At 32.5% G+C, this 61,510-nt stretch overlaps 2 protein-coding genes across 5 annotated transcripts; both read right to left on the reverse strand.

The window, feature by feature from the left end:
• Window positions 1-3,831: 3,831 nt before the first annotated feature.
• Window positions 3,832-36,921, reverse strand: LOC139502180 (uncharacterized). Of its 2 annotated transcripts, XM_071291565.1 has the most exons (15): window positions 36,542-36,921; window positions 34,065-34,203; window positions 30,587-30,720; window positions 27,502-27,610; window positions 24,148-24,232; window positions 19,080-19,232; window positions 17,384-17,576; window positions 11,633-11,779; window positions 11,098-11,251; window positions 10,138-10,248; window positions 9,337-9,406; window positions 8,152-8,339; window positions 7,308-7,436; window positions 4,834-5,173; window positions 3,832-4,132 (listed from the first exon to the last, which is right to left on the reverse strand). In XM_071291565.1, the coding sequence occupies exons 1-15, from the start codon at window positions 36,730-36,732 to the stop codon at window positions 3,921-3,923; spliced, it is 2,355 nt and encodes a 784-aa protein (XP_071147666.1). In that variant the 5' UTR covers window positions 36,733-36,921; the 3' UTR covers window positions 3,832-3,920. The 2 variants fall into 2 exon arrangements, with proteins under 2 accessions (XP_071147666.1, XP_071147665.1); XM_071291564.1 differs by lacking the exon at window positions 3,832-4,132 and having other exon boundaries at window positions 4,383-5,173.
• Window positions 36,922-41,830: 4,909 nt separating this feature from the next.
• On the reverse strand, window positions 41,831-54,792 carry LOC139501070 (cytochrome c oxidase subunit 4 isoform 1, mitochondrial-like). Of its 3 annotated transcripts, XM_071290040.1 has the most exons (6): window positions 54,669-54,792; window positions 54,354-54,447; window positions 47,764-47,914; window positions 46,334-46,504; window positions 43,040-43,171; window positions 41,831-42,081 (listed from the first exon to the last, which is right to left on the reverse strand). In XM_071290040.1, the coding sequence occupies exons 3-6, from the start codon at window positions 47,906-47,908 to the stop codon at window positions 41,930-41,932; spliced, it is 600 nt and encodes a 199-aa protein (XP_071146141.1). In that variant the 5' UTR covers window positions 47,909-47,914; window positions 54,354-54,447; window positions 54,669-54,792; the 3' UTR covers window positions 41,831-41,929. The 3 variants fall into 3 exon arrangements, with proteins under 3 accessions (XP_071146141.1, XP_071146140.1, XP_071146139.1); XM_071290039.1 differs by lacking the exon at window positions 54,669-54,792 and having other exon boundaries at window positions 54,335-54,442; XM_071290038.1 differs by lacking the exons at window positions 54,354-54,447; window positions 54,669-54,792 and adding an exon at window positions 54,029-54,147.
• Between the last annotated feature and the right edge of the window lie 6,718 nt (window positions 54,793-61,510).

Raw genomic sequence — 61,510 nt, forward strand, 5'->3', positions numbered from 1 at the left:
AACAAGTTGCATGCAAATGATAGACAAAGTATAGCACCTATCTTTATTAAAAAAAATTAAACATTCCAAGCTCAGCAGGTAAAATGAAAATTTATAGATTGTCAAAAAGGAGGAGACTGTGGTGTAGATTTAATGACTGCTTACAAAGAGTATAATAACAAATAGCTCTAGATAAAACAACTTTAACATGTTTATTTGTAAGGAAATCCGTTAGTAGTAATGTGGGTTTGGTAGCAAACAGTTCAGAATGGGCAAGCCCTGAAATGTAATATAAGTATCAAAAATATAAAATCAATAACTATTGTATGATTTGTTACAAAAAAAAAAATACATTTACATCAAACAGAACAGATTGATTTACAAATTAAAAAATTGTTATAAAAAAATATATAAAAATCAATAAATTAATGTTACTGTTAAAATATGTGTATTCTCAGAAATTTTCATGGTGACCTATTTTGCAATTTGCCCTTCATATTTCACTTCAGTGTTGCAATTACAGATATCTGGAATAAGTTGCTTTAAAATAAGACCAATAAAACTAATTAGCTACATATGTATACTGTAAAAAAAAGGTTAATTTGAGGAAGTTAAGCTACAAAATTTCAAGGGGCCATCCTGGTATGCAGATTTAATTTTTGCTGAATTTTGCCTTGCTTTAAAAACAACTTATTAAAGCCAGGGAATATTGTCCAAATTGTAGATTTATCATGAATGAGCAAAAGTGAACCAAAAAAAGTGCCATTTCTAGGGACCTATCCAGGTTTTTATAAAAGGGCAGGTAATATTCTAGTAAACATAACAGAAACTGATCACCAGAGCAAGTTGGAAAATATTTTAGATGACTTTATGTAATAACTATTAGAAACCTAAGAACATTATTTTTTTACCTTTTAAAGGGGCTTAAGCCCTGTACATCCGATCCTGAATTCACTACTGACTTCAGTATTTAAAACCAGATGTTCCACAGGGTGCAGCTTTATACGACCGCAGTGGTCGAACCTAGGGCAAGTATGGACACAATATTCAAGCTTGATACAGCTCTGAATTTGGAGATTGTGATTAAGTAGTTGACACATCATAGGTTTCTGACACAGAATGAATGTGGTCCTACAAATTCCTACACATTTCGGACCATAACCCCCTCAATCAATCCAAACTTTCTACCTGTGGTATTAAACATTGTGGTACAATTTCAGAGCAATTGAAATGCTTATACACAAGTTGATATCCTGAAAGTAGAAAAATGCTTGTTTAGGGACCATTATTCCAAAAGGGTAGGGACCATCATCCCCAAAATCAATCCCAACCTTCCTTTTGAGGTATTGGAACCTTTTTATAAAATTTTATAGAGATCCATTTACTTAAAATAAAGTAATTGTCCAGACACGGAAAGACGACGCAGAAGACGACGCAGACGACATCCTACCATTATATGAATGCAAAAATTTTTGCAGTTGTATAAAAAATTACTATCAAGGTAATGAATAAGCTGCATATATATAAATATGTGGTCAACCAAGCAAATAGATGGATGAAGGATTAAAACGCAGTTGAGCAAAAATTGTTAATAAAAAAATAGATATGTGATATATAACAAAATAATATTACAGCTGATATGAGATCTTGAGGACTTACGAAAAGAGAATAATGATAATTTATAATATCAGTATCTTGAACCATCTCATTAAGTCAAAATAAACAAACACCTCAAATTATAGGGAAAAAGGGTCAACAAATTGTATCACAAGAAATAAAATCACCATAAATTTGCAAAGAGAAAACCACAAACATGTAGTATACAATGTATTTATCAAGAAAAACAAACAAGCAATCAATTGTGATAAAAATTAACATAAAGTAAATATCAACATTTGAAATCAAACAATGATTTTGAAACAAATTAAAATTTCTTAAACGTACATAAAAAAATGCATGTAAATAAGCTGTGAAATTGTCATTAAAAAAAAAAGTCCAGTAGATATTATATTTGGGCTATTTTGAAGCAATATTTTTATGGAGCAGTCTAGTTATTATAAAACTGATTATCAATCATGAAGAATTACCAAAAAAAATATACAAATCACCATTTAAACCACAAATATAATCAACAAATAACAAAAATGCATTAATACATTTATCAGTTATATATTATGAGCAATTTTATCAAATTATCACAAATGATTAATAAAACTTACAGTGTAACCTGTAGGGGGGGGGGGGGGGGCAAAAAAATGTTGGATTAAGTAGGGTGTCAGAAAACTCAGGTTTTTCCTGCAAGGATAGGCATATTTTTGGACTGTGAAAATTTGTTTGTTAAAGCAGGATGTTGAAATACTCAGGTGTTGGATTGGGCAGGTTACACTGTAGTACCAAGGATTTCATAAACACATATATGTTATAACAATACATTTCTGTTACATTCATATTTTTAAAACAGATACCTGCTTTTCATATTTCAGCAAGTTATAACATATCACAATAAATACAAGAAGGTAAAAATGCAAACAACACACAGTGTTGTGGGACAACCATACTACAAGCTCTGATTGTTTTTTAAACTTTTGTTTCACTAATAAAATTCTTGATTACATGACCATGATATGGTTGAACAATTGATTGATGCTTCATAAAAATTAATTCAATCATTCAATAAACTGGGAATTAGAAAGAAAAATTCATCAAATTAATTGTTTTATTCAATTCTTAGTTTTTCTAATTTTTAATTTTCCATGGAAATATCTGAGAAAGAACATCAAACCTAACATAACTAAGCTGCATCTCTTTTGGTGGTCAGTATATTTTTGAAACGCTAAAAAGAAGTTATTCAATCTGAACATTTTTGGCATGTGAAAACTGGCAAGTAAAATAACTGGCTAACAAACCCATATTGTATAATCTTATATCAAACAATTAAATATTGCACAATATTAAAAAAAGAAATAGGCATCAGGTGCATGAAAATTAGTACCATTTATATAACTAATAGCACCTATTGGATACTTGCATAAAATTGAGGCTGCTAAGACAAAAACAAAAACCTTATGTAAAACTATTACCATAATATTCTACTACTAACAGGGTATAAAATTTCTTGGGTATTAGTTTTCTACAGGAAGCCCTATAAAGTTGTAGATTTGGGCAAAATTTTCAAATACTGTAAACCAACTTATTTTTGCAGATACTTTATTACGGTTCAGTCCTTTCTAGCCCATTTGGCGATTTTCAAATTTACTTGATGTAGTTAAATAAAGAAAGATACAAGTTTTACATGTTTGTGATGATGTTTTACTCGCGTTATTTTTCTGGTCGCAAAGATTAAATAAGATGGTTTACAGTATTTGACAACATGAAATGCTAACAAATAATATAACTTTAATACAAGTTATAAGTCTAAACTACACTATTGTCCAAGTTAGAAGTTAAAAAAAAAATGCATGCTCAAATTAATTATCCCTGAGTTAAGGTTCTTCAAAAGGGAGACAATTTTGATTGTCAATAAACAGGTGAATAATTACCAGTATTGAAATATATGTTCCCTATTGTAATTTTGAAACAAAGTTAACCAGGTAAGCAATAAACAATGTTTGAAACAATTTTGAGGAAATAATGGAGGGCATCGTGAAAGATTAGTTTGTTGTATCTAGCTGTGTACCCAATTTACTATTATTATTATTGCTATTAAGAGCAGATTCCTAGGCAGACTTATGATTTTCTTCTGTTTCTGTACTCAAAAGGGGGTCTCATTGGGGGGTTCCGATCCCGGATCCCGCTTACTGTTTTGTCAGATTCCCGTATCCCGCTTACACTATGTACGTAAGCAATTCTCATTTTTTTGTCATTTCCCGGGTCCCGCTAGACCTCATTTCCCGTTTTCACGACACAATAATTTGACTTTCCCGTGTCACGCTTACCAAAAATCAGCAATGCTGCGTCACGCTTAGACCCCAATGAGACCCACTCAAAAGATCAGATGCAAACAAAAAGTTTTCTTTAAAAAGTACACTTTTGTATACTTTGATGGAGGGATTTTTTTTGGGGGGGAAGTGACATTGACATGGAAAAATAGTCCATCCACTATGGAAATTGCTGCTGTTATTTTTTTTCTTAAGGAATGACTGTAATATTTTTTCTGTCTATATGAAATAACATCAAAAATGTGGTGCACACTTTAGTGCACCACATTCATATAGACAGAAAAAATATTACAGTCATTTCTTATAGTTTAATTCTAAATTCCATTTTAAACCGGAGTAAACCATGAAAAAACGTTGATGACGTCACGGTCACATCACAAAATTATGTCTATGAGCTGATAAACAAAACAACGTCAGCCATTCAGAAGAAGCGTTACATCCAAAATTAAGTTATTATACATATAATAATAATTAGGCAATGAAATTTATGCAATATTCTGGTTGTCTTCTTACAAATACTGTTATCTGAATTAATGCTAAACATCATCTTTGAAATCAACTTTCTTCACAGATCCTTTAAAGCTATCATTTTTGGAAAGATTATTGCTGCTAATTTTTAATACTGATCCACTTTCAGAGTCTCTGTGAAGTCTTGGAGTATCATTGTCTGTTTTCAATATGGAACTAATTTCCGATTCACTTCGAGGTTGTGGAGTAACATTGTCTGTTTTCAGTATGGAACTACTTTCTGAATCTCTGTGAAGACGTGGAGTACCATTGTCTGTTTTCAATATGGAACTAATTTCGGATACACTTCGAAGTCCTGGCGTAACATTGTCTGTTTTATATATGGAACTACTTTCTGAATCTCTGTGAGGTTGTGGAGTACCATTGTCAGTTTTCAATATAGAACTACTTTCTGAATCTCTGTGGTAACGCTTAATACCATTGTCCGATTTTGGTTTAAAACTTCTTTCTGAATCTCTGTGTAGTTGTAGAGAACCATTGTCATTATTTTGTACATAGCTACTTTCTGAATCTCTATGAACAAGTTCTCCTCCACTGTCTATTCTGAATGTTGTACTACTTTCAGAATCTCTGTGAAGTCGTTTAACACTGTCATATTTTAATCTATTTACATTATCTGAGTCACTGACCCCAATTTCATATTGTAATTTTTGAAGTTTCTGTTTGCTTAAAATATTCTTTTGAAAAGTTCTCGCTTGGGATACTAATTCTTTCAACTTGGTTGCGATCTGAAATATAATAGATTTATATTTTCATTTTCTAGCAGAATATAAATACAATGAGATTTTTGTTAAGGTCTAGTCACAGTCCATAATGGGTCGCATCACAGATTTATTAATGATTTTCTCACTTCCATAAACATGATAACTATAAAATTAAAAAAATTTAAACAATGTTCTAATCATTTCCAAGGTCATTCAGATCCTATATGACATTTGTAATTGTTTATCATTTATATAATTATATTCCTGTGTTTTCTTTAATGAGAGGCAGCACCTTCATAATTTTACAAGGTCAACTTCAGTGTTTTCCCCAGGATTTTTTATAGTGCTTTATTGAATGTTAAAAATAAATCCTGGTCACGGTACCAAAATGTTGAGATTACTTGAATTAAAGAGGAAAATGTTGCATGTTATAATAAAGTAATTGATCTATAGAATGCCCAACTATACAAGTGCAGTGTTCCAGCTAGACCGTTTTCAGAGGGCGCGGCGCCCGCCCTTTTCCGAGTGGCGCCCTGTGCCCTTTTTACAGTTTCCAGGGCGCCCTGCCTTTTTTGAAGATCGATTGCATATTAATTTGTTCGTATATAATTGATATGATACGCTAATTACTAAATTTTACCTGGGGAAAAGTTTGACTTTGTTTACGACCCCAAGCTAATCAACGGTTACAACTGGTGTCATAATCTGTTGTTATAGGTAATCCGTTTATCGGATGGGTCATTAGTGGTCATCAACATTAATTCATTCAAATAGAATCGGTCAGTCGGCAATTATCTTTGAAGAAATGTGCGTACAACAACTTGGGCACAATTTGCGATGTTTGCCGTAGTTTCATGGAGGAAACGTAATGACAGAGAGTTGAAAACCGTAATAAACTCGTTGAAGACATTGTTTTACTTGTTTTCCATGAAAGAACAAAGAATTCAGACGTATTTGTCATTGACTGCCTTCATTTTTGATACGAAAATAACAAAATCGGCCGCCATATTGTAATCATATTTACATCATATTTACGTGCTGTTTATAATCCTCCAAAGAAGGAGCACACCCGAATAAAGAAAGATAACTCAATCTGATTTTTTTCCTAGCATTGAGTAACCCATTTACATATATTCTAAAATATGTCTACATACTTCTTGCTTTAATATGAATATATATGTTTAGGTATTTATTTTGAGTTATGGGAAAAGTAAAAGAGGGTCTTAGTAGCAGTGTTGGTAGGGTGCCTTGGTCATCTTTTTCTGTATTCTTTATTTTTGATGGAATTTTTAACTGTTGCTATTTATCCTAAAGTTGTGCACAGCTGTTTTGTGCTGTATTGCCATTAAGCACAGCAGGGGTAGAAAGGTGAAACTGGTAAAATGTGGCAGACCATAGAAACAGTATGAAACAGGTCACCTTTCAAAACATACTGCATATAAAGTTCAACTGTGCCAAGCAATGATAAAAAAACTTGTGTGACAAGCTGCTTAAGAGGTTTTCAGCTTTAAAAGTAGAAAGATGGAGTTCTATATGGGCTAATGATGTTGTTCTTGTATAACCTGTGATTCAACGAATAAACACAATGTTTGATTAACATCTTTTATTAAAATATGCCCTTTTCATATCATCATAACGCGTGTTAAATGCCCTTTTCAGGATTGGTACCCTGCCCTTTTGAAATCCTAGCTGGAACACTGAAGTGTCACGTCACAAAGTCTTTAGGTTACAATATAAGAAATTTGTGACTTTCCCACTTTGTGTTTGTGTCGTATTTACAACAGAGAGCATGCAATATTGAATTAATTTACTTTTCACATTTGTGATGTGATTTATACTGCCATCTGCATGATGGGTACTGTTTTAAAAATTAAATTGGCAGTAAAAAATATTATCATTAACTTAATCTGTATTTCTATAAATATGTTTAAACAAAAATGGAAAAATGTTTCATTTTTATAGTTTAGCATTTAAAATTAAAACACATATGACTCATCATGGCGTGATAAGTAAGAAAAGAAAATGGTTGAAGTTTTGAAATCACCATTAATCAGAAAATCAGCTACCAGGCTATTTTTCTGGATTTTAAGTCAGACAGCAATATTTTTTACTGCCAATGGCTGACGGTCTGACAACATTTGAAATAACCATGTTTCACCTGTTTAAAAGAAAGTCTGTTTTCAGGCTCTCCGTTCCAACACTGGTTCATTAATGTTCTGAACTGAGGCATTATATCAACAGTTCCCGGGATTTCAGGGCGAATACCATCTTTAACCAACTCCATCACCTGAAAATCATATAATGCAAAATTTAACTGTCTGTCAAAATATCAATGTTTTACAAAGAGTCTACTTCACTGAAATTCCCATGCATTGAACAGAGGTAACTACAGTTAAAATAAATCAACAAAAATCAAGTAATTGTTGTAAAACCAGAAAAAGCTTGTTTATTTGCCCCTAAAAAGTTTGAGCCATAACTCTTAAAATTAATCTTTACCTTCCTTTGGAGATATGGAACCTTGTGGTACAATTTCATGAAAATCCATGAACTTACACACAAGTTATTGTCCTGGAGTCGGTTTCGCAAAAAAACCTTACGACTAAGATTGGTCTTAAGTCATGAACAAATCAGTATACTTACTATCAATCTTAGTCGTAAGTTTTTTTGTGAAATCAACTTCTGAAACAAGAAGCTTGTTTTTGGCCCCTTATTCCTTAAAAGTTAGGACAATAGCCAATCACTCCAAACCTTCTTTTTCTAGTATGGAACTTTTTTGTACAATTCCAGAAAGGTCAAGACACTTTTACTCAAGTTAATGCCTGGAAATCAAATGTCTTGGGACAATGACCAAGACAAAGTTATATTGTAATACAACTGCAACTGTTGGAGTAGTTTAAAAACTAGCACCATTCAAAATTTCATGAACTGTGAACAAATAATTCACTTGTCTTATGCAATATCTTGTATGACAATAAAATATGATTTTATAACTAATGTACTACCTCTTGCTCTGTTTGAACGTCATCAAATGGATCCTCACACATAACTACCTCCCACATACAAACACCAAAGGAGTAAGAATCAGACTTAAGGGAGATAAATTTATCTTTTTCATCTGAACTTGGGTGGTTCAAGACCTCTGGAGCAGTCCATCGTAAAGAGGAAGGACAAGCACAGATATGACCTTGACCTACAAATATAAAATTTAAAAAAAATGTAACTTATTACAGTCAGCATATGATGAAGACAGACTATCTATCAAATGTATAATTTTAATGAAAGATCTTGCAATATTTTCATTGATTGTGAAATAAAGACATTGAATCTTCACAAAAAATTATAGTAATGAGCAATATGACCGGTGCTACGAGCTGAGCAGAAAAAGGTTATCCTTCCAAAGCTTCAGGAAATGTACCTAGAGTTTTTGGTAGAGTTCTTATTTTACCTAGAGTTTTGGTAGGGTTCTTTTTTTATCTAAGAGTTTTTTGGAATCATTTTTTTTCTTTCTGTGTAGTGTTTTTTGAATTGTTGTATAATGGTTTTAATATATCCACTTCATTTAAACTCTGGTGGAACGTTGTCCCATTGGCAATCATACCACATCTAATTTTTATATATTATATATTGAACATAACCAATTATTTCAGAGTTATCTATCTTTGATAATTTATAAAATCTTTTTTATTCAAGAAAACATGTTATTTCTACATGAAGGGAGTGAACTATAGCTAACATGTACCCTAAATAAAGTTCTTCTATGTAAAATTCATTAAAAAACTATTCTAGCAAAACACTATTCTTAACATGTGTGGTTTGTTTGTTTGTTTTGGACAAAAAATAATCCCAGAAAACAAGCAGTTATTTTTAGAGACGTTTAAGTGATCCAATGCAATATAATATACAAAAAAACTTTGATAGTCTTGTTTAACGAAGTGGAAGAGCAATCATCAATTACTGTGCATTCATTAAGTTTTTATGATACCAATTTTCGTGGATTAATGAAACTTCATATTTTTCGTGGATATTTGATATCATTATTTTAATAAGTTTTGCATACAGGCCGACACAACATTTGTACTTTGTTGACCTTTTACATTCGTAGTTAATCTGTAACAACAAAATCAATGAAAAAGTGGCATCCAACGAATTATAATGAATCCACAGTAACCATGGTTACCATTACTTACAACAGCAATCTTCCTGTTGACATAACTTCCTCAATGGTTGTATCAGTTTAATTAAACCAAAATCTCCAACCTGTCGACAAATGAAATGTAGCATGCATTATTGTCTCAATATATTATATATATACTGTAAAGTGCTTTCTCTCTGTGGAGTTAAAAAAAATCACAATTTTACGCAATTTTAACGCCTTAATCTGTTTGCATTATGGTTTTTCTGTTATGTATATATATATAAACTGTTCACAAATTTGTTAAAATCTTTTGAAACATTCCCATCACAAGAAACAAGAATGTGTTCATAGTTCACGGATGCCCAAATGGCACCATCTATTTCTTTGTTCAGTGGACCTTGAAATTGGGGTAAAAACTCTAATTTGGCATTTGAAATTAGAGAGATCATATCATTATGATCATAAGGAACACCTGTACTAAGTTTCAAGTTTCAAGTTGACTTCAACTTCATCATAAACTACCTTGACCCAAAACTTTAACCTGAAGCGGGACAGACGAACGGATGAACGAACAGACATACGAACGTAAGGCCAGACCAGAAAACATAATGCCAATAAATGGAGCATAAAAATGGTCTTAACCAGATTTGATATAATTTGGCCTTCCTGTTGTTTTGATATGACCACCACTGGTGAGTTTTAAGTAGATAAACTTGGTGTAAATTATAAGCATGGTATCTTTGTTAAGATCTACCAATTATGTTTATTACAACAATATTTAAAGTAAGATTTAAATCTCCATATGGAGGTGTTTCTTCTTAAAGGAGGATTATACACAGAAAGAGAAGACTACCTGTACAATTTCATGATGAGATATAAATAAATTAGCACATCTAAGATCTCTGTGTATGATTGGAGGTTTTGTAGAGTGGAGGTAGGCAACACCATCAGCAGCTTGTAAACACTGAAAAATTAACAAAATATATAAAAAAACTGTTGACACAGAGATATGTCTTGCCTGTGTATAATAATGATTATATAATACAAATGTGGAAAAATTTAGACATCAAGTACTATTTTTTTCAAGTCTTTGGTTAAATTGACATGTCAGTCTTTATAACCAATGCACTTGAGGCGGGTAGACTAACGTAAGACCACAAATTGATAAAAGTAGTGATACCAATTGCAAGAATGAATTCAATGTGTTCTGTGGTAATAATAATTTCTGAAATATCTGAGCAAGCATGTGTACATTTTTAAAGATGTGTGCAATACTTCCTAGAAACAAAAACAAAATCAATCAAACCAAAGTCTTTCACAAAATTACCTACAGGAGTTTCTGGTACATATCTGTAAAAAAAATCATGTGAAAATACCACTGCATTACAGCCAACATTATTCAATGTCATACATGACATTACTTTTATACTTGCATCCTTTTTCTTTATTTTTACCCTTTTAGGTGTGTGTATAATGGCATGAATGTCTTTTAATGCGATATGGTTTTGTTCATTGTCGAAAGGCTTTATGATGACCTATAGTTGCTAACTTTTAATCATTTTCTACATAAGAAATGCCTTTACCAAGTAAGAAATATGACTGTTGTTATCTGTTTGTTTGATCATGTGTTTGAGCTTTTGATTTTGCCATTTTATAAGGGAATTTCTGTTTTGAGTTTTCCTCAGAGTTCATTATTTTTGTGATTTTACTTTTTACATCATTTGGTCTTTGATAGAAAGTTGTCTTATTAGCACTCAGACCAAAATGTCATCTTATTTTATATCAAAATAAAACCCTGATTTTACATACTTACAATTTTGACTCTTAGTGGCCAGGACACTAAATCTCCTTTATTCTGTATATAATTTTTAACAGTAAAACCTTCTATAAATTCAGACATTATATATGGAAATTTGGCATCTGTACACAACCCTAGCATAGCTACAATGTTTCTGTGTCTCTGTCGACTACAAAAAAACATGATGCATTTGTTGCAAGGAAATACAATTTTTTTCTAAAAATATAAATAGAAATGATAAAGTTCTGTTAATTACATGTATGCAATCAATATTTTTTTTTCTTTAGTCCTATATTATAGTTTAAAAAGCTATTAAATGGCTCTACTAGTACACTAAGTTTGTGGCACTCAAATTGTCCAATTTTAAGTGGAATTCTTCTACTTTTATTTTTTCAGGCAATCACTGAACAGTTTTGAATTGACATAAGTTTTTGCTAGAGTCTTTAATGTGGTGATTTTTAATCTTTTTTTTAAAACCTTTAATACAATTTTTTTTAAACTTTCTAAATTGAATATAAATTTGTAAGTTTTAACCAAAATTATTAATTACCTCAAAAACCATACTTCATCTTTGAGCCATTGTAACATTTCTGAAGTTTTTTGCTCCTTGTGAAGGTTCAGTGTGATCCTTGTAACAGCGACCTTTAACCCTTTTACATCACCAACATATGTGTCACCATACAAACCACCTCCTAACCTGCAAATGATATAATACATTTAAATTTGGAACTGGAAAAGATACATACTATATATCATATCTATATATATTACAAAAACAAGGGTATGATAAAGTCCACTTTTTGTTGTCTTTGAATTAAAAAATAAAATAATATAAACCCTTTAAATTAAATATATATACAAAAGATATTAGTCTGTCAGATTTTACTTTAATATATTATTTGGATCAAAATTTTCTTGTGGCTCCAACATTATCAAATCTGACCTTGACCCTGAGGTTTTGAGAAGGCAACATTGCCACCTGAAGTCTCATTTAAAAGGACCTGTGACCTTTAACACAGGTTTATAAAATTTAAAATGCCCATGTGACCTAAGGAGGGTATCTTTCTTGAGCCTCTTTCTTGCATTTGTTGCACTGATGCATATTCTATCAAAACAGCATCTTTCTAATATTTTATCCTTCATATTTAGATATGAGACAAGGCTTGACCAAACAATATATTTTATTACTAGATATCTTATAGAAAGAAGTTAATTTGAAATTATGCAATATTTTTAGTTGTGATTCAAGATGTCATGTTACTGTGCCTATTATACAGATAATTTTAACCCTTTCAACACTACACCAAAAAAAAATAGAAAAATGGCTGCTGCTGCATTTTTTTAGTGTTCATTCATTAGAACAGTATATTCCTTTTCAGACTGCTGTATCTTTTTTATTGTAAGAGATACAGAGAAAGTTATTGCATGAAAAATGCTCAGGAGAGTATGAAGTGTAATGTTAGGCAGTTATTTCAGTAAAATTTTTATCAGGTTACCTGCATTTTAAGGTAATTAACAGGTAAAAGGTGTAATTTATTACATTTGTGTTGAATTTTGAATAAAAATTACTTTTAGTCTTCATCTATTTTGTTGTTTTATCTGCCATATAATAAAGAAGACACCAATTGCTTGATTCCGTAGTGTGTTGCACCATTCACAACGTATTATGTAATCGTGGCAAAAATCAGTGGCTCAGTCCTCAAAATTTTCAGTCAACCTCCGTTTTCCCCCCTTTTTCTACGTCTCGTAATGATCGATCAAATCATATTTCCCACACAAATTGAATGTAATAAACACATTGAGATAACAAGAAACCTTTTAACTAATCCTCGTTGAAAGTTTCGCCATAGAAATGCTGAAATATTTCCATATTTACAGCTTCGCTTCGAATTCTGATTTCCGTCATTTGCACTTGTCAAAATATTTGTTTTTATTTTCCTTCAATTTTCCTTCTACTGCATGATTTTACAATAAAAATTGCCGGGATTTCAAGTGCAAATGAGACCTTGTATATCCTCGATTCATACAAGGAAAAATTAGAAAGGACCCGAATGAAAACCGAATGATCTCTGATATTAACTGTAACGTAAACTTTGCAGCCAAGGGGGTGGATATGAACGAACCAATTCTTCCAGTATCCATGCCCCGAGGATACGGTGGCGTGGGAATCATTTGGAACACAAACATAAATCATCTCATTAGACCTCTTGACGACGGATCGGAAAAAATACAGTGTATTGAACTTGAGAACTCGGTTAGGCGAATACTAGTTGTTAGCGTGTATCTACCATCAAACGGGAGCAAAAACCATCAAATAGAATATCAAGAGTGCATAGATGAACTGCACGAGATATGCCAAAAATACATCAGTACTCACCACATTATTATAGGTGGAGACATTAACGAAGACCTTAATGCTGGAAAACCAACGAACCAGAGAAAGGAGTACCTGAAGAAATTTATAAATGAAATTGAATTGAAATTTGATAACATTGGAAATACATTTATCAACTCGAAGGGGTGTGAATGCTCTGAAATTGACTATTTCCTACACAACATAACACCAGACATACTAGGGAAGGGAAAGTCAATCCTCAAATGCCAAACCAACGCCTCAGACCATTATCCAATCAGTATGAGTATAAACTGGAAGCATGAGAAACTTGATATGAACCAAAAAAACCGTCCGAAATCCAAAATTAAATGGGATAAGGTAGACAAGGATCTGTATAAAGCAATAACAGACAAAGAGGCACTGAAGCTGCAAGAATCAATTATTACAGATTCATTAGAGTCACAAGAAGTAGTTGAGTGGATGAATGATATACTCACAACAGCATCACAAAATTCATCAGGAAATAAAACAGTTTATCAATCAAGACCAAAGCTCAAAGTATGGAATAGTGACATAAAGAACGCCTTAAAGGAAAAACGGATCACGTACAACGAATGGCAAAAAGGTGGGAGACCAAACGACCCAGCAAATCCCCTAACACTCAAGAAAAAACAAGGAAAAAAGGAATTTAGGAAAACAGTACGCATAGCAGTAGCAAGGCAACTGGAGGCAGAAAAAGAGAGCATCATGGAAGCAAGATCGAATAACATGGAGGTCTTCCACAAACTAGTTCAAAAGAACCGCAGGAAGGGAATTGAACACATACAGGATATAAACGTTAATGGCGCCACATACTCGGGAGACAAAGTCATAGAAGGATTTAAGGAACACTTCTGTACTCTTTCTACACTTAAAGAAGAGGCCTTCAGCAACCCGGAGTACCACTCCCAAGTGGAAATGGAAATAAGCAATATCTGCAAACTGGTAGACCAAGAAACAATACGCCCTGTCATAGAAAATGATGTCCGTAAAGCTATTTCTACAATAAATAGAAACAAATCCGCAGACTACCATAATATAACCATCGAACATTTCATATATGCTGGAGATAATATCTTATCCGCCCTTACTCAACTCATCAATATCATATTCCTAGAAGGAGATATACCAACAATTCTGAAAATAGGACTGCTTTCTCCTGTATTTAAGAACAAAGGCAGCAAAAATGATGCATTAAACTACCGAGGAATAACTATTTTACCCGTAGAGAGCAAGATAATTGAGGCCATCATTAGAGATCGGGTACAACCAAAAGTGCAGAAGGTGCAAAACCCAACTCAAAGAGGATTCACCAAAGGATCCTCCCCGATGAATGCAGCACTACCTGTGGAGGAAATGTACCGAATTCTCCCGGAAAAAAAGCAAAACGGTTACCTAGTCTTGCTCGACGCAAAAGCTGCCTTTGACACTGTGGTGCACTCACATCTATTCCGCAGGGTATATCATGCTGGGATTCAAGACAGGACATGGACAATCATTAGGAGTCTTCATCAAAACGCAGAAAGTAGCATAAAATGGTCCGGAAAAACATCAGAGCGTTTCACAGTTGGCATGGGTGTCAGGCAAGGAGGCATACTGAGTACAGACCTGTACAAGTTATACATCAACCCTCTGTTAGACCACTCCCAAAACACAACCTACGGCATGACTATAGGGAATGTCAACACAAACAACACCGGATGCGCAGATGATATCGCAATATTGAGTATGCAGCCAGCTGATGCTCAAATTATGGTCAACATGGCCCTTGATTTTGCCAATTCAGAAGGATACCAGCTGCAGCCAAAGAAAAGTGTAGTAATTAAAATAAGCGGAAACAGCAATAACACCAAAATGGAAGAAGACAACCTGATGATGGGTAACACACCTATGCCTAATGTTGAGCAGGCTACACACCTTGGGATCATCAGAACTACAACTCGGAAGAACAATATACAAAGTAACACCAACGAAAATATAACAAAGGCAAGAAGGAGTGCATACAGCCTACTTGGAGCCGGGTTCCATGGACACAATGGTTTGGACCCTGAATCGCTACTGCATATCTACAAGACGTATATACTCCCTGTCCTACTATACGGAATGGAACTTCTTGAACAACTTGAGATCTTCCAAAAAAGGATGCTTAAACAGATATTATCGCTGCCAACAAGATGCCCTGATCCAGCAGTCTACATACTCACAGGAATTCTTCCGGTTGAAGCCCAAATTCACATTAAGACGCTAACTTTCTTTAACAATATCTGCCATCAATCAGAAGAGAGTACCGAGAAAAAGCTTGCCAGAAGACAACTGACAGTCTGCAGTGAGGATAGTAATAGTTGGTTCATACACGTCAACAAGTTGCTACGTCTATACGATCTCAGCGAAGCAAACACCTACTTGGCCAACCCAACAAAGAAAACTCAGTGGATCACATTGATAAAGAACGCTGTGATGAAATACTGGAGCATCAAAACTGTACAAATATCCGAACTATACTTGGGCCTAAAGTACCTGAGCAGTCAAAACCTCATCAAGGGAAAACTTCACCCAATCCTCCAACACAAGAGTCAATCCGCTCTAGACAATAGCAGAATCCCTACCAGATTACGCCTTATTACTGGAACTTATGTACTTCAAACAAAACGGATTCAATTCTACAGACAAGAAACAGACCCGACCTGCCTGCTTTGTGGGTTACAGGAGGAAACACTAGAACATTTTGTAATGCAATGCGAGAAGTTACAGTCCGTTAGAGCGGTGATACTTAAAGAGGTGAATGACATATGGCAAAATGAGATGAATAATACCATAAGGTTCCATGACCTGGACATTACAACGCAAATGCAATTGCTCCTCGACAGTGCAAAACTCATCAACCTAAATAGACATAACTCAGCCAGCGTAGCCCGTATGGAAAACCATTCCAGAAACCTTTTCTTCAAGTTGCACATAAAGAGAAATGTACTGTTGGACGAAAAGACTTAGAGGCACATCGTAGAAGATAAGCTAGCATGGAGAGGGGGAGGGGTAGGGATACCATTGACTCTGGGTCCTAAAGCACCGGATTGCCCACAGATTCATAGTGGACATACTTTTAGATTTTACCGTACATATACTTTTATCACAATGCAGTAATTTCGTATGAACACTGAACTTTTAGATTTTTAAGAGCAAACATTTTTTAAACATGGAGCTTTAAATACGTATTTTAACCAGGCAAAGTCGCTCTCTATATATATATTCCGTATGTGAGGACATTCTAGATTTTAGATTATAAGCGATTAATAAGAAGCCGTTTTTATATATTAACACAAAACCCCGTGTGGATAGACTTGTTTTAACATTGATAAAAATCGCCATGAACTTTTATTATAACATACATGAATTTTAAAATGTCGGGAGGTGTCGTTGCGGATTGCAAACATTATATTTAGTGATATTCATATATGTAAATAATGTACATAATGGTGGAAGGATGATCCAAAAAATTCATGGATAAATTATGGTGATGGGACCCACAGACACAGCACCAATGTAAATAATGAGCACCGCCACCCAAAGCACCCGTTCAACACACAGAAACTGTGTGGTTCTCCTTTGAAGGGGGTAAAGATACAGAGGTAAGGTAAGGTTTAAGAGTCCTTATAAAATCTGTTGTCATCGCAGCATATGCCGCAAATAGCAGTGGCAGACGGCGTATGTCATTGCAGCATATGCCGTGTGTAGCGTTGAAAGGGATAAGAATCTTTTTCATATGGGTATTTATATTATAATCTACCTTAAAAAAATAGCAATTTTGTATAAAATAACAGGAAATGTTGAGACTTTTGTCCATCTAATGAACATTGTACCAAACATCATTCCTGGAAATCCTAACCGAAATTAAAATTGGACTGGTCCTATTAATATATCTTTATGTACCTTTGTGCTAGCTCTATATTATCTTTAGGTATAACACAATCATCAAATATAGGCATCATGACTTGTTTCTTCCTTTCTGCCCATGGTTCATAATCTCTTATAGAAGATCTGGATGATTTAGGCATTTCTAATGTGTCTTTTTCTAAATCTATAGAACTGAAATTTACTCGTGTTGATGGTACTGCTCCAATACCTAAAAATAAAATACAAAAATGTTGAAACAGAGATATGTCTTGCTTTTGGCATTTTTGATTTTAAAATTCACTAAATTTTCATGAAAACTGCTGAAAGCAATTTAGAGTTATTGTCCGAAAAACTGAAAAATCAGCCCTTTTTTAATGAATAAAACCACAGAACTGGAAAACAATAATTGAAAAACTTTCATTTTACCCTTATGTTCTTCTTTTTGCAACGTCCTGTCATGATTGTTTGGTAGGCTGGTTATTGAACACATTTTTGTACTAGATATCTGGGGATGTGAAAGTAATATTGTGAATATTTTATTTCATGGAATACAAAAATGGAAATATATCATAATTGACTGAAAAGGCCTGAACATGATAATTTGTGGCCAAGTTGGGTTCCAAATTGACCATTAGTTTTAGAGGAGAAGTTAACAAAGAAGGACTACAGATGCAAATCGATGGGAATAGCTCACTTGATTCCTTGGTTCAGGTGAGCGAAAAAAAATAAAACACCACCTGCATGTTTGTCAAAGTGCAGAATTATAAACTTATGTGTGTATTACCCTTATTTTATTGTTATGATGTAGGTAAATACTTGTTTACCTAAAAACAAAGTGTCATATTTTATCTTAATCTACATGATCTAGGTGATATCTTTAGAAAACTTACAATTGTGAAGTGTTTGATTACTTTTCGTTATTTATGTCAAGGTCAAACTGACAGGGGAAAATTAAAATTTTATTTAAACTGACTGTACAACATGGATGCCCTACTTCATAAACATTATTTCATAGAAACTGCTATCATTCTCTCTATATATGATATCTGACATATTCACATATATATCAAGTTGAAATGAGATGAATGACAATATAAAAAAGAAGATGTGGTATGATTGCCAATGAGACAACTCTCCACAAGAGACCAAAATGACACAGAAATTAACAACTATAGGTCACCGTACAGCCTTTAACAATGAGGAAAGCCCATACCCCATAGTCAGCTATAAAAGGCCCAGAAATGACAAATGCAAAAAAATTAAAAAGAGAAAACTTTTATTTCCTAGATTTTTTAAAAAGTTTCCAAGGTCATTGAAGGTAGACCAAGAACCCTAATGTTCTTTATTTGGCTCTTTTCAACTTGTAGTAAACGGAATGAACCTCTGGCATTCTAAATTTCAATCAAGGTGATTTTGAGGAGTTACAGTAATTAAAGAAGCATATGTAAAATAAAAAAAAATAAGATTGAGTTATTGTAAGGATCCTTTTTTACAGACATCAGGATTAGGTCTTTATTTCAGTGGGATCTATTTTCACAGAATTCAAGATCTACCCTATTGGGCCTCTGGAATTAATGATTATTTGGGATCCTGGCAAGATTTTTTTTCTTTCAGGAATTTGGGATGACACCCCTTCTTACCGCCCCCCCCCCCCCCCTCAAGGTTGACCATTGAAATTTTATCAAAAACAGTAACCTCATACACCATGGCTCCACCATAACAAGTTACAAACCTGGTAGTTTTGAGTATATACTAGGGCTAGATCTCTTTGAATAACACATTGTACCAATAATACCAGCAAAAACCAACAGGCCAAGATTTAATGCTACTATCAATAACAAAGTTCTACTGTCTGACTTTTTCTTCTCTTTATCATCAGCAGCATCTACAAATATATAATATTGAAAATTAACCAGCACTCTGTGAAAATTGCACGGCAATACATAGTCCCCTACCTGTTATAAATTTTAACTTGATCTATAACATGTTTGGTGTAATTTTACTAGATAACAAATATCAAGTCAATATCTTCAAGCATGACGCAAAAAAAAGTGTCAAAGCTGACCAGCTTATTAAAGTTAACTTTCTAAGTACAAGGACCACAATTTTGGACAAAATCATCAGACCGAAACAAAATTTTGAACTTGATCTGTAACTTGTCATGATAAAACTATATACCAATTTTCAAATCAATATCTTTAAGCATGACAAAACAAAATGTTGAAAACTGATTATTTAAGTGAATTTTCTAAGTCAAATTAGGACCATAACTTTGCACAAAATCATCAGAATTTGTCGGTAGGAGACTAAAAATGTAATTCAAATATCTGTCAAAGGCACTGGTCTTTCGTTAGACCAAAAATATATAGACTAGTTTCCTCTCTTTTTGCAGAAGCAAAATAGGGAAGAGAGTTTTAAACTTAAAGTGAATTGCTGAAACTATTTCATTGACTTTAAGATGCTTCAAAGCACTCTAAGCTATTGTTGCAGATCTGAAGATAGTTAAACCAGTACAGCAATATAAGACAGATTTTTATTGGTATCACATCATCGTCGTTGCTGTCGTCGTCAGTTCGTCATTGTCAAAAGACATTATGTTTCCAGACAATAACTTTAGTATTAGTAAATAGAAATCTTTAAAATCTAAATACAAGGTTTATAACCACAAAAGAAAGTTTGGGATTGATTTTGGTGGTTATCTTCCTAACAGTTTAGGAATTAGGGGCCAAAACGGAGCCCAAATAAGCATTTTTCTAGTTTCCTGACAACAACTTGTCAAAAAGTGTATGGATCTCTCTAGAAATTATACCACAAGTTTCCATACCACAAAGGGATGGTTACGATTGGCTTTGAAGGGGAAGGTTATTGCTCAGATCATTTAGGAATATATATGGGCAAAAAAGGGGGAAAACAAGGACTTCCTAGTTAATGGAAGATTAAAAAAAAGTATAAATTATATGTTTGGATTAACTCCCTTACACTGCTTTTAAGTTATGTATAAAGAAATCTTGTATTGTCTTGTGGTGATTAACTGTCAATTTATTTTTAGAAGTTACTATTTTAAACATGCTGATTAAGAAAGATCAATTTTAGCCATGATAATGTATGTAATGTTCTATTTAAAGACTTTTATGATGTATTAAATGGGAAATAATGGTTGCAAACTCCATTGGAAAGTTGAATTGAGATTATGACCATATCTTGAGGAAAGAATTTGTTTTTTTTTGGGGGAAAAAAGGGGGGGAGGTGGGAAAAAAATTGGAGGGATGGGGGGGGGGGGGACAATTTTTTCTTATTACAGATTTCAGAAATGAAAAGACAATTTCTCCAAATATTTTTTTTTTTGCCAAAAAGAAGGGGTTGGTGGGGGTGGGGGGGGTGTGTTCCAGGCTGGCTAGGATAACAAAAATTCAAACCAGATGATGACTTTGCAAACTGCTTTTAGAAACTAGTAACAGCATATACAGTGAAGGGATAGTAAGATTGCATGTAGCTGTTGACCTCTTGAACTAAGGCTTCTGATAAGCTTCAGAAAACAAACTTGAAGGTTTTCATTAATATAATTTATGGGTTTAACTGTATAAATACAATATTACTGATAAAATCATCAGATCTCATTCAAGGGCAAAATTTTACTTCAATTGCTTCAGGGATATCTGAACAAAATAAGGCTAGTAGGGCAGATTACATAATAAACTAAAAACAAATAAAAGTGTATGTGACACAAAACTAGAGGCTCCAAGTAGTTTGTGTTACACATCTGGTATATATAAATATAAATATGCAATTAAAACTTTTAGCAACAGAGTCTGACTTTTTCATACACTATAAAATAATAATGTGACCAGCTGGATGGATCCTCATCCACTCAGAATCTCTTAGAATATTTCTTTTAAATGCCAAAGTTGTTTAAGGACAATGACCTTTATAAGCTAGCAATCAATGTGTCTACAACTTGATTTTTTGTTTATCCCATTTTGTTGATCATTTTACTTGTTTTCAATGCATATGATATGATATAACAGAAACTGTAAGCATTAAGATGGTACCTAACACTACAGGGAGATAACTCTTTAAAATTCAGATAAACATTTTAATCACTGTGTATTGTTAAGGAAATATTAAGCTTCCTAATAATCAAAATTAGTGTTTGTCAAACTGCTATATAACCAATGAAATTTTTCTGATAAAGTGGATGGTTCAATTTTTTTGAAAGTTTTATATTTTTGTCAAAAGGTCAATGTAAACATTTTGTCAAAATTTTATGAAAATTAAACGAGCCAAATTAATATAAGCCAAGGTGTTGGGTACCAACTTAAATTATCAGATTAAGATTAAAGTGCAATGAAAAGTATATAAAAAGAGTAGCTTGACCGCACAATTAATTCATATGCCCTAATAAATAATTTAAAATAAGGAATAGGGCACTTTTGACAAACTTGTAAAGATTTAGGGAGATTTAGAGCTATATTCATCTTATATAGACTTTGGGTCACTTGTGTATTGTTCCCTATTTTCCTTTCTGGCCTCATCTGTGGTTAAATAGGTTACTGTGACATCAAATTGACCTGTAACCTACATCCCTTTTTGTTTATAGTTGCTATTTGCTGAATTAATCACCACAACAGAAAGGTCAGATAACTTGAAACTAGGCTACATGTATTTCGGATTCTAAACTTCATATTACATGTAATTTATTAATTCTACATGTATTTCTGATTATAAACTTTATCTTACGTTAATTTATTAATTCTTCATCTATTTTTTTAACATGTTTAAGAGCATATTTGAAACTTAAATCTGGTCAAATACGTTATTTTGACCTAGAAATCTGACTTTTCTCTGACCAAGAAATAGATAATTTACAGTCTGTGTATAACTTAAGATGAGATCCATTGAAATCTTATTCTCAGCAATAACATGTAAATTTACTACATGTACATCATGAACATAAGATTATAAATACCCTAGATATGATGATCTTATGAATGTGACCTTGATGTACAGGCCTAGGTTAAGCACTAATACACATTCACAAAGTAAATATTCACAAATATGGATTTATTCTGGTTCAAGGTTTAAAACAGGTACTTGTACTTCATAGAATTTGGTTAATGATACATATGATAATTTCTGCACGGCAGATAACTATAACTATGACTAAGCATAGGAAAAGTTTAATAGTATCATATTTTATTTTTTATAACATCATAACAATAAATTCTTATTTGTCAAGTATATATTTGTTTTCTATCTAGTAAAATCCCACGCAAAGGTAAAAATGAAATGCATGTAGTTAAAGACTTTCATTTACATGTATATTTCCCAGGAAAGATTATACACAATAAATCAATAAATTCTTCCATTATTTGTCCTTCATCTTGACTTACATTTTGAAAAAAACTTTACACATCACCCCATTTTTGTGTGACCAATGTTTGTGTTAGTATCAAAATTGAAGATAAAATCATTTATTTTATTTATACCAAAAATATGTTAAGACAAAAGAAACATTGCATATATCTTATTTGGAAAATATCGTAAATAAATATGGTTTAAAAATAAAACTGATTGTTATCATGCACCACATGGATGCATGAACACAAAATTCCATTAGACATACTGATAAACTTATTTGAAAACTATTTGTGATATAAGAGAGGGGGAAAGATACCAGAGGGACATTCAACATGTTCAAAGGGCCAGCTGAAAGACGCCTCTGTGTGCGGGAGTTTCTTGCTACATTGAAGACCCATTGTCTGCTCTATGGTCCGGTTGTTGTTGCTTTGACACATTTCCCATTTCCTTTCTAAATTTTATCATAGATAGAAAAATAACTGACAACGCCAAGGTTAAAAAAGAATTAAACAAACAAACAGACAGACAGACAAATAATAGTACACAAGACACAACATAGAAAACTAAAGACTATAGCTAAGCAACACAAACCCCACCAAAAACTGGGGGTGGTCTCACCTGCTACGGAAGAGTACGCATATCCTGCTCCACATGTGGCCTTTAAGTTAATATTGTCAATGAAGCAAATATCAATGCTCCTTTAACAAACAGAAGAGGAGTTATCAATGATTCTAATGAAATTTGGATGTAACAATTTTTTTCATTGGCTAAAAGTTGCCGTCAAATCCACAATTGACCAGGCGTAACTAAGGAGGGACCCGCCATTTTGAATTGATGAATCAACAAATGTTCGATTACTACTATATAATCAATAATAAAACAACACCTACCTCAAATTCATCGTTTTAATGTAATTTTGATTTGACTAAAAAGGGTGATTGTGCTCCACTGATTTCATTGTAATAGCCTTCAAATTAAAAGCAGGCAGCCATGATACAGCCAAGTTTGTTGAAAGTGGCTTTAAACACCTTAAAACTAACAACACACAACATTTCTTTTTCAAAATCCTAATAATAATCTTTCTAATTGACATCCATCTAATCTTCAAACACTTTCATTTGACTTTGCATCCAGAGAAAAATTAATTACAAAATGATCAAACTGTAGTTTATACTGCCTCCATTTCTGCTTACCTGGAGACAAGTTGGTAGTGTATGAAGCAAATTACCTATTGTAAATTCAGACATTATTGCTTGCATTTATTATTATGATTTTGTCTTTTAGACTAAAATAGGATTTTAAATTATGTGATTTTAAGAAAAGGACTGTGTAATTCATATAAAAAATTTCAAAATGGGAGTTTAGATTATTGCAATAATTACTCTAGTCTAAATCTGTCGCATTTTTAGCAATAATTTCTGAATTTTACAATATTTACTTACCTACAGACAGGTTAGTTGAGTTGTCAGTGGGAATACCATCAATACATGCATTAGGACAACAACATATATGGCGAAGCTCTGATATCTGGAAAGAGAATAACGGAAATTCTAGAAAATTTATGACATGTATATTTGTTATAGGAAAATGAAGTCAAATTTGGAATTGTTCTGTTATATATGAATAATGAAATATGAAATCAATTCTTTTCAATTTCTTTTTTTCACAATTTTTACTTTTTATATATCTCTCCGACAGTAAACATTTTAAACGATTTATATTTGTTATAGTCAAATGAAGTCAAATCCGGAAATTTTTCTGGTATAGATAATGAAATATGAAATTAGCTCTTATAAATTTCTATTTTATTTTTCACAGTGTTAATTTCAACTTTTAAAATATATCTCTCAAAGTAAACATGGTAAAAATGGTAAATGAAAAATCAACATATCAATTTACTTTAACCAACAACTTCATGTTCATTTCTACCAACTTCATATAGCCATGGTATCTTGAAAAAAATCCTCAAATGTTATACAGAAATTAGACTACATGTAGATATGGACCATAATTTGCTATTGGGCTCATTTCCTATAACGATAGAAAAGTGATAAAAATGTGTATTACTGTAAGAAAAGTTGTAATTACATCTAAAGATGTCTTTATTTTTATCAACATACAAGTGTATGCTACTCTTCCCTAGAAAAAAAATTGAAATTAACAAAATTCAAAGATTATACGCCTGTATTTTTGTGTCGTTTCTCACGTTACTTTTCGCTTGCGAAGTGCATAACGCTGACTGATTTATAGATAATCGTCACCGGCAAATTCGTAACTTTTGCTTTCAAATAATAAAGAACATCGACCAATAAGAATAGTCAGAAGAAAATGCTGAGAACTATAAGTATTTCTGTAGCAGGTGTAAGAACACTAGCGTTACTTTGGTTTCCAATTTCGTAACGCAAATTTAAGATAATGTAATCTGCTTTGTTGTAAAAGAATTCTTTATAACAATATGCAAATATGAACCCTCGCACGATGTTCAAACAGGTAAATTAGAGATGATTTACATTCTAGTTTTGTTCTTCGTAATAATTAAGTTAGAAAATGACGTTATCGTTATGCGTTACATTTCACACGAAACAGAAGTCCAGTTATTTCCTTTTTTTTATTAAAATTGTTTTTGTCGTTAAGTTCTAATCATTTCCGGTTATACGTGAAACATGTGACTAACATGTGATCACACCCTTACGGCCGGATATATGAAATACTAGGTCTAAACATTGTTTTTGTTTCCTACGGGATGTTGGCAAACATAATCTGTAGACTTGTTTCGTCTTGTTTAAAAAAGGAAAATACAATTTTCAAAGAGATTGCGCCGGGGGTCTATTATTTTTCCTATGTGCATAATGTTACATACAATCTTGTGTGAAAATAAATGCCCAATGACTTGACAAAATCGATTTCAGATTTGACAGACGTTACAACACACTTCGTTTCCAGATAACGATGTAAAGGGTCCTTGGAAAATTCAATCGACATTACGTCTCTTACCATTGTGCCGATGCTCGTTGGATTGATTTTGCTTCAGCAGTAAATATTACTGGATATTTTAGGTGAATAAAGATAATTTAATAAAAAATACATGTTAATATACCGTTACACTTGGAATGTACAAAGTTGGTATCTTTGTCACAATTTTTAATTATTTTTTTATTCATGTACATGTTCTGCAAACACTTTTCAGAAACGCAATAAACTTGTCAAAGGAGAAGTAAACTTTTACCATGCATGACTTGAAAGGAAGTACTTTATTGATTTTAGCCCACTAAAGTAGGTTAAAATGTGGAAACCATGTAGATGGTGTACAGGTCACAAATATCACATGGTGCCTATTTTAAACATTTTAATTACAAGTTAAAAGTTTTTTTCTTTACTGGATTTAAAGAATTTTACATTGCCAATGATTTGGAATAAATTGTATATAACTGGAATTTCAAAACCAAATATAAATACATTTTTTTGGCTAAAACATCAAGATACAACGATTATGGTATCCTGTATCAATGAAGAAAATATGGAAATTTCTGAATAAATTGTACTAATTGTTTTCAAAACAAGCACATATTTAGGAGTTTTATAATACTGTTACATTTAAGATGGATTTTAAGAAAAAGTATACTGTTCAGATTTTAAGCAGATTTTGCTATAAAATAAGACTAAAAAAATGCTTTCGGTTTCTTATGGTTTCCTGTCACGTTTAAAAAAAACTTTAATTTAACATTGAAAATAGATTTTAAATATTAACATGAAGCAAGTAACACTAGTAATGGTATTCATTTATGTCTTTTGAAATATATTGTGCAAAATAAAGAAAATAAAGATTGGTTTCCTGTGTGGTTTCCTGTCACGTAAACGGTGAATCAAAATGTATTAATTTTTTCTTGAAAAACTCAATTGTTCCATTAATACTATTCTAACACCAACACAACCCACAGAATAAAAGTTAAAGTTTTAGAACTTATAAAAAAGGATACAAAAAGAAACCAAAGGCCGAATACCAAATTATGGTCCATATAAGAAGATACATGTGGTATGAGTGTCAATGAGTCAACTCTCCATCAAAATCAAATTTGTAAAAGAAAACCATTATAGGTCAAATTATCAGGAAACTTGCAAAAAATATGTTATAATTTTAATATATTTCACGCTAAGGAAAAACCACCAAAGTTGGTTAACTTTTAACATCTTCCAAATTACTGCTAACAAACTTATAATAGTGAGCAATTTTATTTTATGCGCTTTAGTACAGAAATAATGTAAACATAATATAAAACTTGGAAATTAGAAAATCACTCCCAAGTTGGCTGAAAAGGGACAAACACCAAAATATAAATTTTGCAAAAATAAATTGAAATCAAATATCAAAACCTTGTTCTTTCTATTAGGTCTTACAGACATAGATGAGAATAATGGAAAGACAATTAATTACTGTGGATTCATTCATTTTCGTGGGTTCATTCATTTTTGTGGATTAAGGAAAACTGACTTATGATCACGGTCATAAAACTTTCGAGCATGATTTTTGTGCTCCGAGCACTGAGCAAAGTTTTATGCCTTCAAGGCCAGGTGTTTGTGGATATCTAATTTTGTTGTTTTGCTGAAGTCTGCATACAAGCGTTAAGAAAATTGGTCATTTGTTGAACATTTAATATTTTTTGGTTCAACTTTACCAAGTTTACTAATGTAATCCACGAAAATTGGTACCCAACAAATAATAATGAATCCACACTAGCTAAATAAATTTCTTCAACATATTTGTTGTGTATTGTACGAATGAAAACAATAAAACTTACAATCCCTGTTTTCAAATCATCATGCTTTATACTAAACACTGCACTGTCAGGATTAAATAGACTCTTATCACAGATTAAATGGATAAGAGATTTCTTTCTGAAATTACCTCTGAAAAGAAATGGAAATAAATTAATGACATCTTGTTTACAATTACCTAATTGAAAGTTAATCCTGTTAATCCACAATTAAATATTGCATTTGATATTCATTTTCCAAAACAAATTAAATATATATGTATAACATTTTGATTATTTCATATTATATAATATAAGCAACATGCAACAATGTCAAATGATATGCAGAAATTAGGCTGGGGATTACCACCAGGTATTAGTAAACATACACCGTTTAAACTAATTTTTGAGACAGACAGAGTAAAAAAAACACGCCAAAATTGTTAACATCTTTCCATTTAACAAACTTATATTAGAGAGCAATTTATTTTCATAAGTACAAAAATTATATGCAAATATAAATTGTTGCAAATAAAAAAAATGTGCAAAAGCATGACAAGTGTGCCAAAAATAAGAGGATAGAAGCAATTAATAAGAGTTAACATAAATAAGCTGGCTTACAGTGTTTTAAGAAATAATGTGATTTATAACAGCCTTACACAAAACGTTATTGTGTTTCTATACAAATACACTTGTGTATCATGAAAAGACATCAAACATTTAGTTGATGCAAACTTAAGTTAGAGCATGGAAAAGAAAAACTCAGCGTTGGTCAAAGTGAGGCCACTAAAATTTCATACTTGATCTGTGTTTTGTGGTAATAAGCATTGTATACGATGTATACCTGGTATATGAGAATAATACATTTGGTTGAGGCAAACTAAAGAAACAGAACAAAATTGAAAAATTTCAGCACCTTTCCCATTTTAAAGGGGCACAACTGTAGAACAGTAAAAGGGACACCACCGAAATTCAAGATTGATCTGTGTTGTGTGATTGTAAGCATTGTGTACAAGTTTCTTACATTTGATTGAGACTAAAGTTAGAGAATGGAAACCAATTTTACGACGTACAAACAGACAAGGGTAAAACTAAATGCACCCTCTGCTACAGCAGAGGCATAACGCTCACCTTGGTCTATCTGCATATTAAACAAAGGACGCAGATGGATTCATATGACAAACTTGTGTTTTGGTAATGGTGATGTGTTTGTAGATCTTACTTTACTAATATTCAAGATAATAACCAAAAGCTGCAAAATTTTCTTTAAATTACCAATTCAGGGGCAGCAACCAAACAACAGGTTGCCTAAATGGTCTAAAAATTTCAAGGCAGATAGATGTTGACCTGTTGAACAATTTTATTCCATCAGATTTGCTCTAAGTGCTTTGGTTTCAGAGATGTGAGCCAAAAACCATGAAAACTGCATTTTACCATGTTTACCCTATGTTCTATTTTAGCCATGTCGGCGATCTTGGTTCACAGGCCGGGTCATCAGACCCAATTTTCAAACTAGATACCCAAATGATGATTGTGGCCAAGTTTGGTTAAATTTGTCTCGGAAGTTTCACAGGAGAAGATTTTTGTAAAAAATACAAAAATTAAGAAAAATTGTTAAAAATTTACTATAAAAGGCAATAACTCCTGAAGGGGTTAACAGACCATTTTGGTTTATTTTATTTTATCTATTTGTACATCTTACTTTGCTGAACATTATTGCTGTTTACAGTTTATCTATATCTATAAAAATGATCAAGATAATAACCAAAAACAGAAAAGTTTCCTTAAAATTTCCAATTCAGGGGCAGCAACCTAACAATGGGTTTTCCGATTCATCTGAAAATTTAAGAGCAGACGACGACAGACAACGTACGTCAAGTGATGAGAAAAGCTCACCTGGCCTAAATCAATTCAATGGTGTAGTAGGATTTGCATGTGGATGGGGAAATACCCCCTATACAATGCCTTATATTACATGTACAATGTATAATGAAATTAAATAAACAGCTGCGCCATGAGTGCATGATACGCCTGACGTCTTATGTGGAAGTCTTATGCAATAATCATAAATAGTTTATGAAAAAGTTTTAAGCAATAACCATATATTGTTTTTGAGACACGGCGGGACATGTGAAACCCCCACCCTGTTTTTTTTTACAAAAACTAAATATTACCAAAATAAAATTTTGATTAAAAGTATACAGATCTTTAGATTAATATATCAAAGAAGTGTGTAAAGTTTTAAGCAATAATCATAACTTATTTTTGAGATACGGCGCGACATGTAAAAAATCCTCCCCTGTTTTACAAAATACTCAATACCTCAAAAATAAAATTTTGAATAATCACCAAAAAGTATACAGATCTTTAGATTAATAGAACAAAGAAGTGTGTAAAGTTTTAAGCAATAATCATAAATCGTTTTTGAGATACAGCACAACATGTAAAAAAATCCCTCCCCCTTTTTTACAAAATACTAATAACTCAAAAATAAAATTTTGAATCATCACCAAAAAGTATACAGATATTGAGATTAATATAACAAAGACATGTGTAAAGTTTTAAGCAATAATCATAAATAGTTTTTGAGATATGGCGTGACATGTAAAAAAACCCTCCCCCTTTTTTACAAAATACTCAATAACTCAAAAATGAAATTTTGAATCATCACCAAAAAGTATACAGATATTGAGATTAATATAACTAAGAAGTGTTTAAAGTTTTAAGTCATAATCAAGAATTGTTTTTGAGATACAGTGCGACATGTGAAAAAAACACACACCTGTTTTAGTTATAAAGTGCCGTAACTCAAAAAGTTTAAATCTTATTTTCACCAAAAAGTATACAGATCATTTGACCATCATAAGAAACAACAATATTAAGTTTCATGAAATTTGGATAAGTCGTTCTCAAGTTACGGTGTGGCATGTTTACGCAGGACAGAAAATTTTGACGGGCGTATAAAAAGTCCATGTTTTGGCATGTGAAACCCTAACAATTATCATTCTGATAAAAAAACTTAAATATGAGAATCACATCTACATTGTCATTACATAATCTGATAATACAGAGAGAAATTAATGTACATATACTATACATTTTTTACATGTACATGTATGACAATTCTTACCCAGTTCCATTAAATGTCAATGTAACAATAGGAGGACTATCTGTACTCTTTACTGCTACACTGAAGTTAGCTGAATTATGTTGGCCATATGTGTAATAATACTGCCTGTTTAAGATTTTACCAAATTTGCATATCTGAAAAATAAAGAATTAAGGTTAACTCTTTGAAACTAGAGGGATGTGTGACCTTTACATTTAGATACATGTACATTTATATTTAATTTGAACCACATGAGGTATTGAGCATGGCTCTCAAAATAAATCACAAAATTTATATATTAAGGAGTTTAATAATATCATTGACAAAATTAATACTCTCTCAATTTTTTATTCATAGTCTGCATGTTCAATGACGATGTTTTAAGTATTTTAATAAAACTGTTTTAAATGTTTTGAAAGTTGATATTAGTTGCAAGGTTGCCTGCCAAACTCCCCTAGTTTGAAGGATGTGTTTTGACCATGTTGAAGCTATTTAAGTGAGCAGTGCACTGTGAATAAATAATTTCATCATGGAGTTCTATCATGTCTTTATCATGTTTGTTGACACATGTATAAGTAAACATACACTAATAATATTATACAAATAAAGCCTTTGTATGAGGTCGATACAAGGATATATTGACCTGAAAGAAGTATATTGACTGAGGACGAAGTCTGAGGTCGATATATCCTGTATTGACCTCATACAAAGGCTATATTTGTTATATTAATAATTTCCGACCATATTTGTATCAAAATCGTCATTTGATTTTGTTTGAATATTTAGATAATATATTGTCTCCTTGACAATAAGGCCAACTAAAATTAATTAGTAGATTTTCATCCAAATTTTTGAAAAAAATGGGGCGGGTGGGAGGATTTTATTTTTTAAATTTTATTTCATATGAACCTTCTGGTCACGTGTTATTCATATATGCAAGTGTAATAATAAGCTTATATATATCATGTAAATACATCCATAAGGTGTCTTGTATAAGACAATAACAATCCGGCAAAACCAAGGAGTAACCAAAGACTCATAAAACCAAAAGACATTTACATCAACAGTTACAAATAATAAGTAGGAAACAACACGAACTCCACTAAAAACCAGGAGTGAAATCGGGTGCTCCGGAAGGGTAAGCATTTCCTGCACCGTATACGGCACCCGTCATGTTATTCAGTTCGGTAATGATGGAAGGTTATTATGACTGAGGAAGAATATCACTGAGATATGATTTCTGACACATTTTTGTCATTATGGCCAATCAGCTCATGATGGCGACCATAAAATTGCTTGATAGATGACCTTAATTTGATTGATTCATAGCCCTGTCTTAGCAACTTTTGAGAAAGCAGTATTCCTCGTTCAACAAAATCAACGTACTTTGAGCTAGCTCTAGAGTAACGTATCAATTGAGACACATATACTCCATATGCTGGTGCCGCTTTTTCAAATATATATATCTCTGATTGGCAATCACTGTTATTCATGTAATTGCCACTTTAGAAACCTATTTTATAGTAAACAGCAGAAATGTGGAGAAATGCTCTCTTCAGTTGGACTACCTACATCAAATGTATTTTGCTTTCTAAGCAATGTTTTGTTGTCCTAACAAAATGAAGCAAATGCATTGGTATGCAACACGAGTACGATAAGTACAGAATAAAATGAAAACTCAAACAGTGTTGAAATAATAGGGTTGGTCCTTAGTATGCAAGATGCAATTATAATTACAATGTAAAACATAAAGTTGTTTAATGACTCTATCGTGGGTATTGTGACAGAGGATGTTTGCTGTTTTTCTACAAAAAACGAAAGGCATGGCTAAATCTAAATCTAAGAGCTTGCTATAAATTAATAAATTAAAAATGCGTATGTTTGTCGATTTTCTGAACTCAATATACGGTCACCAATCTAAAAAGTTCATGCTTGTGTCAATTTCTTTATTCCAGTCAAATGTGTTCCACGATTTTACGCTTTTGGGTTTCATTCACAGTTCAAATTTCTTGACACAAAGTCATTGTATAAATAAAATAAATCCAAGGTGTTTTATTCACAAACATTTGTGTCATTTGTCACATACGGCGATTTGCGTTCTTGGAAACAGCGTATTACTCGTAACCCGAATATTTCATGCCCTTCTCGTAATCAATCTCTATTCTCGGTAAATGATGTTGTCATCATAGATCAGAATATATCGACTTAGTGATTTCAGTAAGAATACTCTGAGAAATACGAAAACCGTATTTTTAAACAGGAAGTTTTACATGAATCGAAATTATCGACGGTTACCGGTAACGGAAATGAACAAAATCCGGAAATCATATTTTTTTCAAAAATAAAAAAAATCGGGGCGGGAAGATTTCAGAGGGGCGGGCGGGGATGAAAATCTATCAATTAATTTTAATTGGCCTAACAACATATTAGTTTTTATTTAATTTATTTTTTTTTGTTAAGCATCTTATGTATTTTAAGATTTTTTTCCGTCAAATAACAATGAATAATCGTTCAAAGATTTCATTTGGTGGAAAACGTTTAACAATATCCTGAAATTCATTACATGACGTCACAAAGTATATCGGTTTTAAGACATCCTAAAAATAACCGTGCAATATGCTTTTTCTGTGCAATATGCTTTTTGCTATCCGCTGTTTTCTTGCGACCTTGGAAAATATAGTTTAACATGTAACTACAGTATGGGTAGGGACTTATTTTTATGGATGTCTTAATCCGTCTAGATGTCAGACTGGTCGGACAGTTGTCCCAGTGTAATAAACACCTGCTGTGCAATATCCAAGTGGAAGGTCGTAAATCAATCTGTACCAGCTTGATTAGAATTAAATTTTACCTGTACAGATATATTAGTATTTATGGAGGATAGATAAACGAATCAAATTTGTTAAAACATACATGTACGAATTATATAATCAAATATAAATAAACATTTTGAGAAGTAGGGCCATAATACATTTGACATAAGGAGAGCCATTTGAAGTGCATGTACATTGTAGCTAAAATTGACAGAAAAAATCTCTTTTAAGTTTTATAAGAGTTTTATATACATTTTGTACATGTACAGGCCACATTTAAAGATTCATGGAAAGTAAACCAAGCTGGTTCACAGCAATGAGAGAATTATAGACCAAATAAAAAAGTATTTTAGTCATGATAGTAGTCAGTAAACAGGACACACAGTATTATATTTATACATTTACATGCACATTACATGTACATTGTATGTTAGTATGTTATGTATTTTATACATGTACATGTAACTAATATTTTAAATAATCCTCATTTTGATAAAAAAAATAATAATAAATTTCAAACTAAAGCTTCATGTAATTTAAACTTTATCATGTTTAAACATTTTATACAATAAGCTTAATTCTCTTGTGGAGAGTTGTCTCATTGGCAATCATACCACATCTTCTTTTTTATGTTAAACATTTAAATTTTTTACAGGATAAGAGTTGTGTGTTGTACATTCACTTACTGAGACTGACATACAAGGTTCACCATATCTATTTTTATCACCAAGATCAAAGGGTTCATTATAAGACTGGCAAGGATTAAAGCTATAATTCCACAGTTCTGACCGCAGTCTATTGGTCACTCTATAATATGTAGAAAACCTACAAAATAGTTATCATCAAGATCATGGTAGTTAAATAAGTGCTAGTACTTAATGTAGCATGACAACAACATGTACAAGTCATGTAATACTATCTTAAACTATACATGTATAAAACTCACACACAAAAATAATTGTCATGTTCATTCATATATCATGCACAATAAAATTGAGAATGGAAATGGGGAATGTGCCAAAGAGACAACAACCCGACCATAGAAAAAAACACAACAGCAGAAGGTCACCAACAGGTCTTCAATGTAGCGAGAAATTCTCGCACCCGGAGGCGTCCTTCAACTGGCCCCTTAACAAATATATACTGGTTCAGTGATAATGAACGCCATACTAATTATGTATATTTTAAACAAACTAGTTCTCAATTTTGATCTATAGCTAACATAAGTAAAACACATGTATATATGTAATTTACAATATTAGCTGCTTATCCATATATTATAAATTATTTGATTATGATATTAATATACTGTATATAGTACTATATATATACATGTACAATGTACATGCACTGTACATAATTATTGTACTACATCATCAGCACTCAGGCCAAATAAAAATATATGTATGGTTCCAGTAACTCTATCGTCCCTACTTTTTCTGCTTAAAAATAGCCTACCCTAAAGATTTCATTGTCATTTTTCATTAAGCACTGTTAAAGTCAGAATGTTGTTCCCATAGAAAATGATAGACTCAATGTAAAAAAAAAAACCCAAAAAATAATAAAAAAAATCCCTACCTACATGTACATTTGTACCTACCCTAATTTTTTTTCAGATGTAACTGGAACCACACATACTTTTTTATTTGGCCTCATATTGAAATACAATAGAAGGTATTTGGTTATTCTTTATTCATGTAAAACTCAATGCAACCATATCCATGTGTATGCATGGTGCTATCTGAACAAATAGTGGTACATGTAGTTGGTAGGTATGGAGTTTGGGATGACACCTCTCCCCATAGTACATGTACATGTACGTGTAGTACCTCTAGTAACATCAGTACATGTACATGTACACATGTGTAGGTATAAAGAGGAAACAGGTAAAATTGATATTTGACATATTTTTTAACCTATAAAATTAACTCAATCAAACAAAGAAAAATTAAATTGCATGAGGTGGCTAACTTTCAATTTATAAGTTTAAATCATTTTATATTTCAGACTGTCTTCAGTTTTCGGAGGTCATCTCGATAGTTAATCAGATGGAGTCTAGACTTAAATACAGTCATACAGTAACACAGGAAATTCTGATATATATAATCTAGAATATGCATTGTCGTTTTCGGAAGACTATTTATGTTTAGGTCATAGTTCTAGAGGCTTCTTCACAAATATGTAAACAAACCAATATGGTCGCCACACGTAATTAGGTGTAAAGGGTGTAAAGATCCAGAGAAGATTACCTTTGAACACGTGAACAAAATATTTCTGACAAAAGTCATATTTCTCTTGTCAAAAGGGATTTATATTTATATTGCAATAAATTATTCGTAAGGAGGTAAATTCAGTTTAGATTATATTTCTTATTCTATGAGCATTTAGAGTTTATTCAAAATTCTCCCAACATCAAAGCAGAACGTACATGTACTGCTCTTGTCAACCGAGTCATATACACATACACGCGTAGATTGACTGGTACCCGATCGTAATGTAACACATATATCAAATAGCTAATGCCCGGAACGTAGTAGCAGGAACCAGGATAATACGTAGACAACATACATAACTAACGAAATTGAAAACGCTTACCGTTTCTCGTTCATAAACCGAATTAATATTCCGCTTTGAATTATAGAAAATGCAATATTTATCATGTTCAGTCGACCTTTCATTGTTAATCAACGTTTGCAAATGGTTTGAACTGATTAAAAAATCTTTAGATGTCAGATAACACTCGAAATTGACCCGACCTCTTTCCACACGGAATACAAATAATGATAGTTTGTATTCAGGTTGACTGCTTATATTGCAAAGTAAACATTAATAACAAGTTTTTTAAAACGAACAATACACACTGATCGTTTCTTTATTTCCCAATGTTAATGAAAGAAACAAAAACCATATCATACCATAAAAAGGAGAGGAGAAAATTGAACATTTCCGGATCTATTTCTGGCCAAATGACCCCCTACATCATGTACATAGATTTGTTGGATGTTGTGTATGAAAAGATGTACCTCATGACTTGAAAGTCAGGCCTTAAAGCACTGCCTTTAATAAAATGGAAGAAAAAATACCAATGTATATGCATGTTTTTGTACTTGTTTCTAATTTCTAAACATCTAATAAAAAATAAAGGAACATATATATAATTTACCTTGGGAACCCATCATTCCTTTGCAATGGTTTCAAATTAATAGTTCCATAGTTAGATATTTTTACTTGACATGAAGAGATTTGTTCCACATTGTACTGAGTATTCCCTCCTTTAATTAAATCCGTGGTAAAAGCTAGGACGAATAGTGTACATAACCTTAAATATCGACAAAGTGAAAGTTTACAATGCATAATTTTAACATTGGTTTGACGAAATGGTTACATGTCATATGTAAATCGCACTTTTGAATGTCATCTACAGTGCACCCTTTTACTAAAAGACCATTTCTAGTATTCGTAAACAGATCTATGAGGATTAAGGTCAACATTCATTGACTGCCGTCTCAGCTGATTCAGATCAAATTTCCACCACTGATAAACAAAGTTCCGAAAGGTTATCTACATCGGAACTCATCGTGACAAAAAAAGCGCGCCAATTTTGTTAAGCTCACCTGGCACACAACCTAATAAACAAATGGAGCAAAGGATGATATTTAAGAAATCAAGCAGGATGACAATTTATGTAAAAAAGACAGAATTAAGTAATAAAAAAAAATCCAACATCGAATAGAGTGAAAAATAAAAAGGTCCAACAGAGATTACAAGTAAAACCAATAATTGGCAAATCCAACACTGATATCAGAGGGGGGGGGGGGGACAGGGGGTACCCTTCTCCCTTCTCCCACCCCTTTTCTCCTTTCTCCTACCCCCGTTCTCCTTTCTCCCATTAGAATAAAACATCTCCTTTTGAGATATTTTTTCTTGAAATATTAGATCATTTTTTAAAAGAAGATATTTTATTTTTTCTCCTTTCTCCAACTTTTTCTCCTTTCTCCCAGCCTTCCTCTCCTTTCTCCCATCCCCTTTCTCCTTTCTTCTACCCCCTTTCTCCCTGTCTCCATTTCCCCTGTCCTCCCCCTCATATCAAACACAACAAACGAATGGAAAACAACAGACATATTCCTGACTTGGTACAAACATTTCCTGATGTAGAATATGGATTAAACCTGGTTGTATAGCTAGCGGAACCTTTCATTTTAATCTCAGATATTTCTCTCAGTATATATAGAGGAATTTAGATATGAATACATTGATATGTAGAATGGCAAATTTATTCGTTCATAGTGTGTTATATAATTTACGTTTTTTAATTGAGTTAAGCCATTCCAATTAATATTTTATGTGTGGTTTTCTATGTTGTGATGTTATACTATTGTTTCACTCGGAAAAAGGGAGAAGGTTTGGTACCATTAAAACGTTTAATCCCGCTACAAATGTTTGCACCTGTCCTAAGTTAGGAATCTGATGTACAGTAGTTGTAGTTTCGGTTTATGTAATTTATACGTGTTTCTCGTTTCTCGACTTTCATATAATTAGACCATTGGTTTTCCCGTTTGAATGGTTTTACACTAGTAATTTTGGGGCCCTTTATAGCTTGTTGTTCGGTGTGAGCAAAGGCTCCGTGTTGAAGGTCGTACACTGACCTATACATGCTATAATGGCAGTTTACTTTTATAAATTCTTATTTGGATGGAGAGAAAATTGTCTCATTGGCACTCATACCACATCTTCTTATATCTAGCTATAATATACAATGCGACAACAATACATGCATGGCTGACCGTGTGAGACCTTCAAGGTCGTTTAAAGCACCCTAGTAGAAAGCACATTTAACTGTATTTATCAATCAAGGTGCTCATTGAAAGGCAGATACACGCTATTTGTATTTGAACAAAGAGAGACAACTATATCATTCTTTTCAGATTTCTAATAGCTATGTAAAACTATATGGTTACACAAATACGCGTACTGTATATTAACTGCCACGGTATATTAGCTGAGATGGCACATGTTCCTTTCACACAAGTAATTTCATTTTAAACTCAACTTACGCTTGAGCCGACACGTTAAAAAGCGAAATGAAATTGATCTTACTGATTTCATGAATAAAAAAATCAGAATCATGAAAAATTAGTATATCGATACTCTCTGATAAAATTGAGAATGGAAATGGGGAATGTGTCAAAGAGACAACAACCTGACCATAGAATAGACAACAGCAGAAGGTCACCAACAGGTCTTCAATGCAATGAGAAATTCCCGCACTCGTAGGCATCCTTCAGCTGGCCCCTAAACAAATATATATACTTGTTTTAAATTAGTGATAATGAGACTATATATTTAATTGTAATATGACGTACTTCTTTCGCTTTATGAACAAACCCATGCTCTAAATCCAATAAAATGTGTTTGCACATGCATATATTGACTTCTTCAGAATCATGAATTTTATCAAATTATCATGCACTTTATATTAAACACTGTCAATAGTTATCAAAAGTACCAGGATTATAATTTTATACGCCAGACGCGCGTTTCGTCTACATAAGACTCATCAGTGACGCTCAGATCAAAATAGTTAAAAAGCCAAATAAATACAAAGTTGAAGAGCATTGAGTATCCAAAATTCCAAAAAGTTGTGCCAAATACGGCTAAGGTAATCAATCTACTCCTGGGGTAAGAAAATCCTTAGTTTTTCGAAAAATTCAGTTTTGTAAACAAAAAATTTATAAAAACGACCATATAATTGATATTCATGTCAACACCGAAGTGCTGACTACTCTTAATTGGTGCACATGATATTACTATATTCATTTATTATGACTGTAATGTGTTTCATTCCGAAATTGACATATTTGACCTAGATACGACAACCCTTCATACTGGCTGTTCAAACTCCTCCTCCTAAAAAATCACAGTGCCAGCCGTTTGCTTCTTTACAAACCAAAATGGAGGTTCATGGAATAGCCTACACAAACGATTTTACACTTATACTTATCGGACATAGAAATTACCTTAATTGCCCTATTCAGAATCGAAATAATTGATGCAAGCTATACTTTATTGTAGTTTTAACATGGGTAGGCATTATATTCGTGTTATTTTTCTCACTATCGCTCGGGCAAAAATAATCACGAATATAATGCCTACCCATGTTAAAACTACAATAAAGTATGACTTGCATCACTTATATGTTCAAGCAGTTCATGTGGTAATCAACAGATAATTTATATTTCATACATTCTTCATACCCTACCTTGATGCATTATTCTAACTCAGGTCCAACCAGTCCTTGGTGTTTTTCTAAATGCCACACTAATCGACAAAGACATTGAGGTAAGATGTTTGGCTAGCTTTGGGGCTGGGTTTGGTCCACCGTTTTCTACATGGGGAAATGCCTGTGCCAGCCCAAGTGAGGAATGTGACAGTTGTTATCCATTTGTTTGATGTGTTTGAGGTTTTGATTTTTCCATTTGATTTGAGACTTTCCGTTATACCGAGATAGTGAATTTGCATTGCTTTACGACATGTCTCGGGAATATTTTGTACATCCAACATTCATGTATTTGATTTTGACGTTTCTGTTATGGTTTCGGTTGGATAATGTGTTATGCCTCATCGTTCGCTTATCGGTTGCAGTCCGAATACTTATACAATGTCTTTCAATGCCATCATTATATTGAACACTGGTTTGTTGCTTGTCTTTCATTTTTGCTATGTGCTTTGTCTATTTGCATTTTTATGCTTCTTTGTTTATACATACATGACGTGGCTCTGTACTTAAATATCCTGTCATTGTGTTATTGTACTATGGTAAATTTGTGTATTCTTGTCTTTGCGCATCGTTGTCAATATGATTGATTTGATGCGACTGTCATACAAGTGAGAGGTTTCGCTAGACATAAAACCAGGTTAAAACCGTCGTTTTCAGCATAAGAAAGTCAGGAATATGACATTTTTTATCCATTCGTTTGATGTGTTTGAGCTTTTGATTTTGCCATTTGATTAGGGACTTTCCGTTTTCAATTTTCTTGGAGTTGATTATTTTTGTGAATTTACTTTTTGACTGATATTGTGGAAATGATTGTAGAAAGTTCGAGATTGCATGTACGCTATATCCTGTTATGTCTGTCGTTGATGGACGATTATGTTCTTATTCTGCTTTTTGCATATATGTTGTATCGACTATTATATTGTTTGTTTGAGCGTTTATCTGTGATCAGTGTTTTTTGTGTGTGCTGTATTTCTGTCTAGTAGTATTGTCATTTTAAATAGTATATCTGTTAACATTGCCATATAAGATAGAGGTTTGGCTAGCCATAAAATCAGATTCAACCCACCATTTTTTCTTTAAATGTTCTGTACTAAGTCAGGAATATGACAGTTGTTATCAAACAGTTCGTTTTTATGTATGTTGGCGTTTGTTTTTATTGCACTTATGTGTTCCTGTTGTTCCTTTGTTTTACTTTTATAATTGATGGGTTTTCCTCGGTTTAGTTTGTAACCCGGATTTGTTTTCTATCAATCGATGTATTACGGTATACTACTGTTGCCTTACTCTATTAGCAGACAAAGAAACAAACGTATTGTCGTGCGTTTACTTTTCTACATTGGCTAGAGGTATAGGGGGAGGGTTGAGATCTCACAAACATGTTTAACCCCGCCGCATTTTTGCGCCTGTCCTAAGTCAGGAGCCTCTGGCCTTTGTTAGTCTTGTATTATTTTAGTTTTAGTTTCTTGTGTACAATTTGGAAATTAGTATGGCGTTCATTATCACTGAACTAGTATATATTTGTTTAGGGGCCAGCTGAAGGACGCCTCCGGGTGCGGAAATTTCTCGCTACATTGAAGACCTGTTGGTGACCTTCTGCTGTTGCTTTTTTTTTCTATGGTCGGGTTGTTGTCTCATTGGCACATTCCCCATTTCCATTCTCAATTTTATTTATCATTGTATCATCATTGTAATGTTCACTTCCTTCCACACCACACTATTGTTTCAACAATGAAATCAATACATTTTTACATTTTGACCAAACGAGAATCGCATACCTCATACTGGACTATTTCAAGAACAGAAACTCATGGCGTTGTCAGTTTATTTTCTATCTATGAGTTTCTCTCTCTTACTCTGGTATCTTTCGTCCCTCTTTTATGTCATTCGACCTTGAATATTGATGGACCAACAGATAAATAAATGGCATTGGAATATTGCTACATAATTGCGTTTAAAAATATTTTTTCAACGTTCTAGTTATTAAAATTATACCTACAAAAGACGGACACATAATGAGACGACCATTCTGTTGATCGTACTTATATATACTGCGTGCTTGTACCACTTTACAGGTCTCCGGGTTGAACCATAGAGGAGGGATGGTTTTTTTTATCGTTAGAAAAATCATGATGAGTTGATATATTTATATTTTGACCACTATAACTATAAACAAAATATTATCTACATTCATTTTTATTTTTTCTAAGTACAGTCACACTTTGATTTTTGAAATCTGCAAACACACACCATGACAATGTTCCGTAATTACTCTTTTTACCACCATTTATTTCCCTTCCATTTCTTGTTTTCAAAGTCATACTGTGAACTGATTCCAGTCATTTCTTCTTGACCTTGTTTTACCATTCTCTCTATATTCTTCTTTTTATACTCTGCTGTCATACTTTCAGGTAGTTGTTTACTAAATACTATAAAAAGAACACATCCAATCAGTTGTAAATATCGCTTGTTATTCATGTCTTATTATGCAAAATATGTTTTGAACATCATTAAAGATAGTAATTGGTAAGTAAACTCAGAGCCAGAATGAAAGTCCATACACAAAGAGTTTTAAATAGTGAATCAGGCTCCTTACATTTAGGAACAGATGAGTTCACAAAGCTGACATTTTTATGGGTTTCATGTTACTTCATTTTCAGTTTTCCCAAAAGTGTTTTTTTGAACTCGAGTATGACTTTTCGTCTTTTTTTTATATTTGCCATGGTGATGACCATTTGTTTTACTGAATTTTATTGCTCCTTTGTATGTCCCCCTCTTTTTCATATACAATTCACGAAAACATATTTTAAAAGAAAGATTCTTGAATTCGCTTATGGATTTTATCGCAAGCAAAATGTTATATACTAAGTAAGTATGAAACCAATTTTAAATCAGTTGCAAGTTGTACAAATATTAAAATACTATTTTCTCATAATATCGGCGCAAAATTTTAAAACAACAAAAAGTAGTTTAGATAACAAGATGAACTTTTCGGATACCCTGATCACGATCATCGGTAAATTTTATTTTGCTCAATCTTTAGTGTTCGATGTTGTGTTTGTTGACCTTAAGTCTTATTTGTCATTCGGCCGTTTTTTTGTCTGCCATGGCGTTGTCAACTTGTCCTCGACTTATAATTTTGACCATGTATCTTTTGCCTTTTTTGTTAATAAATGTCAAATCTGACAACGCCTTCTTTGTTCGAATATAAAAATTCGTCATTTTAATTTTATTTCAAAAACAAATTGCTATCACGTACAATTTGTTTTAAAATTTATCCCCCTTAACCCCTAAGGGCGATAGCCAATAACAACCTAAACGACAAATAACTTCAAAAGGAAACTGTGTAAAATGGAGTAGCTTTAGGACATTTCAACAGTAGCTTACCAAAATGTTCACACCACCACACCCAAGCAGCTGTAAGCCACATTATCATCAAGGTTGCAGCTGCAACTTGCTTCCATTCCCCTGTTGGTGCATTAATTTCGGCAAAGGTTTGACAAAAACTTGCACGGTATACTGAAAGATAAAAGAAAATCCACTCATTTCTTCTTTTTCAGAATATAATTGTAAGGTTTTTTTTGTATAGGAAAACATTTTGGTTCGGTTTGACCTGATAGGATTGTTAAACCACAACCTCCGGCATTCGAAGCGAACATTCTACCACCAGATCACAGAGGAGACGAACAATTTGAAACTGAAACCCAAACATAAAAATAAATAAAAATAAATGAACAAATTGCTTTCAAATCGTATTCAAATCTCTTTCAAATCGTAATTTTGCAATTTTTTAGTACCATTTGCTTGTAATTCATTAAAGAAATTTTAAACTCCCAAAAACTGATTTCTTTGTGATTTCTTTCACTTGTATGATTTGTAAGCAATTTGATTCTGCTTTTGTGTGATTTCTTTAAGATTTGCTTATTAAGAATATAGTATAAAATGATTTAAAAAAAAAAAAACTGTTAACTTAATTGGTTCACTAAAATTCTGTGATTTCGTTATGATTTGTTTACTTGGAATATCATGGGAAATGATTTGAAAATGATTTGTTAACATTAGCTATCCTGGTGTGCTTCAATGATGATTTGCCACAATGAAAACAATGTTATTGCATTCAAATTTTCTGGATTTGTCATTATCTCTGACTTCCGGTTGAGGTCAAATTCAAATGTCAAATACTGTTGTACATAAACTGAACAACGAAAGTTGCAAGAGGAAGAGTAATATATACTATCAATGATGACAGTGGTGTGTATCTTGTTCATTAACTTATTGTATCAGGAATTCAATTGTTCAACTTATCAAACATGTCAAAGGTGTTTAAAACCTTTTATATTCGGAAACTGTGCGTTTCAATATCTTGTTATACTTGTGTACTGTCTGGATAAATTATTAAAAAATAAAAAAATGTGTAAAAGACTTGTAAAACAGATCGAAATAAGCAACTTAAGAGTACCTTCCCGAGTCAGCAGACAATATACACTGGCAAGTTTTATGTTTTAATTTTTCAAGATATTGATTGGACAGGTCTAGGGCTGTAACAGATAAGGAACCATCGCCTACTAGCTATATAGTATTCGACATACTTCTAGTAACCTTGGTTGCTCGTGTTGTTGTCAAAGTAAGAGAAACCTTTCTAATAGGGACCAATTGCTTATTCATGACAATCCGACATAATAATCCCTTAACAATCAGAAGAGTAGGTAAGGTCAAATAAACACAAGTGCACTTCAAAGTTTGAGGGTTTCAGGGGACAGAACCGTTTTATGATCCAGATGTAAATATTAAATCTATGAATCGATGATGATGTCAATTACTTGACGATTTGCTTGTGATTTACTTAATGAAGGAAATGATTTACTTCTGATTTGTTAAAGATTTGATAACGGTTTGTTTATAATTTCTTCATAATTTAAAAACAATTTGTTTGTGATTTGCTTGAGGTAGGATTTCATTCTGATTTGTTAAATATTTGATAACAATTTGTTTATTTTATAATTTCTTTACAATTTAAAACAAATTTGTTTGTGATTTACTGAAAGTAGGAAAGCAACTACCGCTGATTTCAAAATAATTTCTCGACAATTTGTTAATGATTTGCTTATGAATTGGAAATAATGTGTTTGTGTTTTGTTGTTGTGATTTGTTAGCTAATTTGCATGTGAAATTTTATCACTTTCAAATCATAAAGAAATAATATGATTTGGTTATCATTTGTAACCCTCATTTAATTGTTTGGGAATGTTTATATAGATAAACAGACATAAGGTATACATCAATGTGATTGATTTATTGCACGTGTAAAACACCACTTTAATTACTATCGTATATATCGAGGTGGTTATTTTGTATTGAAAGAAGAAGCCGGAGTTCTTGATAAAACTACCGAAATGCACAGGAAATTCAAAATCAAAGCTGGTCAAAAAAGATTGTAGTCGAACGCACCGCACCTACTACGACCCGAGTTTGACTACTTTCAAGGTTCTGGAGGAACCTCATAAATGGGTTTTATTATACCATAACATTAGTATATTCAAACACATCTAAATCGTATACTAAAGTACATGTATTTATGACCACTAGTAATAAAATTAACGGTACCAATTTTCCTGCACCGGATGCGCATTTCGACAGTACATGTCTCTCCAGTGAAGCTCTTGGCAAAAAAATATTTGAAATCCAAAGCTTATATAAAAGATGAAGAGCTATAATCTAAACAGTCCAAAAAAGTATAGCCAAATCCGTGAAAGGAATCAGAGCTTTGCATGAGGGAGATACATTCCTTAATTTATAATAACTTCTATCATTTTGTAACAGCAAATTTTAATAACACAACAAATCCGTATTTTCATGCCAGTACCGAAGTACTGGCTACTGGACTGATGATACCCGCGGGGATTAACAGTCCACCAGCAAAGTAATTCTTTAATAAGAGAGAAACTATCGACAAGCTGGAATGATGTAATCATATCTTAAAAATAAAATTAAATTACTAAAAATACCAAACTTCGACGAAAATTCGAAAACGCGATGTCCCTACTCAAATGGCAAAATCAAAGGCTAAAACACATTAAACGAACGGTAGGTGACACCCTTGCTATCAACCGAGGAGGTTGTCGGGTTATATCAATCATCAGCTATATAAACTATAGTTCACTGATGTATTTTTATAAAAATATAAGAGAACTGTAGTTGTGTCAAAAAATCTAAAATTCATCTAAAAAATACAAACAAAGAAAAGAAACAAAACGTGCGAGAATAGCATGAATATTTAGTTACGCTGTAAATTAAATGCATTATTTTTTCAATTATAGTGAAAGCACACCATTACTTCTTGGTCTTTCATATACGTTTTCATGTCCTACTTTGACGATCATCTTTGGAAAGAGTTGCAAGGCCAAACGTTAGGAGGAGGAAATAAAGGCAACAGTAGTATACCGCTGTTCAAAAATCATAAATCAATTGAGAGAAAACAAACCCGATTTCAAACTAAAACAAAGGGAATCACATAAGAGGAAACAACGGAATAACAGAAGCACGCAAGTGCAACCAAATCAAACGCCAACATACATAGAATGGGACATTTTGATAACAACTACCATATTCCTGACATGATAGAGGACATTTTAAGAAAAAAAAATCGAATGATGCATGTATATCGTAACATTCAAAACCTACAGCCCTTTCTCTCCTCCATCGTAAGATTTTTCCAATCCCCCATTTCTTTTTCTCTGAGTGCTGTCACATCTGGCGTGTTAGGCTTCCATCTTAAGGCGGGAAAAGGATAATCACTTCTGTCTTCATAACCAGGCCTAATACTGTGACCTGAACCAACAATATCTCTGTTTCCTGAAAATTTAATGTAGCAAGAAGTTTACCAAACAGTTACTGTGTGATTTTTGTTTTTATTCTTTTTGTTTCTGTTTAAGATGATATATATAAAGATTAGATATATCAAATCTTATTTTTCCTTAATCTCTTACTAAAGATTATATTACAAAAACTATATTTAGGAGTTGGATGCCAATCATGTTCGTTCTTATTTTTGCCATTTAACATTTTAGGTCAAGTCTTTTAAAAACGATTCCGTTACGAGCGTAGGTCACTGACGTATTTGCATAAAAACAAAGATGCTGATAAATATGTTTTACATTTACAAAGGTATACATATCTAAGTTTTCTCGGCAAATGTGACATAATAGTGAATACACGATATACTTTCTTTAGAATCCCTGCGTAAAACGCTTGCCAAAACATGTACTTCAGACCCTGACAATTGTTGAGTATAAATAGATAAGAATTTTTACCAGTTTCTCATTCAAATCATTACAATACAAGATACTGTTAAGTTCTTGACAAATTTTGTTATATTTTTGTTTGAAATGAATCCAACCTATAACCATATTTCAATCGTTGATCCTTCATATATTTGTAATGATTGTAATTTGAAACTATAATTTTGTAATCTTTATGTTACTCTTCAATCGTATGAGTTTTACGGACGATATTTTAGTTGTTGTCAGTCAAAGAATGTCATGGAAGAAATGTTCCATAAACTAAGTCTGAATCCTGTTCTGATGTCAGCATGGAAGAATTCATATTTGAAATATCAGATAGATTTTTGCATGATCATCAGAACAGGTGCTACATTTTAAGCAGAAACAGGCTGACAAGTGTATTCTTCCTTCCTTCCTTTTTTGAATGTTGTTGTCCGTTTTTCACCAATATGATTTATATTTTTTCATTGTCCAATTGACATCTTCTTTTACAATTCAAACAATAACAAGATATACTGAGGATTCATTATTATTCGTGGGGTACCAATTTTCGTGGTGCAGGTGAACCACGAAATTAAATATTACACGAAAGACGAGTTATACATGTTATATACAGACTTTGTCAAAACCACGAAATTAAATATCCACAAACACAAAACAGTTTTCCTTTATCCACGAAAATTGGTATCCACGAAAATAAATGAATCAACATTAATACACATATGCATTCATTAAAGTCGTTTATTAGAGTGTTTAGGAAAAAGAATTATCTTAAAAAAAGGAATTATTATTTTCTAAATAAACAAAAGTGTTTACTATGTTAATTATTACCTATCTTGGGGTAATATTTATCTTTTTGTTCCTGTGAGAGATTAACCACTTCCTGTTGTTGGCATTTTGGTGACGTTGTTGAGAGAGCTCTCAAAGGTATTTTACCTGCAACTCTCACCGATGATACCAATAATTGATAACTCATCGTTTTCTAAAAAGATTTTAATGTATTTTGAATGCATATAGTAAGAATAAAACACTTCTGTAAATAACTGCCACTTTAATGTCAGTTTCAGCTTTTTAAATACCCCTAAATGACGAAACGATTGTTTCTACACTTGAACAATTTTTGTATACGCTTATAAGATAAACGTTTGTAATAACATGAACAACACGATGGTTGCCACATGTGGAGCAGGATCTGTCTACACTTCAGGAACACCGGAGATCACCCCCAGTTTTTTGGTTGGATTCGTGTTGCTTAGTCTTTAGTTTTTTTATGTGGTGTCTTGTGTATTAATATTTGTTTGTTTGTCTTTTTCTTTGTTAAGCATAGCGTTGTCAGTTTATTTTTGATCTATGAGTTTGACTGTCCCTCTGGTATCTTTCGCCCATCTTTTAATCTCTTTTCCATTAGTAATGATAGTTTTGAATATATTTGGACAATAGTTTTTATCTTTAATATTTTGATAATGTAAACAGCTGAATCAATTGTCACAATACTTGTGATGTGAGATTTTTTGTTGATTGGTAATTCTGATCATGTACAAATTAAACTTTACTCAACATGGTTTCTGCAAACTTCTACGAATTCATACTTGCATTGGTGTGACTCTTCGTTTTAACATTACATAGATATGATAATGCCTACGCTTAGTTCCCCCTACAAAGTTTATTTTGTATAACTTTCCTGTTGAGGCCCTGTTAAATTTTTAAAAATTAATCCATATAAGTTGTCTTTCTTACGTCGATAAAGACCATTTTTAAAGAGTCTATTCATTATGTCATCCCCGATAAAAAGCGAATTTGCAATGCCTAGAACTGGTTATCTGTGGCATATATTGAATTCTGTCTTACAGTAGCACATTTACTTAAACTAGAATTGTAGGGTTGAGGAACATAGGCAATAGTAGTTTACCGATGTTGAAATCTCGTAGATCGAGTAAGAATAAACAAATATCAGTAAAAAATAAAACAAACAAAAACTGAGGGAACTGCATGAAATTCAGAAGGATCGAGACTGGAGGAAAACGTTAATGTCAATCGTTCATATCTTTTCACTAATTTCAGAATACATGATTGCTCGATCGTGATCAGTTATAACACATAATCGTATTTAGTCTATCATTATGTATATGAACTCGATCATTGTATTATACTTGATCAGATATTAAAGGTGGTTCTTCACAATTGTGTACAGTCTCATTTATATCCTTACACATTAAAATTATGCACCATGCCATTTTGCCTATTATGCATGTGCATTCATGTATCATTTTGTATGCCGACATTACAATGAAGAATAATTCTTTAGCCTGCGACATTACATCTTTTAAAATAATGAATAACTCCCTTTAAAAACTATTATTTTGCAGAATAAAATCTACTCCTATTTTGAACTTGCTTAAACGTTATTGTCACCTTATAGAAGAAGTGTGTTCGCGGTGCTATCCATGTCTTTTAAACTATAAATTAAAGGATCGCGTCCTTTCCTTACTTTACCGACCGTGCATGGGCTGTATAGCCAGTCAAGATAGTTAAACATTCCATATATTCCTTCTCACGATATTTTTGAATGAGACTGAACTTGCATGGCGAGTGATATGTGTGTAGCAGTTGGCAAACATCACACACTCAACCTTGCTCTATTTTGAAGTTAATGCCATCGTTCTTTGTTGCTTTTTATATACCATTGAAACAACTACTGATAAAAAGACTCCACACAGTTAACATTTTCCAGTTCATGATTCAAGATTGAGATAAGTCTATGTATAAATAAGACAAACCACGTCATGCATTATCAAAAAGTGTGTTATTTCAATAAAAAGGATAAATTAAAAAGAAAATTTTGAAATTTTTTTTTCAAGCAGAACAAAAAGATTAAGGATTGAAGGGACATATAAAAAATATCGTTTTTTGTCTAATCAATTAAATTTGCACTAACATAGCATTAACCATGCCTTTTATTATATCTAAAAAGGTACACGACGATAATTGTCTTTTTTTTCATTTTCAAATTCAACAAATAAAAGGAATAATTCAAGCATTGAATATTAAACTACTATTTCTTCTGCATCTTATTTGACAAAAATGTTTGAGGATCATATTATTTTTAATTGATTATTCGCATAATTGTACAAGTGTTGTCTTGTTGTTTGATTTGTTAGAGTGTCCCTTTCAATTCAAGAAATTTTACAATTTTTCAATAAAGACCGAATATGTTATTGACATTCTGTCAAGGGTTCTTGTTCATTGATTCTTATGGGGAAAAATATGTTAGGTATTACATTTGACTAATGAATTTTAAAGTAGATCATTATGCATTGACAAAGATGTTTAAGAAAGTGAGCCTCTAATAATTTTACATTCAAAAACATTTTAGTTGATTTGTTATCCGACCTTGTCTAACGAAGCTGAATGAACTCTTCTGCTTCATTATTCAAAACTACGAATATTCAATGGCAATGATTATTTAAATGTTTCATGGGAGTTAACTGTTATTCGGCAAATAAACCGAGAAATAAATATTTTCTAAGTGTATACACTTTTTGCACTAATAATTCTTACATGTTATTATTAGTTGAATTTTCTATAAATAGCATACACATTAACCTTTTTCTCGATAGTTTATTTCCATTGATAAAACATGACTGTTTTAAAATGTATGTATGTTATGTTATATTTGAATTGTGACGCCAGTTAATAAGAAAACCGAGGTAAACATAATAGTTCAATGATCCTTTAACCTGACAATGAACTTGACCTATCAAAAGATAAACTGTGTTTGTTTCAATTTAAATACTATACTTCCAAAACATGGACCTCGTCATCTAGGTATTATAGCAACATATTGTGTTGTCCTTGTTTACTTTTTTCGTAAATAGACAGCTTAGAAAATCATGAAATTAATAATACAATAATTTGAATTAACCATGTTCAGATCAAAGTGCTTTCATGTAATATAAAAAATAATATTAAATTAACATAAAATTCGAAATAATAACATTTTCCAGACAGTTTATAACGCTATTGAATTTTCTATAAATAGCTTACACATTGATAAAACATGACTTTTTAAAATGTATGTATGTTATCTCTGCAAAGATGTTAGATCATTGATATCTAAAAAAATCTTTTGCTCAACCCGATACTAAAAAGCATCTTTAGCTTGCAGTAGCTAAAAAAAACTTTGTTTAAATCTTCGCTAAGACTATTAGGTGAAAATAAATCTTCGCTAAGACTATTAGGTGAAAATAAATCTTCGCTAAGACTATTAGGTGAAAAACAGTACGAAATTTGACAAACAAAAAGATAAGATATGCTACACAGAGGAACAAGTGGTCAGTATGCTGGAGTTTCTTATCGACAACATATTTGTTGAGTTTGGAGGTAGACTTTTCCAACAAATTGTCGGCATTCCTATGGGAACAAACTGTGCGCCTCTTCTTGCCGACCTCTTCTTATTTTCATATGAATCGGAGTTCCTCCAGACACTTGTAAAAAACAAGAGAATCAAAGAAGCCAGATTATTTAATTTCACTTTCAGATATATTGATGATGTTCTTTCCATAAACAATCCGAACTTTTCTGATTGGGTTCCATTAATATATCCCCCAGAACTAGAGATTAAAGAAACAACAGACACGGCTTCCTCCGCCTCATTTTTAGACTTATATCTCGAATTTGACTTACACAGTCATCTCAGTACCAGAATCTATGACAAACGAGACGATTTTAATTTTGAAATCATAAATTTCCCCCACCTTAGTAGCAATATACCAACTTCACCTGCATATGGGATATATATTTCCCAACTTATTCGATATTCAAGAGCTTGCAGCTCCTACTCAGACTTTGTAATACGTCATCAGTGTCTGAGTAGAAAGTTGATGAAACAGGGGTATGTCAAAGAACGTCTCGTTCTTTTTCTAAAAAAGTTCATCGGAAGGTACCAAGACCTTGTTGATAAATATTCCGTATCAACTTCTCAAATAATACACGATGGTCTTAATGTATAGATACTTCGTACTGATGTTGTTTATCATCTTAACAACGTGTTTTATAGTTCTTTCATTTGTCTTTGTTCTATTATTAATATTACTTTTACTGTTAAATGGTTTCATGTGATATCCGTTTCACGTGGCTCGGTACTTATACATCTCGTCAATGTGTTTGTATTGGCTTTCATTTTTTTGTGGTTTGTTTTGTATTTGCGACTTTTTGTATTTCTTTTGTTCTTATAACGTGACTCTGTACTTTAAAAGATCCCGTCAGTATGATATTGTTCTATTATATGTCATTATGATATATTTCTATTATGAATTACAATATACGTTGAACCACAAACGTCAAAATCATTCAATCGCGTAGTGGTATTAACTATTTTTGGATTCTTATAAATTCTATATATAACTTTTGGACTAGTTTAAATCTCGGTCTATTTCTTAAATTTATTCTTACATACTTTTGATTTTTTAACCCTGTATGCTAACATTCCCATGAAAATTTTAAAATTGTTTGTACGCACATTGAACGACAAATTTATGTGACGTATAAAATGTTCTGACGTCAGACACTCAATTAATGTGTTCGTAGATAGTAGATGTTTTGGTGTTCTGTTAAATTGTCCCTTTTAAAATTGTTAAACGATGATGACTGATGTACCCATATTTTGACTATTATATTTATTGTGTCTGTTTATTTAACGCATCAATGTAAAAATATCGGAAATTGATGAGACTGTCATTACAAAAGTGAGAGGGTTAGCGCTATAGAACCAGGTTTAATCCACCATTTTCTACATTTGAAAATGCCTGTACCAAGTCAGGAATATGACAGTTCTTGTCCATTCGTTTTTGATGCGTTTTGTTATTTGATTTTGCCATGTGATTATGGACTTTCCCAATTGATCTTCCTCTAAGTTCAGTATTTTTGTGATTTTACTTTTCACTGTTATACTTTCTTAGATTTTTGAAAGTGCACGTAGAAATTATATGCCATGACATAGTTCACCATATTTCGATCTTTTTATTTCACTGCATATTCAAGAAATAAATAAATAGTATTTCATGACCTCAAATCCAGACCGGGCTGTACTAGTGCTAGAAACAGTTTATTCAATTTTCCTCTGGTAATTAGTAGTAGGGTTTGAAAAATACAAACGGAGTTTTACAGAAGCTAATTTATACTATACACAGCGACTGTGGAGGATAATTTAAAGTATTTTATATGTTCATGGATATCAATTGAAGAAAACGTATATACGATCATTGGACCAGAATATTTCTGAAGGTTTTGGTGTTTCCTAGAATTAAAACAAAACAATTCATTGAAAATAAGAGGGATAACGATGCCACACATTTGTTTGTGACTGAAAGTTATTTTTTGGGGTTTGAAAAGCGAATATACATATCTATATACATTTGTTCCAAGACAATATCCCCATCTGTCTTGTGTCATATATTATTGTTTTGTGCAAATTGAAAGTTTTGGTTTTGATGGCTGATATTTGATCTTTTATTGTTTCTTATTCATATTTTTTTAGGCTCGGCGCTATGCAGAGCTTTATATACTGCATAGAAATCATTCTCTTGAATGTTAGTGGCTAGCATGTACAGCGAGTTTGTTTTAAGACGAAATGCTATCGTTGGATCAGAATTGTTTTCATCGGAATTCAGAATGTTTTTAATTTTGCAAATATGTAGTATATGTTAGCGTTCATTAAATAAAAAATAAATCAGCGTTATCTGAAGATTTTCAATTGAGATGAAACTGTTGCATTATGTGTGTTGCTTAGTATACATTACTCCAAATGTCACACAATTTATAATCAATAAAGTGAACATAATGCATTTATATGCATGCACTCTCTGAGCATGCACATGGAGACGTTATAACGTTCCCTGCATGTATGTTGGATTTTCTTATGCATTCTTCTAAAGATTTCACTAATGGTATGATCAGATAAGAAATAAAGTACGTTACCTTATGTTCAACGAATGCATTTATTAAAATTAATAGATTTTTTTTCTATATAGCAAACATATTGAAAATAACATAGCGTTTAACAATGATGATAGTAATGCATAACTATATACATGCCTACCCCAATAGCAGGAAGCTTTTTCTTTGTTTTGCACACAAGATGGCGGAACAGCAATATCACTATCACGTGATTAAAATATAATTAATAAAAGCACATAGCATTTTTTCTCAAGTTCAAACTTTCGTTTTCATATGTATGTCTAGTATACTGAAATATCAAGAGAAGTATTTTCATTTCGAATCATATTCTATTTTGTAGGTATGTCAAGGAGTCGGTCATAATCAATTTGTTTTTAGGGAGAGATCGATTATTATACATAATTTTAAAAAAAATTGTCAACAAACGAAAGAGAAAATTTGAGCTTACCTGAAGAATAAATATATACCTTAATTAAAAATGTGCCTCTGTACGATTCTAATTTTACCCTTGAGATAATTGTCTCAAGGTCAGCTTGTGACCGACTTTTACCTATCCGCTACCTGACAAATAAAGTGCATACACCTTATATTGTTTACTTTTTGACATTTAACTATAGCTGAGTTGATAAAAACACTTTGTAATTTGATAAAATGATTTTGAACTGATTACCAATTTTGCAATTTTGCACATTTTTAATTTAAATTTATTAATTGTTTTACACAATATTTAAAGAATGATTAATGCACGATTAATACAATATCTAGCATGTCTTTAAACGAACTAATTTGCATGAATCCACTTTCAATCAAAATGCATATTTCTCTCTTTTATATAAGATTTTATTCTGATTGTAGCTTCTCTGTCGCTTCATGGATTGTAGGAAGTTGACCCAGTAAAAAAGGTATAGTGATGTGATCATGTGATAATTTGTTTACATCGGATAAATGAAATTATTTATAGTATAGTCGTGTATAATGCATCACCTAACACACTTATATCTGATTAACTGTTTCTAACGTAATTGTTGATACTGGAGTATTATACAATGCAGTGTGCAATTACGTAACATCGTTTTGTCAAAAGTATTCAATGCTGATCTAATACCCTCCATTGATCAATATAGATAGGGCAGTTAATATAAAGCCATATCATGCGTCAAAGAAAGACAAACATAGCCAAACCAAAAGAAGGAGGTATAAAGGGCCATTATTTAGGCCTTGAAGTTACAAAATTAATAAAATCATGTCGCACTTTGAAAATTAAGTTATGTAATTGATAAATAAACACAAGAATGGATACTTGACACTTTAGTGAGAGAAAAAAAGCAACACTACTGATTAGACTTCTCATCATAAACATGTTTAAATTAACAAATTTGACAATGAATGTTCAATTCATATTAGGTTTGTCTTGCCAATTCAACAGCTTAGCCTAAAATATATTTTTTTACAAATAAACATGTGTGTCAAAGACATTTTTTTTTATTAAACCTGTTGCCCTAATTTAAAGTTTTGGACTTCAGCAGTTAAGAAGTTTTGGACTTAATATCAATTATATAAGTGTGGAGTATAAATGCAAATAACGCAAGATGATATTCAAAACAGTAAGTATAAATGCAAATCTATCAGATTGGAATTTAGAAGATTTATAGTTTTTTAATTTTCCATTTAATACCATTTTCTTTGTTGGCAATAACATAAAAAAAACAAATATAGGAAAGAATATAAAAACGTATTAACAAAAAACTCCGATGAAAATATCAAAACGAGGAAGATAAATAAACCTACAATCAAACACTCGGATTAATCAACCAATGGACGAATACTTGTAAATTTCAGTATGCCTATGGAATGACCTTCAATTGATACCTTCAACACATAGCACTTGGGAAACACATTTGATAACAACTGCAGGTCTTAAAAGTATAAAGACCTTTAGCAGAACTGCCTGAATTGTTATTAAAATATAAATCTGAAAGTTGACGGTACGGCATGTAACATTCTATATTTGAAGCTCATGCAGTTCTTTTGTCTGAGGGTTGCAGCACACATGCACATGCAGCTATTGAAATTAAGAGTTCCAAATATTGAAGTTGAAAGCATCCCTACGTTAGTTTTAAAGACGCCATCACGTGTTTGTTGACCGTTATAGAATATTTGTTATACACATGCTTAATGGTTTCTACTCACTAGGAAGCTATTAAACCAACAGTTCCAAGTGGTGAAGTTGAAGACATCTCTTCGTAAGTTTTGCGGACGCCATCACGAGCTGGTTAACCATTATGGAATATCCGTTTTACAGTTGATAACTACAACTCAGTACCCTTTTTCCCAATTATACTTATTAGCAGGTTTATATTAACATGAGCAACACGACGGGGGTCACATGTGGAGCGTTATCTGTTTACGTATTGCTCAGTATTTAGTTTTCGATGTTGTGTTTTTTAAGTAATTTTGTGTTATTGTATATAATTTGGTCTTTTAATTTTTAGCCATGGCGTTGCCTGTTTATTGTCGACATATGAGTAGGAGTGTCCCTCAGGTATATATTACGCCCCTTTTTTAATTTGGTTAAGGTAAAGAATCTTGAAATAATTTCGAACCAAAAGTTATATAAAATTATGTATTTATTTGATGTTCATGATATTCCTTGCCAATAATAACGTCTTTTATGTAATAAGTTTCTTTGGTACTTACCTATATATGCATGAAATTATGGGCCTACCAAAAACATATGATGACTATTAATTGCAGTGTTTCCAATATTAAACTTTACAACTTGTTTTTTTGTTTCGGGTATCAAATAGTTGTCTTCACCGACATTCATTTGTAGAAATATCCTTTCTCTCAAAAAAGGCCTAGTGCTTTTTTGTTTGATATTTTTACAAATATTTGTTTACAGGAAGCTGGCTCATCAAAAAAATAATAACTTGATAGTACATTTTTTTTAATGAATCATGTTTGTGAAAAAGACAGAAAAAATTGTAACTTTTTTTTAGCTCGAACTTTTCATACTGTACCGAAAATAACACATCCATGTATCATGAACTTGGAAGATTCAATGAGACATTTGTGCTGTCGAAGCTTTAAATTAATGTAACAGTAATTTACCAATGTTCAATTCAAGATATAAACAAAAACGAAATATAAACAACAAGAATGTGTCCAAAGTACACTGGTGCCCATCCGCACTATCATTTTCTATGTTCAGTGGACCGTGAAAATGGGGTAAAAACTACCTTGACCAAAAACTTTAATCTGACTTCGACAAAAACTTAAAACTGAATCGGGACAGACGGACGAACGGACGAACGAACAGGCGGACGCACAGACCAGAAAACATAATGCTCATAAATAAGGCATTTACACTGCAGATAATGCATAGACTCAAATAGGAGTGAGCCTTGGTGCTTAGGTAGAGTAAGCGTGTCCTGCTATGCATGTATCAACCTCTATCCGATTCTTCGATCACTCAAAATGTCATAATAATGAATAGGACTCAACCTGTAAACTTACAAATCAGACATATATCATCGTATATAGCGTTAAGGTTGTCTAAGAATGAAACACAAGTAACTGATTCATTTTACATATAGATACTTATTTATATATGAGATGTTTGTTTGTTTAATAGAAATATGTCCCGTTTGTTTTAGTCAATATGACGTCCTACATAGACGTCGCCAGTACGAAGTCAGGAACATGACATTTGTATTCATTCATTTGATGTGATTGAACTTTTGATTTTGCTATTTGATAAGGGACTTTCCGATTTGAGGTTGATATTTTTGTTATTTTACTTTTTTACATACACAATGGAAGAGGCTTTTATATTTTATTTATTACATTATACATTCCTCGAAAAAACCCGTTTATTACCGATTTTTATATACGATGGACACCCGAATGCGAAAATTGTAAGTTCGTACGAAGTTGGTCCCGATCTCGTTAAAATACCAAAAAGTGACAGAAGCAAGTGCGATGAATAACGAAGTCTATACGATGGTGTCGAAATTATATACGATAGCAAAAGATGGACATACGATTAACGGTTAACCAAAGACGGGTATTTAAGCTTCATATGTCAGCCGAAGCCTACACGATGGATCACGAAGGCTACACGATGGATTACGAAGGCTACACGATGGATTACGATGATGGCGCGATGGCCATACGATGTCTAAAAGATATGAACAGAATTTCGACAACATATCGTTTCTGTACAAGTCTGCCATGCATGGCGGGAAATCGATCTTTTTGTCTAATTCTTATAACACTTAGTTTATTATCCCCTCGCCTACTACATGTAAGTTGCGTGTAGATAAAATTGTTATGGACACTCTAGAACCAAAATGCTCAAAACTTGGTATGGTGTTACTAGTTAAGAATATCTTAAGCGATATTCACTTTAAAGTTCAAAGGTCAAGGTCACAGTGGCAGTTGTAATACAAGGCAATATCACCCTTGTGGACACTCTAAAACCAATATGCTTCAAAAGATTTTAACCACATTTGGTATATTGTTCCTCCTTGTAATGATCTGACATTTTTTACGTTCAAGGCCAAAGGTCAAGGTCATGCAGATGGACTTGTTTTTTCTCCTTGAAATAGCATAATACACAGGAAATTGATTGCTCAATTTTTTTACCTGCTGGTTCTAAAGACAATATTAAAGGTATTTCCAGTTACTGAATGTTTTGGTATCAAATATGCATATTCAATATACCATTTTCTGCATGTGTCATATACAAATATAGCGTCCATATTTGTCCCCAATATGTTACATACGAGGGGATGCCACGCGCGGCATTGCCTTGTTTAAACTGTAAAATGTGTGCACTAGTCTGAATAATCACCCATAATTATGCCCATGTTTACTGATCTATCTTAAAGGTAAGGTAATGGGTTCGTTGATCCCTTTTATTCAAAAAGAGCTCTTTCCAGGAGAATATCATAATAATATAGACAAAAGGAAGGATAAGGGGAAAGAAACAAATGCGGCAAAATATGACATATAGAAAACAAAATGGTTATGGAGTAAACATTCGTGTGACAACAACTCAGACGATACATAAAAAATCAGAATAATGAAGAAAAAGTTGGTTTCCCTATATACGCGTACCTGCAGTGTTGGTGTACGAGGCGCGTTTATGATTTTCATTATGTTACTTGATATGAAAAATTGACATAAAATAATATTTTACTTGTAAAAGAAAATTCTGAGCCTGTAATAGCTGCTCTTCTTGATCCAATTGAATTAATAGAAACAACGCTGTCGCCTTTCTTGTTCTCATAGAATCATATGATATGAGCTGCATGTTTTGTGAACGTCTTTCTTAACTGTCGTATTAGACTGACCAGTGCATATCGCGCATGGCACTTTAAATGTATTTTAGCGCGAAAATTAACTTATATTTAGCTGGATTTATTGCCGTCGTAGTTCCATCTTGTCGCCTTCGTACTTTTATTCGATGGCAACACGACGGGATTACGAGGTCTTCACGAAGTCGTGTTGACATCGTAAGACCTTCGGGTATCTTCGTGATTCATTCGTGTAGACATCGTAATGTCAAAACTGCCCGATGGAAACGTCGGAAACACGAATGCAATACGTTGTGCAAAGATGCATTCCCGGTGACAATACGATGGTGAGGATGGTGATACGAACTCAATACGAACCCTCAACATCGGATGCACCTTCGGGGATTTTTTAACATGTTAAAAAATTTAGAACCCTTCCCGAAGTTGTCCCCGAAGGCATGAAAAAGTGGACGATGGTTCTACGATGGATAAAGATGGCACTACGAATAGCCCGATCTGGATACGATTAGTCCCGATTTTGAAAATTTCCATTATCGTGTTGCCATCGGCGTAAAAATCGGGACAGTGTGACGCGGGCATCAAGATTATATAAAAAAAAACCGTGAATGCTACATGAAAAGATAAATAATTACAAATACAACGGTTGTTGAAGTGTATATTCCTGCCTCATTGTCAACTCGTTTTTCCTATCATTAGAAAGAAGCAAAAGATACCAAAAAAATTTCTAAACCATAATTCGAAAACTAACTGAAAAAACCATGGCAAAGCACAGTCTACACAAAACAAGAAAAAATACTTGAATTCAGAATCTTCAATCCAGATATAAAAACGAAAGCGACTCTAAGCATTGGAATACAAGATTTTCCTTTTATTAAAAAAAATAAACAAAAAATAAATGGTTAAACCTTTATTCACACCAAAGTTACTCTTTCACTCAATCAAATAAAGGTGTGCCTATACTTTGAGATATTCAAGCCTTAGTACTATCTTGAATTCCATTGAATATTTTGTCGATGATTTGACCAGATGAACATGAGGAGGAAGTGAATGCTAATGTACCAGTTTTACAGTGCATGCACTATGCGTCTTTTTCGGGTGTCCTTGAAAAAATGATTGCATATCCTGTTACATAATTTTGTCTGCAAGTAAGAAATTAAAAATATATCGTTTTTTATTAAAAAAAAAAGCTTGAATCTTTTTTTTTAAGTCTTATGAAGAATTTAATCTTTCGTTGTTCTCTAGTATAATCGATCATCTTTATCAAAACATTTCCGTCATATGTCACGATATTCGATATTTATTCATTAACACTGAAAAATAACAATGCTTATCGTTTTATTTAGAATTAGCATGTCTTGGGTTGATTTCAAACGCAATACACGACAGGGGAAATTTCAGAGATTGATAGACAATTTCAATTAAAATTCATGATTTACGTATCGTCCAATTGAAGTGATAACGTTTAAGTCAAAATAGAGCCTATATTTAAGGAAGTAGACCTAAAATGTCGGACATAACACATAAAATCAATAGCATGTGTCAGAACAGATGCATAATTATATTATAGTTTTTCATACACGCCGATTATTTCATATCAACATTTCTAAAAAGTATTGCTAAAACTAACTACAAAAAGTACAATCGTGTTACTGTATCAAAGTGTTGTCTTTCTTTACCTAGGGGTATTTAGTGGGTTGTTGCTCACAAGAAAGCTATTAAATCAAGAGTTCCAAAAGGTGAAGTTGAAATTATCATTTCTTCGAAAATTTTACGGACGCCATCACGAGTTGGTTTACCGTTATGGAATAACCGTTTCCAAAATTATATCGGATATGTTCCTTACGTCGTAACGACAAGCCCCTTCCCTTTCATGAATGTGACCTACCGAATTAGACTATTTGCCGGATTTGTTATCTCATAAATAACACGACGGGTGCCACATGTGAGCAGAATCTGCTTTCCCATCTTAGATCACCCCTAGTTTTTGGTGGGGTTCGTGTTGTTTATTCTTTAGTTTTCTATGTTGTGGCATGTGTACTATTGTCTGTTTGTCCTTTTCATTTTTAGCCATGGCGTTGTCAGTTTATTTTCGATTTATGAGTTTAACTGTCTCTCTTGTGTCTTTCGTATCTCTTTCAACACAATAAAAAAAATGTAACATTTCAAATTCCTAGTACAGTATTACATGAATACAGTTTATCAAGTTGTATTAAATATCGTGTGACCACTATCAATTACCGAATTAGACTATTTACCGGATTTGTTATCACATAAGTAACACGACGGGTGCCGCATGTGGATCA

This window comes from Mytilus edulis, chromosome 13, assembly GCF_963676685.1.
Source record: "Mytilus edulis chromosome 13, xbMytEdul2.2, whole genome shotgun sequence".
Taxonomy (NCBI): domain Eukaryota; kingdom Metazoa; phylum Mollusca; class Bivalvia; order Mytilida; family Mytilidae; genus Mytilus; species Mytilus edulis.

What these genes read in the sequence shown, in the direction of transcription:
- LOC139501070 (XM_071290040.1), bottom strand. Translation starts at nt 47,908, where the DNA reads ATGAGTTATCAATTATTGGTATCATCGGTGAGAGTTGCAGGTAAAATA. An exon ending in TAAATATTACCCCAAGATAG is followed by an intron (nt 46,505 to 47,763) that starts GTAATAATTAAC and finishes TTAAATTTTCAG; the next exon opens with GAAACAGAGATATTGTTGGT. An exon ending in GATGGAGGAGAGAAAGGGCT is followed by an intron (nt 43,172 to 46,333) that starts GTAGGTTTTGAA and finishes TTTATCTTTCAG; the next exon opens with TATACCGTGCAAGTTTTTGT.
- LOC139502180 (XM_071291564.1), bottom strand. Translation starts at nt 36,732, where the DNA reads ATGCATTGTAAACTTTCACTTTGTCGATATTTAAGGTTATGTACACTA. An exon ending in TATATACTCAAAACTACCAG is followed by an intron (nt 17,577 to 19,079) that starts GTTTGTAACTTG and finishes TTTTATTTTTAG; the next exon opens with GTATTGGAGCAGTACCATCA. An exon ending in ACAGACTTTCTTTTAAACAG is followed by an intron (nt 5,174 to 7,307) that starts GTGAAACATGGT and finishes ATTATATTTCAG; the next exon opens with ATCGCAACCAAGTTGAAAGA.